This window comes from Cyprinodon tularosa, unplaced genomic scaffold, assembly GCF_016077235.1.
Source record: "Cyprinodon tularosa strain WSP-4 unplaced genomic scaffold, ASM1607723v1 ctg133, whole genome shotgun sequence".
Taxonomy (NCBI): domain Eukaryota; kingdom Metazoa; phylum Chordata; class Actinopteri; order Cyprinodontiformes; family Cyprinodontidae; genus Cyprinodon; species Cyprinodon tularosa.
Window position 1 is genome coordinate 429,281 of NW_024038148.1, and position 60,948 is coordinate 490,228.

The 60,948-nt window shown below is 38.8% G+C and overlaps 3 protein-coding genes across 3 annotated transcripts; 1 reads left to right on the forward strand and 2 right to left on the reverse strand.

The window, feature by feature from the left end:
* Positions 1-7,391: 7,391 nt before the first annotated feature.
* LOC119778408 (transmembrane protein 271-like) lies at positions 7,392-8,856 on the reverse strand. Its single transcript, XM_038277618.1, has one exon. It carries the CDS (start codon positions 8,494-8,496, stop codon positions 7,705-7,707), a length of 792 nt encoding a protein of 263 aa, XP_038133546.1. The 5' UTR covers positions 8,497-8,856; the 3' UTR covers positions 7,392-7,704.
* A 22,237-nt stretch (positions 8,857-31,093) lies between these two features.
* On the reverse strand, positions 31,094-40,718 carry fnta (farnesyltransferase, CAAX box, alpha). The gene is made up of 9 exons (XM_038277619.1): positions 40,520-40,718; positions 40,040-40,125; positions 36,284-36,398; positions 35,730-35,834; positions 34,502-34,628; positions 34,177-34,325; positions 31,903-31,965; positions 31,476-31,665; positions 31,094-31,370 (listed from the first exon to the last, which is right to left on the reverse strand). Exons 1-9 carry the CDS (start codon positions 40,645-40,647, stop codon positions 31,221-31,223), a joined length of 1,113 nt encoding a protein of 370 aa, XP_038133547.1. The 5' UTR covers positions 40,648-40,718; the 3' UTR covers positions 31,094-31,220.
* Positions 40,719-42,753: 2,035 nt separating this feature from the next.
* aup1 (AUP1 lipid droplet regulating VLDL assembly factor) lies at positions 42,754-60,742 on the forward strand. Its single transcript, XM_038277620.1, has 12 exons — positions 42,754-43,027; positions 46,419-46,556; positions 46,700-46,850; positions 49,387-49,574; positions 52,126-52,198; positions 52,356-52,429; positions 52,671-52,737; positions 54,477-54,579; positions 54,665-54,802; positions 56,322-56,461; positions 57,476-57,564; positions 60,377-60,742. The coding sequence occupies exons 1-12, from the start codon at positions 42,987-42,989 to the stop codon at positions 60,420-60,422; spliced, it is 1,248 nt and encodes a 415-aa protein (XP_038133548.1). The 5' UTR covers positions 42,754-42,986; the 3' UTR covers positions 60,423-60,742.
* The last annotated feature ends 206 nt before the right edge of the window (positions 60,743-60,948 follow it).

Below are 60,948 nucleotides of genomic sequence, written 5' to 3' on the forward strand. Positions count from 1 at the left end.
CAACCAAATGATTCCTTCAGACTCTACGCATTGAATGTCACACTATATCTGCAAGGCACAAAGCTACACATAACACCTTTTATGTAAGATTATGTTGATGAATACATGTTAGAGATGGTAAAGGTGCAGATAAAAACAGAAAACATTTGCAGAAAATAAAGCATCTTCAAAGTGCCATCTCTGTTTTATCACATAACACCACCAAATGTACTGTTTTGGCATTATATATGGCAGACGTGTCCAAGAACCGGGAAATAATGAAAGGAAATGTTGAAATAAAAAGTTTTTCTTTTTTAATTAGCGAAAAATATATCCTAAAAAGTTGCAAGAGCTTATATTTCTGGTTAGTCTCTTGACACTGAAAGAAAACTCTCCTAGATTATACAAAATTACCTTCCTATAGGGCCACACTAAAACCAGTGCAACCAGTTGGATCCAATAATTTTGTAATGGGAAAAATGTGGAGCTTGATTGGTCAGGGTAGAATTAGCAAATCTCTTAATGTCTGATAATAAATCAAAAACAAAAAAAAACCCTTTAAGGACCCCACAGTGTTACTGCAAGACATTAGAACAACAACATATTCTAATTGCACAGTGAACCAAACCTTGGCTTTTTCTCTTTTTTTTCCAAAAAACTCTAAGGACTTGAGTATGATTTTCTATTCTCCATTTGTGCATTCGTCTGTTGCAAGCGAAAACCCACGCCGACTCGAACAAGTGAGTGGAAAGCATCATCATATAGCATTGTGAAGGATCACCGTGAGCATGTTGATGACAGCAGCCTTCTTTTTAAACTTTCTCTACCACAAAAGTGCTCCTAAAAGGAAAATAAAACAACATCATTGAGCCATAGATGCTCATTTTAAAGCCTTTATCTGAGAGGAAAAAGGAACCACTTTAATTTAGCGTAGAGCAGCGCTGTCTAAAGGTACAGAATAATGACAGCCGAACCCCTATTTTCCCCTTGTCTTTGTTCCAGCAGTTAAGTGAAATTGGTGATAGTGAGGCTGAAAGGCTCTTTCGTGGTCTGGAGACGACCCATGCTGGGGGCTGATGATGGTTATTTGTGTGCGGCGCAGTTAATCAATCATTTCGAGTCAAATCAGACGGCTCGCTGTGTGAGGCAGCTCAGCGCAGTTTGAATTTAAAGAGAAAACAGTGGGATGCCACCTTCAGTGCATTAAGGACCACATAAAATACCTCCCATCTGTAAAGCAAACATTCTGCTTATCATCACTGGCATCATCTAACGAGATGGCTGGGGAAAATATATTTTGAAGTTAAATCATGAGCAGGAAGGGTAGCAAAGATGGGTTGCGCTTGAGAAGCTGGCAGAAATATAACTGATTTGTACTTTGAAAATAACGTTAGATATGACGCCCAGCGGTCTGCCTAGAAAGTTCTTAAAAGAGGCTCCCAGATAGTGACCACAATTGATCTTAGGGCAGCAAACCAAAACTTGGAGCCAAAAGTGCCACAGCATGAAAGAGAGTAAGTATCACTTATGTACTGCAGGCTTTAAGACCGATTCTCACAGCCATATTTTAAAAGGAGAAAATATCGGGTACAGGAGGGTTTGGGTCAAGCAGTGTGTTGTCCCACACAAGAAACACAGCACGCCACTCAACGAGTCCATTTTTTCCAGAACATTTAGCCGGCAGACAGAAAATCTTGCCAAACCTCTCAAGGTCAACCGTGAGTTCCAAGTAAACAAACATGGCAGACAAAGAGGTTCACTGCAAAAAATTTAAATCTTAATAAGTAATTCTTTCTTCAAATAAGTGCATTTTTTCTTGAATTGAGGAGGCAAGTGAGACACTTTGCCAATGGAACAGGATAATTAACATTTGAAATAAGAAAAAACAATTGCATTGTCTTATTTAAAGTGAATTTTATCTAATTGTCTTATTTTTAGAATAAAAATACTCATTCCATTGGCAAATCCTCTTACCTACTCAAATTAAGGGTAAATACACTTAATTTAAGAAATCTTTACTTATTTCTAGATCGTTTTTGCAGTGTTGGAATGGCGATTGTGGGTGGGCTTATTTTATCAGAGAAAGAAAAATTCATCAAAGGAGAAAATGTTGGGTTAAGACATTGGATAAAGGCTTTGGGTAAGGAAGTTGAGTAAAGGTGTTGGTAAATGAATTGGGGAAAGGCGCTGACTAAAGGTCTTGGGTAAAGAACTGGGCCAAGGCATGGAGACAGTACAAGCAAGGACTCTACACCAGAGTCCTGTCCCGTGTTGGGTACTCACAGCTAACCGGCAGCTACCCGTATAAAACGTACATCTACGGGTAGACAAATCCCCCCACATTAATTCACTGGTGCGGGTATAAATGAAGAAGATGCAGGTGTCATAGAGTTACAGGACAAATTTAACTTATTTATATATAGAATTATGAATTAACTCTACACCTTAAAAAATAAATTGATTCAATAATATCCAGATAACATCATTGTTTTAAGCGAGGCAAACCTTCTTATTTCAGCCGATTTACAGCTGTTGATCTGAGAGCACAGCGCACACTGGATGTTAGCATGAGGCCAGAGGCAGATTTACTGTTAGGCAATACTAGACTGTTACCTAGGGCCCCAAGTTCCTGGGGACCCCATAAAACTCTGTTTCCATGTATGGTTAATACAACAATTCCGTATTTGTGCACATTAATTATGTTTTTGATAAAAATCCTTTTGCTAAAATGCCATCAGAATGCTTAGAATATTAAGTGTGTCTCAGCCCGCCTTCAGTGTCCATCATATTGGATCAGTCCATTTGCTTCACATGTTCAGAAAGGTCCAGACAGACAGCAGCAAACCATTTGAAAACAAACGGTGCGAAGACCAGTGTTGCTAACTTAGCACTTTTATCACTATATTTAGTGACTTTTCAGACCCCTCTAGCAATTTTAGTTCAAAAAAACACCTAGTGCCAAATCTAGTGACTTTTTCTGCTACTGGAGACTTTGGAGACAACATATACAGGTGCTGGTCATAAAATTAGAATATCATGAAAAAGTTGATTGATTTCAGTAATTCCATTTAAAAAGTGAAACTTGTATATTATATTCATACATTACATACAAACTCATATATTTCAGATGTTTATTTTGTTTAATTTTGATGATTACAAATGACAACAAATGAAAATCTCAAATTCATCATATCAGAAAATTAGAATATTGTGAAAAGGTTCAAAATTGATGGCCCCTGGTGCCACACTCTAATCAGCTAATTAACTCAAACCACCTGCAAAAGCCTTTAAATGGTCTTTCAGTCTAGTTCTATAGGCTACACAATCATGGGGAAGACTGCTGACTTGACAGTTGTCCAAAAGACGACCATCGACACCTTGCACAAGGAGGGCAAGACACAAAAGGTCATCGCTAAAGAGGCTGGCTGTTCACAGAGCTCAGTGTCCAAGCACATTAATAGAGAGGCGAAGGGAAGGAAAAGATGTGGTCGAAAAAAGTGTACAAGCAAGAGAGATAACCGCACCCTGGAGAGGATTGTGAAACAAAACCCCTTCAAAAATGTGGGGGAGATTCACAAAGAGTGGACTGCAGCTGGAGTGAGTGCTTCAAGAACCACCACACACAGACGTATGAAAGACATGGGTTTCTGCTGTCGCATTCCTTGTGTCAAGCCACTCTTGAACCACAGACAGCGTCAGAAGCGTCTTGCCTGGGCTAAAGAGAAACAGGACTGGACTGCTGGTGAGTGGTCCAAAGTCATGTTCTCTGATGAAAGTAAATTTTGCATTTCCTTTGGAAATCAAGGTCCCAGAGTCTGGAGGAAAAGAAGAGAGGCACTTCATCCACGTTGCTTGAAGTCCAGTGTAAAGTTTCCACAGTCAGTGATGGTTTGGGGTGCCATGTCATCTGCTGGTGTTGGTCCATTGTGTTTTCTGAGGTCCAGGGTCAACGCAGCCACATACCAGGAAGTTTTAGAGCACTTCATGCTTCCTGCAGCTGACCAACTTTTTGGAGATGCAGATTTCATTTTCCAACAGGACTTGGCACCTGCACACAGTGCCAAAGCTACCAGTACCTGGTTGAAGGACCATGGTATCCCTGTTCTTAATTGGCCAGCAAACTCTCCTGACCTTAACCCCATAGAAAATCTATGGGGTATTGTGAAGAAGAAGATGCAATACACCAGACCCAACAATTCAGAAGAGCTAAAAGCCACTATTAGAGCAACCTGGGCTATCATAACACCTGAGCAGTGCCACAGACTGATCGACTCCATGCCACGCCGCATTGCTGCAGTAATACAGGCCAAAGGAGGCCCAACTAAATACTGAGTGCTGTACATGCTCATACTTTTCATGTTCATACTTTTCAGTTGGCCAACATTTCTATAAATCCTTTGTTTTTATTGGTCTTCAGTAATATTCTAATTTTCTGATATGATGAATTTGAGATTTTCATTTGTTGTCATTTGTAATCATCAAAATTAAACAAAATAAACATCTGAAATATATGAGTTTGTATGTAATGTATGAATATAATATACAAGTTTCACTTTTTAAATGGAATTACTGAAATCAATCTACTTTTTCATGATATTCTAATTTTATGACCAGCACCTGTAAAAGCAGCGAACTCTGCTCTCCAGAGCAAGTAGATTGGTAACCCCGTCTCCTGCTCTCCTCTATCTTGTCTGCTGTCATGATTCATGCAGCTATTATTTCATCCAAATGAAAAATGGAGAACAGATAAGCAGATCATGGCTTGTCTACACTGAAAAGAAGGACTGGGTTATTTACCTTGGCCGTTGTCTATTTGGAAACACAGGAGGGAGCAATCAGCTGAGTGAGCTTAGTGCTTGGAAAAAAATCTTTGATTCCTTTTAGGACAGCATGAAAAGTCAGCTGAGTACAAAACATATAGAGGAAAACAACAAAGAAAAAACTTAGAACAAATCTGTATAATGGGTCTGTTTTATGTGTTGTCATCTTACTTCAGAGAGCCCCCTGCCTGTCTTTGCCTAGGGCCCCAAATCTCCTTAATCCGCCCCTGCGTGAGGCAATGCTCTTTACTGCTTCTGTTATTATTAGCTGTGAGTGCAATTTGTGGTCACAGGTCAGCTTGCACTTTATTATTTAATTGGAGGTAACGGGTCGGGTTTCGGTTCTGAACTCTACGGCTGTGGGAGTGTACAGTTTTGAAAATTCAGAGCCATGAAGGACTCTGCTCTACATGCTACACTCTGATCTGGAGGTGAGGTGTCTTTAGCAGTGGAACACCACAAATGCTAGGACATCAGGCCAGGACAATCCAACATGTCAGAATCCCAGCATTTGCAATCCAAGGGGTGTGGGAATTTTTTCGAGCATCGCCAATCATTTAACACACCAGAAACAACTCGATTAACACCTTGATAATCCGGACTTCTTGGAAGGTAAAGATCAGGGCAGAAATTAACAGAATTATCTTGCAGTGTGAATCCTAAACAACTTAAGCAAGAGGTAATGAGTAAACAAGACCTGATAACATTTGGAAGAATAAATGATGTTCATCGTTGCCTTTTTTTAAGTTATAAATAAATCATTTATAAATAGATAATTGAACTTTATTGATCTCACATTGGGGAAGTTTCCCTCTGCATTTACCCCATTCTCTTGGGGAGGGGTGGGCTGCCATAGTGGGGTGCCCAGGGTGCAATCAGGGGTTAAGGGTCTTGCTCAGAGAGCCAGAGTAGAAGTGATAGCAAACATCATTGTATAAATTTAATTATTGTTTTTAATCAAATAATCTGTACTCAGCTATTTGTAGAATGATGATGTCGCAGCCCCATTCCTGACTTAGTCCCTCTGAACCAAAGCACAGCAGATATGTCAGGCTTAAAGGTACGATATGTTCTTTGTGTTGTTTTACAGTATGTTTCCACAAGGGGATGGGTTAAATGCAGAGAATTAATTTCTCCATTGTGAGATCAATAAAGTCAAATTTCTTCATTTGATGTTTGGTGTATGTCAGTGATTCTGTTACAAACAGACCTGGCATATGTCTTATTTATTTTTTTAGGATTAAATAATTCTTAGAAAGCATGCTTTAATCTTCACCAGCACCCCTCACGGCCACAGCAGGGATAAGCGTGAAGGAAAATGGATGGATGGATGGATGCTTTGATCTTTTAAGGAAAATACAAAGATTGTTTCATAGGGGGGAAATCTGCTTTAATATAGACACCGCCTTGAATTTAACATTAGTTCTTTGGAATTTCTGTTTGAATGAATGATATAAAGGCAGGGCACCAAAACAGGCTGAAGCCCAGGGGCCCTGCATCTTCTTAGACACGGCCCTACATAACAGACCGTTTTTTTTTTTTCCAGGGCAACATGGATCAACAAATTCAAGGTCCGTCTGCAAACAACAGAAGGAGTACCAGACTTAAAGGGGTCATAGAATGATTCTATAGGGTATTTGGTGCTGGTCTTTAAGGTCTCTGAACAGGGTGTGTAACATTGGTTGGGCTGAAAATGGCATATTTACTGTTCTATGAGCCCTAATGCAGCCTGGTTATAATCCTCAGAATGAAACGACAAGTTTTCTTCCTTTTATGGTATGTTCATGAATATTTAGATGAGCTGTGTGCTGATTGGATGGTTTACAACGAGCGAAGCTCCTGAGCAAAGACGAATCATAGCAACAAGCACTCACTCACTGAAACATCAAATTGTTGATATGGTAGGGTGACCAGACGTCCTCTTTTTCCCGGACATTTTCTACTTGTCATACCTAAATGGGGGAATTTCAATATCATCCGGGATTTTGGTCAACTACAGTGCAGGACGTGGTTGAAACAAACCGGGCATTTGGACTGATCCGTCAGCTCCGGGGCTGGCCCGGGAACCCCGGGGGGTGATGGTAGCCTGGACACAGGTGGACCTGTGCTTTCCCCAGTCTGCCTTACCGGTCCCCAGCCCCCTCCTCCGGCTGAGGTCCGATCCAGTCAGCAGCTCAGCAGTCGCCACTTCATACCCTCCCTCCAGTGAACCAGTGGGCTGGTCTGTATGTCAATTTCAGGGCGGGACAGAAGTACAGGCCAGAACCAAATAAGGCAACATCCCCAAGTTTACGTCAACTCTGGGCTTCGTTTGGATTTGCCTGTTTTATGTCGGAAGTTTAGAATTGTGAGATTTGCAGAGAAAGGAGGTGTCGATGGGGTTTGGACTTCTCTGTACGTCCATTTCACCCACTGAACTATCATTATTCATCTATGACAATCTAAACTGGGTTTTGCATTCTATGACCCCTTTAAGGCCTCTGATTAAACCAGAATGAGTTTTAAAAACACACAATCACTCAGAAAAGTTTTAAGGGTGAACTCCCTGACCCCACCCCAACCCCTTCACACTGGCAGCTTGGTGACGTCAGCTCAGGTTAAATACACATTTTATTCACAAGTAAAAACGTTTAACAGCAACCTCTCAGAAAACATCAACTCTGATTGCATTTATTCCAGCAAGCTGTTGCTCTCATGGGCCTGGCTGTGCCTGCACTGTCTGGGCCCCTAGGACTGTTTCTATCAATGATATGTGACAAGAAAATAAAGGGGGGGCTGATATTAACACCTCCAGTGTAACTTACTGTTACATTGTAGGCAGAGGGGGAGTTGGAAGAAGAGGGGGGTTTAGTTTAAGCAAGAAGTCAGTGATTGTCACAGCAGAGCTGGAGCTGCTCCAGAGGGGCTATGTGTTGCATGCCTCAGCGGGGAAAATGTCCTCATAAGCGGGCGGCAGTTCGCTGGGGACCGGATAGGAGAATGGGAAGCAGTGATTGAGCTCCGGGTCCCAGGGCCAGTATCCGGGCAGCTCGATGGACGGGTGGCCCCCGCGCTGCACCTCGGCCCCCGTCTCATCCAGGACGCTGAAGACCCCCAGGTTGATGTAGGACACCGGCTGGAGCCCCGCGGAGGAGCAGTCCCGCTCCTCGTTGAACACGATGGCCCCTGTGCTCCTCCTCTGCCGCTGCCTGCTCCTGGAGAACTGCTCCGCCTTGTAGCGCTTGATGATGAGCAGGTTGAGGAGCCCCAGCAGGCACTCCAAAGTGCTTAGGACGGTGGAGATGACAAGAGTCCGCTGGTACTCCCTTAGCTGCTGGCAGGGAGAGTTCACCAACACAGAGTGGAAGCAGTAGTGGGAAAATTTCCTCTCCACTAAAGAAGCCGTGTCCCCGTCCACGACCGCGCCGGAGAAGGCGGTGAGGACCCCGAGCAAGAAGACAACAACACCCAGGAGGAAGAAATTTCTGCAGCCGGGCTTCTGCACGCAGCACAGCATAGCGGAGCCCAGCAGCACCTGGCCGGTCCCCACCAGCAGCCCGGAGTAGAAAGCCCCGGCAGCGGCGCCGAGGTGGAAGTGCGCCTTCACCGAGGATCCCAGAGAGACGCATCTTAATCCAACCACAACTTCGCTCAGGGCGCACACGAAGAGGAGGGCGCTGGAGCACACGGTGCACAGTCCTTTCCCACTCAACTTCATTATAGCCCACCACTGCCGCTCTCGATCCCTCTCCCCCCTTCTTCATCCTCCTTCGTGCGCTCCTCCGTCTCCTCTGGAAACACGCTGGGACATCATCTGCCGGTGACTCCTCCGGTTCAGAGCGGGCGATCCTCGCCGCTGCGGCTCCTCTCTCGCATCCCCGCCGCTTTACAGGAACCTATAAATAATTAATGGCAGCTGAGCCTTTCCCCTCAGCAATTATCGATAAATCCACAAGCAGCCAGTGATCGCTGGTTCCCGCGTCCAGGCGCTCCTCTCTGCTGAACATCTCCTCTTCCTCTGAACCTGTAGGATAGAAAGAGTCAGACCTCAGCCGCCGAGCCTGTTAAAATGCAGCGATGCGTTCATGTGAGGAAAGGGAGGAGATCATAGAGGTGACCATTGACCCAGGGGCGTTCAAACTTTCTAACATGGTTCCCATGCGCTCCTTTAATTCAGTTTATTTATAAATTATCAAGGCACTTTACAGTTCACCAGATCATACAGGCGAATTGATTCAAAGTTTTCTATCTAAGCAAAACCAGCGGATTGCATCAACTCATTGACTCAAAAGTAATCCCTTACACTAAGCATGCTTGTAGCAACAGTGGAGAGGAAAAACTCCCTTTTAACAGGAAGAAACCTCCAGCAGAACCAGGCTCAGTGTGAGCGGCCATCTGCTGAGGCTGACTGGGGTTCAAGGAGACAGAAGCAGACATACAAAAAACAATTGTAAAAGGCGGCTCCATCCAGGAAACACACAGCCAAGCATGTCAGAGGATGAAGAGAGCACATCCAGCCAGTCACAGTCAGAGAAACAGGACTACACTGAGAAACAGGCAGATCTCCAACATCTATAAACACAGGTGTTAAAGGGGTCATAGGGGCGGGGGTGTTGAACTGTAGTTAAACCAAAATCCCGGATGATTTTGAAATTCTCCCCAGACATTTTTTTAGGTATGAAAAGTAGGACATGTCCGAGAAAAACAGGACGTCTGGTCACCCTACCACTGTAACAATTTCAATGTTTCAGTGAGTGAGTGCTTGTTGTTATGATGCGTCTTTGCTCAGCAGCTTTGCTTGTAAACCAACCAATCAGCGCACAGCTCATCTAAATATTCATGAGCATACCATAAAAGGATGAAAACCTGTCGTTTCATTCTAGGGCTTTTAAAGCTGAAGTCTGTAAGTTTTTAAAAATCACTTTTTTGTCATATTGGCTAAAACTGTCCCTATGCCCAGACAGCAGTACATGTGATATGTAACCTGTGAAAAAAACTGCTTCAATTGGTACCGCCTACTGCCTGTATTTCAATCTGGAAAGAATAATTCGGGACGAGTCAAAACAACCAATCACAGCCAGAGGAGCGTCTGATGGAGTGTCAATCACAGCTCACACACGCTGAATCCTGGTAGTTGGTCCCATAGGAGAGGAGCCTGATAACTAAAAGATCTGCCTCCCATTCTATTTCTAGAAACCACTAGTAAACCATGAATAAAGTTTTTCAGAAGAAGGGAACTTTTGGATTTTGCTCAAATCAACCATTAAAATCATAAAAATTGTATGTGAATAAAAGTATAATAATAAACCAAGTTTTTAAGGTTAAATCTTTATCAATTTTGGTACAATTTCCACGTGTGAGAACAAGCATAGCCCTGAACACAAGGAAAAACAGAAACCAGGAATTTTTATAGGATTTCTTAACCTTAACAGATTTTAATCAGCGTGTAAAAATCAAGGAAAATATTTAAAGGGGCATTGTCACCTTTTGTGACATTTTTAAAATGTTGTATACAAAGTTTTCATGGAGGATTGTGTGTATCCTGTTGGCATATTATTTGTTGTTTTTGTATTTTACACTTTGTCTTTGTTTTGTTTGGTAGTAAATATAATCCTTTTATGTATAGTTACAATAACAATGGAGATAAGTTACTGGGCGTATGCTCAGGGGGTAAACAAGGATCTAGTTTACTACAGCTTTTCAAAACTAATCACAAACACTTAGAATTTTGAAGGTTTTTAAAATATTTCTACTTGCTACGGTCCCTGAATGCAACTGGGAATACATGCGCCTCAAGATCCTCTTTGATGTTCCTGAGTCGAGTCCAGTAAAGTGAGTACAGGTGCATTTAATGCTTGTGCTGCTCCTGTGTTCAATGGCAGAGCAGCTTTTCTATATTTGCTATAATAGCATGCAAAAAGTAGTTTCAATATGTTTTTAAATGAGACAGTCAATATTACCATCCTGCCATAAAGTATTATTACACCGTCATACCCAAGCAGTCCCCCACATTCCAGCGGTGAGCAGTCACTGGGAATCCCCAGCAGCAGCTGCCTCAGGCTAGGTTGCCTCTTGGGGGTTTTCCACTACTTTAGTAATGATGTTAGCGTTTTTCAGGTATGTGGTACAAACTGCAGGCACCAGAATAATATAAAGCAACATATTTTGCCGACGCCAAGCAGCAAAAGATCAATGTTTCCAACTCCAGCAGCTGTTGCTTGTGAAGCCGAAAAAAGATCTGAAAATTTGTATAAAAAAAAAACAACAAAAAAAAACAACAAAAAAAGAAAAAAAAACTTTCAAGTTTGAAAAAACAAAAAAAAAACTTTAATCTAAGAAGTACTTTTACTTTGAACAAAGTTCTTTTTCAACAATTGTTTGTTTGAAAAATTGTTTGAAAAACAATTTGGAAGCAATCAATGTTTCCAACTCCAGCAGCTGTTGCTTGTGAAGCCGAAAAAAAGATCTGAAAGTTTGTAAAGGGAAAAAAAAACGACAGCAAAAAAAAAAGCAACTTGCAAGTCTGAAAAAAAAAAACCAAACTTGAATCTAAGAAGTACTTTTACTTACTCTACAAACTTTTTTTTCAAACATTTTTTTTTTTTTTATTCAACTTCTTATCACACTTTTTGGCCCCAACTTAGCTCCATACAGTTCAATCTGAAAAGGTTTAACGTTACTTTTGGCTGCACAGACCTACAGCTACAGTCCTTAGCATATGTAATTTACTTAAAAATGATTAAAATCTAACATCTTGTACATCTTAAACCACCTGCAAGTACTGAGGTTTAAGAGGAAGCTCAGAGGGGCCTTCCCTATCACTACTCTTCGTTTATGGAATAGCCGCCCCCTGCACATTTAGGAGGCTCCTTCACTACCGAATTTTAAAACACAGCTCAACACTCACTTTTATTCAATGGCTTTTAACCCTGGAAGGACTTGGTTGTTGACTTTTTTATTTAGCTAAAACAAATTATTTTTATTAGCTTATTTTATATTTTTATGCTGTATTGTATTTTATTGCTGCTTAATCTTTTATTGAGTTTTGTCATTTTTAGCTATGTTCAGCACTTTGGTTTATGCTATAGCTGTTTTAAAGCGCTCTACAAATAAAGATGATGATGAATATTAGTATTGTATTTACATTGAAAATAGATATGTGTTAAATAAAGTCAATTTAACAAACTTCTTGGCTTGATTTTCAGTTAAAAACTTCCTAACATGAATGACATCAGCATAGCTAGTAGTTAAAGAAATCTAACAACCGTTTTTCTGCCCTCCGCTAAGGATGGTTGGATTCTGTGAACACCCTTAAAGCCTTCGACCTTATGCTAACACACAGTTTGACAGCAGTAATGACAGACCATGAATCTCATTTCTGCAAGTAATATTTTAAATAAATGGAGTTTTACTGAAATCACAACTCGTTCTTTTGGATAAAACTTCCAGGCTGGGCTCTGGACAAAGCGTGACCACATTTCTGTGTAAATTCTAATATTTTTGGGCTGGAGGATCAAGCTGGACCAGCAGCTGCCTAAAAAGGGCAGAGGCTTTGATCTGTTTCAGGCCTGTGAGTTGGACGTCTGTCCAACTCACTAAACTCCTCCACATCTTTTCCAACAGTAAGCAGGCTGGCAACATAGAAAAAAAAAACACTCTACAAAAAAAAAAAAACACTATTTAAAAGAGATTTAATAGAATTGTGTGGGTGCTTCTACAGTATTTGCGTTTCATTTTCTCTTTTCAGTGTCCAAGTGGCCTTGGCACCGGAGGAGAGAGGACAACAAGAATTGCATTACAATCTTTTCTTTTCAGAGTAAAAACGTAGGACACTTGATGTGAGTCAGCCACAGTCAGCTCTGCAGCGCCAAACACAAGCTACAACCCACAGTCTAAAAGTGAACGTTTGAGTGTGAAAACCTTTTTTGATTCGTAATAACAGAGGAGGCAGTTGAAAGGGGAGTCCCACTAACTCTGAAGTTCTTCTGTTTCCTCACCCATCGCTGAAGGAGTCACTGGTTTTACATATACAATAGTTTTGAAACTGTTTATACATTCATGTTTCATAATTTTTAGGAAAAATAAGAAAATTCAGCTCATTGGAACCTCTTTTCATACCCTTTCTTTGATAACGGAGCATTATCACAGATCCTTCCTCCCATCAGCTGTAAGACTACACTGAAAAAAAAAATCAAAATTTAGATAAATAATTTTTTCTTAAAATAAGTGCATTTTTCTTGGATTTAGGAGATAAAAGACACATCTTGCCAAACGAACAAGACAAATTACACTCAAAATAAGAGAAAACAATTGCATTGTCTTATTTCAAGTGCATATTATCTAATTATCTTATTTTATAAGTAAAAATGCTCATTCCATTGGCAAACTATATAATTTACCTACTCAAATTAAGGTTAAATGCAGTAAATTTAATACGTTTTTACTTATATCTAGACCATTTTTCCAGTGTATAACCACTGTGCTGATTCATGCTGATTTTGCACAGTTTCTATCTTATTCAGTTAAATAACATGCTGCTGTCATTTTGCACATCTCTGATGTTGCTGCTATTTTCAAATATCCATTACTGTAAAATGTCCAAAGCTGTATATTGGTTATTTATTTTCCAGGTTTACAGTTTTATATTGTTAAAACACACACAAAAAAATTCTACAACCTTTCTGCTGCTGTACACACCAGAATTTCCCCCATTGTGGGACAATAACGTGAAATTCTATTCTATTCAATTTTATTTCTATTGTGAGAGTACAAATGACAATTTCACCTGCTTTGATTTATATTTCTAATTTGAAGATAAAAATTGATTCATCTTCACATTAATCCTTTATCAAAACATACATTTTTATATTTTCCTTTATCTGATCTGTTGTTTTTTATTATCTGTTTGTTTGTTGCCACCCTTTAACTGAGGATATTACTGTCCCTGCTGCTGCATGCAGCCGACAGGTGGGTGGAAAGTTTAGCTGCACTTAGATATCCGCAGAGATCCATAGTATTCCCTTAGATTACGAAATGTATATCTCACAGGTTGGGCAGTGAAGCGGACAGTATAGCAGATTAGAAAGTAAGAATTAGGCTTAATCCATCTAAATGCAAATTACATTGGCTTCATTTACATATGGGGCCCATATTGGAAGGAGATGAGATGATCACATGAAGGCTCAATTTTAATTGCTTAAGTGCATCAAAGGTCATAGCTACCAATTTTTGATCAAAACGAGATATTTCTCAAAAAATAAAAATCTTTATAACTTCCAGAATGGGGCAGAATAAAAGCATTAACTTTAATGAAACAAAATATTGTGTATAAGTACTTGTTTTATAGGATTTGATGAACATGAAAGGATTCTGCACCGATAGGAAAAGTAGGTTGAAGTGAGATGAGCTCATGCAGCTCCAAGACAGAGCTGAGAAATAGCTTTTAAGTCTCGGGTTCCAGTAAAAAAAAATAAAAATAAATAAAAATAAATAAAAAGCAAACCAAGGATAAACATGGATGAAGTTTTGGAGCATTGGTGTGACTTAAGCAAAGGGGCTCAGAAGCTGGCAGTGGGAACAGCTCACTAGGGCATCTACCCGTGTCAAACGACTCAGCAAGTGACCCGTGATAAATCGCCTCGGCTCTGACTTTATACAATGGGAACACCAGAGCCGAGTCGATACGCTAAATTACGTGACACTATTGAATGCAACGTAACGTGTAAAGAGGCTTCACTGGGCTGGAGGACTTAATCGTGTAGCTAGCTCCTTTAAGATGTGACTCAGGATCACATTGCACTAAAAGGTTTGGCCCAGACTGAGATGTGCTTATCTATTTGAGACCTAGATAAGGCCTACCTGGTCTTGCTGGTTCTGTGCAGTATTGTGATTATACAGGTTATAAATAATCCTGCTTAGCCATCTAAATGGAACCCATGCAGGAATCCAGATTTGAGGCTAGGCAGCCCTGAGGACAATCCTGCTGGCTAAGCAAAATGTTCGAGGGGAACCAAAGTCAAGCAACTGTCAAAATTGGTTTTAGAGATCTGACCCACATGCAGAGAACCACTCAGAGACCAATGGTTAAATTTTAACAGGTTTATTGAATGTAGAAAAATACTGAAGAGGAAGTTGGAACTCAGCTGACTAGTGAACCGGGACCAGAACGTTTTTGGGGGGCTCTTTGTTAATCCTTGAATCCAGTTTGTGGGGGTTTAATCCAGAGAAGAGGGAACTCGTTGGAGAGCGGACAGGCAGACACACGTTGCACCCAGAGGAGTACAGGAGCGGACTGTCACTTGTTTTTCCAGATGAGGACTTGAACGGATCATGTGGAGATTTTCCCCTGCTCAGTGTGAACTCAGTAAATCCTTCCAGGGGGAGAAGGTCCAGGCTATCCAGTTTCACAGGAAGGCTTCCCAAAACTGGCAAACACTCTGGCATCGAGGTAGTGACAGCCCGCTGCTCAAGTACTCCTCCGGTAATGACCCAACGAGCCGCAGGTGTGCAAGGAGGCCCAACGAGAACACAGCCCCATCTGGTGGTGGAGAGAACTAAAAACACAAAGACAACCCACACAAACTGGAATCCTAACAGAAACGTCATACATCCGAGGGGTGTAAAATGTGTGGATCTGTCCTAACACTCTACTGAAAAGCTTATCAATAATGAAGCTTCATTTAAAGCGGCAGCAGTCTTTGTCTGGAGGAAGTAATTGAATTAGTTTGTTTTCTGAACAGTTCCCAAACCTTGAGACTCTGCATAGGACGGGCTCAACAAAGTGTGAAAGGAGTCTGCTGGAAAGTTTTCTGGCAGAGGAGTGACTCGGAGGACTGCTGTGGTTCTCACCTTGTTCCGTCCTAACAGGGAAACATTAGCCAAAAAATTTGACTGTTGTAGTGAGAAAACTCCACTGGAGACAATCCTCCTGCTTCCATTTATCACAATGAGCCACCTCATTGACTCTACTGGTGCAGCTGCCAGTATGTCGGAGGAGCGGCCTAATTAGGTCATTACCGCTTTGCATAGGTCTGCAGATAAGACGCCTTGAATGACAAGCTGATGATCTGCTGATGGACTGATCGATCTGTTGCAGATTTCCCAACTGCCAGCAGCAACTGGAAGTTTGTTTCATACAGACTTTAGAATCTAAAACCAAAATATCCAAAACATGTTTTCACATTTGTTTGCACATAATATATGCATTGCAAAGCCTTTTGAGACTAATTGTGATTAAAAACTATAGGAATAACATTTAGCCTGGCCAGAGAATAACCTGAGTTACCCTGCAGTTAGAGCAGACGGGTCGCACAGAGAGCATTTCACCCCCATGTGACTCATCATGGTAAATTGCCTGAACAAATCTGATGAGGCAGAAGTTTGTTAACAGCATATGTCTTTCATTGCGACACAAACAGAGCCTCTTTCTCCTTCTCCTCCATAACACAAGCAATTTACTCGTCATGGCCACAAACCTGGAAGACACTGTTACTGAGCAGGAAAGTAATTCCCACCCCAACAGCCAAGAGCTGTAAGACTCCAAGCGAGCAGAAACTGGCCTCATCTCAATGTGCAGAACATTCTTTGAACCAAACGCGAGGCTTTTTTTACCTGGTCAGATTCAGAAAAGACTCCTCCACCATAAAGAATCAAAATCTAAATGAGTTATGTTTTCTAAAAATAAGTGCATTTGTTCTGGAATTGAGAAGGTAAAAGAGACATTTTGCCAATGGAAGAAGACAATTTACATTTAAAATAAGAATATGCAAATGCATTGTCTTATTACAAGAGCATTTTATCTAAATATCTTATTTTAAGAGTAAAAATACGCATTCCATTGGCTAATCATCTCATTTACCTACTCAAATTAAGGGTAAATACACTTAATTTAGGAAATTTGTACTTATTTCTAGATCTTTTTTTCCAGTGCAAGTGTTCCCTCCGAGACTTTATCACTCACTGAATGTATCTTCCGAGCTTGTTTCTTCAACTGTGCCAAGACTCGGCTGCCAAGAGGCAGTTTTACTGCAGCGGTAACAGCAGCAGTGGCAGGTCGGCCTGTAAAACTCTGCTTAAGCCTATAAATATTAATGAGTCTGAACCTGCATCCAGTGTCGACGGGCAGGATCGAGAGGAACTCTACAATGTTCATCCTGAAAGGGATTGACTCAAAGACATTGAATCAATATGGAGTCAGACCAGAATGAGAGTGGAGGACTGGTTCTGGCACTAGGAGCCATTAACAGGTTGGAATAAATAAACTAGGGGTCAAGATTAACAGATCTGCTGATTAATGGTAATTTTGTTCTTTGAATGAGTAGCTAAAATGACTTGTAACGAGATTGATAGGACAAACCTAAAATCTGTCTCGTAATAACTGCTGCTTTCAGCTCCAGAGAAGCTTTTCATTGCATGATTTTAGTGGATTTTTCCTCTATTCACCTGTTGAGCTCATCAGCCTCATTCACAGTCTCTGCAGGTGGGTATTGTCATTTAAAAACAGCCTCTGTTCAAACCCCACTGAAGGACAGAGGTTAGCGACAGAAATCAGCAGCCATTATGATACGGTGAGCACAATAAAGAACAGCAGCTTTGAAGCCAGACAAGCTTTAGCTTTGAAGTCAGTAGAAATAAACCTAGTAGATTAACTCTACACACATATGACTATCTTACATATAGAGATAGTGGTTTGAGTTTGTTTTGCTGCCCCCAGCTGACCAGAAAATATATAAAACTGGCTGATATATTTCTGCTATGTGATTTATATTACCTTGGAAAGATTTTCACTCCCCTATAAGCTTGATCAGATGAATTAAAAATTCAAGCTTATATGCATTGTTTACTTTTTTAAATGAATACAAATCTGAAAAGGTATGTCTTGCATTTATATACAGCCCACTGTGGTTTGACATCAACAAATGAAATCCACGTCCATCAGTTGCCTCAGAAGTTACAGAGTGAATATGAGGTCCTTCTTAGTTAATCTCAGAATGAATCCAGCTGTTCTGTAAAGATGCCAGATGTTTGTTAGAACATGTTGATTAAACAACCAAGAAACAAAGCAGATACATGTAGGAAAGGAGCTTTTGGAGAAGTTTAAAGTCAGTCTACTCTGTAGAACCACAACCAAGCATGGAGAAGAAATTTTTAGCTCTTATGCTCCACTGTAAAGTCAAACTGTAAAAGCTCTGAAACCCTAGGTTGCTTTAAATCATTAAAAACATATTTGATTAGCGTGGCTTTTAATCGAGCTATCTAAATCTTGCTAGTTTAAGTTTGTACACTGGAAAAAATCAAAGTCTGGATAGGTATTTTTTTCTTAAAATAAGTACTTTTCTTCTTGGATTCAGGAGGTAAAAGAGACATTTTGCCAATGGAAAAAGACAATTTACATTTGAAATAAGAAAACACAATTGCATTGTCCTATTTCAAGTTCATATTATCGAATTGTCTTATTTTAAGAGTAAAAATACTCATTCCATTGGCAAACTATCTCATTTACCTATTTAAATTAAGGATAAATACACTTAATTTAAGACATTTTTTTCTTATGTCTAGAAAGTTTTTCCAGTGTAGTCCAGTTGTCTTTTATTGTATTATTTATCTTTATATATTTTTTTTTTTAACAATCAATTTCAAAACTCTCTTTGATCATTGAGAGTATTTGCCTGTGTTTCAACAGCTAAACAGCTTCCTAACAATAACCAGCTGCTTTGATATTCTCCAGTCCTTCCTGGTTTAAGTCCTACATGATGGACAGGGACTTTTTTAAGATATGTAAATCACATGCGGCATTCCCCAAGGCTCCATCTTAGGGCCCCTAATATGTACATCATTCCCTTAACTCAGATTGTAAGCAATACTCGAGTTGGGGGTGGGGTGGGAGGTGACATCCACCTTCTTAAAAAAAATTTTTAAAGATCATCCCCCTTCTTAAATTACCATCCTCCCACACCCTCCCCTGTGACATTTTATTACTGAATGTGTAATATCTACTATATATTAACAGTAATGCCAATAATATTGCCCTTTCAACATTTAGCAGGCTGTGGGTTTACGAGTAGCTTGAGCAAAATAAATAAGATCAAAGAAGTGGCCTATCATGGCTATGAAGCTAATCCCAGTGGGAAATGTGTCCTCTGTACTTGTCCCTAACTACAGTCGTAGCCATTCAAAATTTCCCCACTTTCCTGGATGGGCCCTTCTCTGGCCCCCTACAATTCCTTTTTAAACATCAATATTTGTACTAAAATATTCTTTCTGTCATGATTTGTGGACATTAAGATCTTAAGAGAAGAGTCATCTCCTGACCAGACACTGTAATTCAGTGAAAGGGATGAGTTGGAGTAAAAAATTATTCAAGAGGGGGGGTCACTCCAGTGGCTGGAAGTTGGAGGGGATTTTGCTGGGAGTTGCAGGGGAGTGGGCTGCCTTTCAGCTGGCGTTTGACTGGGAAGGGCCATTTTGAATGGCTGCTACTGTATGTAGGGGCAGTGATGGCCACGGCAGTCTAGGGACTGACTGCAGTTCTACGGTAAGGTGCTTTGGTCAAGGCACCTGACATTTAACAACATTACCATGCATATTGCTTTAGGTTAATAGACTATATTAATTTACAACAGAGTATTATCGCCAGGTTAGATCAATTTTTTTTATTTAGAGCAGAAAGTCATAACATTACGAAAATAAAGTTGTAAAATTACAAGCATAAAGTCGTAATTTTATGAGAAAAAAGTCACAACGAGAATGGTCATAAAATTACGAGAAAAAAGTCGTAATATCAAGACTTCAACTCAAAGGCAATCCCTCACACTAAGCATGCTTGTAGCGAAAGTGGAGAGGAAAAACTTGTTATATAGTGCCAATTCATAAGTCAAGGCACTTTACAGTTCACCAGATCATACAGTCAGATTGATTCAAAGTTTTCAATCTGAGCAAAACCAGTTGATTGCATCGACTCATTGACTTGAAGACAATCCCTCACACTAAGCATGCTTGTAGCAACAGTGGAGAGGAAAAACTCCCTTTGAACAGGAAGAAACTTCTAGCAGAATCAGGCTCAGTGTGAGCGGCCATCTGCTGAGGCCGACTGGGGTTCAAGGAGACAGAAGCAGAAATGTTTAGTAGTTTCTGTTCTCTCCTAGAAGCATGAAGTATCTTTTTGTTTGCCAATCAGATAAAATACTAGCCTGATAAACCAGACTAAATGTGAGATTAAATGTGTAATTTAGTCTGGCCCCGATGAATGAGACATCGGACAATTGTTAATGAGAACAACCTGTTGTTTTTCAAACCATGTCTGTGAATATTGGCCAACGCTTTGACCAATGAGCGCAACTGACTGTGACATAGTAAGGGAGACAGAAAGCTGGTGAGGGAGTGTAAACAAACAGCCTGTCGGTAAAATGGCGAATACGTCCTTCTTAAAATTGATTGAGCATAGAGCCTCTTCTTGCTCACTTTTCAACGAAAACCCCAAGTCTAATCCTTCCAAAACTGATTCCAAAGCTGCCAAATAAAACAAAAAAATCACCATCAGAGCGAGCGGTCCTTCACACAAGACTATGCTGAGAGAGGGCCGCTACAGACGGGCTGCAGTTAGCCCTGGCTGCTGTTAGCCTCTGAGGTCCGCTGGTTGCTGCGGTCCTTTCAACTTCGTAAATTTTTTATTTACGCATTAAATCGGTAAATGGACCACATAGTAACGCTTTAAAGCATATTATTCTCGTCTCAAATTATCTTAAAACACACTTTTATTGAACAACAGCAACAGAAAAGAGAACTTTTAACTTAATTGAAAGCTGCTGCTGCCGCAGTGCATGCTACTGTTCAATGGTTGTTTCCATCTTCCTTGTCAGGCTTTCTCCAGCGTTGCGGAGCTTTGTCGTCCCGCCCTCAAAATCCCATCCGCTTTGCAGATAGAAATTCAAAACACATCTCTGCGTTGTGATTGGCCCGCCAGTTTTAGGGCCTGGTGCATTGATCGAGGTTAGACCAAACTCGCAGGCAAAAATGATTTTGGCCGCTGGCAGGTGGGGCTAGTTTACTAGACCAATATATAAATGTTGATGAGATAAAATGTCAAAAAGTGTGAAAGGTTAATTTATTTTTGTAACTGAATACCTTTCCTTTCTTATCTGGAGATGAAAAAAAATGTTTCTCTACCCTGTAATATCAAACGGGCAACATAGTTTTTTTTTTTTCTTGTTTTATTTCATTTATTTTGAGCTACTTAATTAGCTTAATGTCCCTAAGGGAAAACAAGTAAAGGAAAACAATTTGAACAGCCCAGAGATTTTAAACAATAGCAGCTCTCTCTGGAGTAATGTCTTCATTTTCCTCCTCCGCTTGCCTTATGTTGTTAAGCCTTGAAGAGAAAACTAATTCAGTTTAAAAAACAGCAATTAGCCAATCATCCCTCAGGTACTGGCTGTCTGGTCAGAGGAACAACAGAAAGTGATTTACAGAGTATCTGAATGTGGATTATGCTCTCATTTCACTCCTAACTCACATTTAAAACTTTGTTCCTGTTTCTTCCCAGAGCAGTGAAGATGGTAATGATGATGATCAGACCATTAGGATGGCTCATTAGTGGGGATGAAGAGGGGAAAATAAAAGGGGATGTAATGATAATGAACTTGTGTGAGGTTAAAACACAGCCTACAGGAAGGGTTTAGCCTCAGGGTCACGTTTCAGGCACTTTAAGAGACACAAATAAACTAATGATCAAATAAGTTGACCAGGCAGGTTCTGTCAGTTGCTGTTCCTCATTAGTGGCTCGCTTACATCCTCTCAATAAGACGGAGAATACAACTCTAGATGAAGGGCATGATTCAAAATAAACTGATCATAAAAGAAACTGTAATTTTTAGTATTTCTATTTTTCATTTTAAAAATGTATTCATCGTAAATATTTTCATATTTTGGCACGTTTCAATAACCAGTAAGGATTTTAGGGACAACAGCCTGCAATATACAGGTGCTGGTCATAAAATTAGAATATCATGAAAAAGTAGATTGATTTCAGTAATTCCATTTAAAAAGTGAAACTTGTATATTATATTCATACATTACATACAAACTCATATATTTCAGATGTTTATTTTGTTTAATTTTGATGATTACAAATGACAACAAATGAAAATCTCAAATTCATCATATCAGAAAATTAGAATATTACTGAAGACCAATAAAAACAAAGGATTTATAGAAATGTTGGCCAACTGAAAAGTATGAACATGAAAAGTATGAGCATGTACAGCACTCAGTATTTAGTTGGGCCTCCTTTGGCCTGTATTACTGCAGCAATGCGGCGTGGCATGGAGTCGATCAGTCTGTGGCACTGCTCAGGTGTTATGATAGCCCAGGTTGCTCTAATAGTGGCTTTTAGCTCTTCTGAATTGTTGGGTCTGGTGTATTGCATCTTCTTCTTCACAATACCCCATAGATTTTCTATGGGGTTAAGGTCAGGAGAGTTTGCTGGCCAATTAAGAACAGGGATACCATGGTCCTTCAACCAGGTACTGGTAGCTTTGGCACTGTGTGCAGGTGCCAAGTCCTGTTGGAAAATGAAATCTGCATCTCCAAAAAGTTGGTCAGCTGCAGGAAGCATGAAGTGCTCTAAAACTTCCTGGTATGTGGCTGCGTTGACCCTGGACCTCAGAAAACACAATGGACCAACACCAGCAGATGACATGGCACCCCAAACCATCACTGACTGTGGAAACTTTACACTGGACTTCAAGCAACGTGGATGAAGTGCCTCTCTTCTTTTCCTCCAGACTCTGGGACCTTGATTTCCAAAGGAAATGCAAAATTTACTTTCATCAGAGAACATGACTTTGGACCACTCACCAGCAGTCCAGTCCTGTTTCTCTTTAGACGCTTCTGACGCTGTCTGTGGTTCAAGAGTGGCTTGACACAAGGAATGCGACAGCAGAAACCCATGTCTTTCATACGTCTGTGTGTGGTGGTTCTTGAAGCACTCACTCCAGCTGCAGTCCACTCTTTGTGAATCTCCCCCACATTTTTGAATGGGTTTTGTTTCACAATCCTCTCCAGGGTGCGGTTATCTCTCTTGCTTGTACACTTTTTTCGACCACATCTTTTCCTTCCCTTCGCCTCTCTATTAATGTGCTTGGACACTGAGCTCTGTGAACAGCCAGCCTCTTTAGCGATGACCTTTTGTGTCTTGCCCTCCTTGTGCAAGGTGTCGATGGTCGTCTTTTGGACAACTGTCAAGTCAGCAGTCTTCCCCATGATTGTGTAGCCTATAGAACTAGACTGAAAGACCATTTAAAGGCTTTTGCAGGTGGTTTGAGTTAATTAGCTGATTAGAGTGTGGCACCAGGGGCCATTAATTTTGAACCTTTTCACAATATTCTAATTTTCTGATATGATGAATTTGAGATTTTCATTTGTTGTCATTTTTAATCATCAAAATTAAACAAAATAAACATCTGAAATATATGAGTTTGTATGTAATGTATGAATATAATATACAAGTTTCACTTTTTAAATGGAATTACTGAAATCAATCTACTTTTTCATGATATTCTAATTTTATGACCAGCACCTGTACAATGTACATTAAAACCTTTTAAAGGACCAATTACCGTTTTTAATCCCATTTGACCAATTAGATGAGCCCTTAAATGTTATATTACCTACTGTAAGTTATGTTGAAAAAAACCAAGTTATCAAGTGAAAATCTAATTGAAAAGTTCAAAAGTTAATAAGCCTAGTTAACAATTATACTAAGGTTTTTAAACAAAAAATGTAAGTGCCAGTATCAGCATTAATGCCTCTAAGGTTATGTTGTACCAAAATGAAATGGGTTTCTTTCCCTCTCAGAATGTTTTTCATGAATTTCTAATAAAACCACTTTTGTTATTTTTCTTAATATATTCCGGCAAGTTGGCGTTTCTTGTTATTATATTGACATACATTTTTGCCATCAAAATATCCATATTTTTGAATGTTACAAAGGTAATAAGGTCTTGTCCTGGATTCCAATAACACTATTTCACTGAGTGCCCTATAAAGGATTAATATACAAAACAGCTTTTCTTAATCTGTTGACTCTCAACAAACAGGTGAAAATAAACAGTTTGGTCAATAAAAACAAACACAAAATTTACAATATACATTGAAACTGCAATAAAAAATGTATTAAAATGAAGAGTTATTGATAAAAATTTAAGCATTCATCATGTTGGATTTATTAAACAGTTCTTTAAATGTTTTTGTTTATATCAAATGAGGTCAGAGCGCTGGTTGCCTGTGGAGACACGGATCCACTCTCGTGGAGCTGTAACAGAGAAAACTCTGACATCACAGAGGAACAAGGCAGCCTTCACAAAGATTACAATATTTGATGATTCTAACCTAATGCTTTATACTCTTCTAAGATAACATCTTAATTATTTTTATCCATTATTTAGATTTTCTTTTTGCAAGTTCTCTCTAGAGGTTGTAGTGTGTTTTTGTTTGCTTAGGACCGGGTTTTTAGGACAGTAAACCATGTGTCACAGCAACATAGTAAACATGAGCATCTCAGCTGCCTGTCACAATATATCTGAATTTATGAGCTTAGAATTTGAAATCCCATACTACACTTAGGGGTCTGGATAATTAATCGGATTAATCAGTGATTTACATAATTGCTAACTAATTTTAAAAATCAAATTGTCTCTTAGACTAATGGTAGACTTTAAAACATGTAATTGACTGAAATAATAACTTCCCTACAACAGTTATTAAGACAGAAAATATAAATATTTGCCATTTAGGAAATAAAAATATGTGTATACACATACAAATGTACATATCTATGTTCCATTTTAGACATTTAGGCTACAAATAATACTCCAAATTTTAAACATTCATTTAGAAATGCTAATGACTGAAAGCATATCTTTTTAGAATAATTGAAAAAATAAAAGAAAGATTATTTTAGTAATAGATGCAGCCCTATTGTATTTAACGGTATAATATTATGACACAGAGCCGTTTGAACCGTGTCACTCATATTCTTTCCAGGTGTGCAGGATGTGTGGAGTAGAAACTCCTACAGAAGGAGGAAGCACTTCGTCTTTCACAAAGGAACACAGAAAATCAAAAGCGAATCATTTTTGATAAATCGTATGTGCAAAGCTTAACAAAATGTGTGAAAATGGATTATTATATATATATTTCTATCACCGCTTGGTTGTTTTTTATTCTGTCTATTCCTTCTATCATGTGAATGAAACCGGAGGCTTTCCACCTGTACATATGCAGTTGTTATGAATGATGCCCTCTGGTGCCAGACTCCTTCCTCTGTGCTCATGTTCTGCTGCGCCTCCTCTTTAAAGGGAATTGGAAATCAGCTCCACTAACTCACCCGTCCTGCTCCCTCAAACTAGGGAAGACAGAAAGAAAGCAGACAGAAGAGCAAAGGCAGACTTTCTTTTTTTTTTTTAAACTTACTGACCTCAACTTTCTTCCAGTCACAGCAGGACTGCTGGGATTTAAGACACATATGGCCAGCCTTTGTTTAGTGGAGTCTCCTTGCTCTCCTCCTCTCTTGAAGTTTTGAGTTTTACAGGAGTGAGCAGAGCTGGACAGAGGAAGGATGCTTTCCTGTGGCCCTCCATAGTCTGTGATCAGGGCGCTGAATTGGAACCAATCATTTCCAGTTTCTCTATCAAAGCTCACACATCAATGCGTGGGATCCTTTTCCAAAATAACTGGTTTTATTCTGTCCCCAGACATTAAGTCCCCCTGCCTCAGTCTGGGTCTGATGAAAGCCCTCTATGGATAAAAGATGGTTGATTTTTGTTGTTCATCATGCTTCCTTATCTTCTAGCTCTGCTAATTAGACCCTTTAAAATGCTGATTAGTTCAATTAAAAATGAACATATGCATTTGTTTATTGCACTTAATTAAATGTAGTTTTTTTTTATCATGTGAGGAGGTAGAAGAACAACACAGACGTTTGTTGTTTTCCTTTGAGAGCATTTCTTTTCTCTTTTAATTAGCTTTTTTCTAATGCACTGTTCAAACAAGTTAGAGCAAAGCTGCTTTAGAAACCAGCCACCCATTTTTATTTTGCCCTCACTAGGATTTTAATTCTACAATGCGTTTAATCGATGTCTGGTTTATTTGTGTGCTAACAGCAGGCTGGGTTGTCTAAGGTTTTGCACGTTGTCATTTCATATTTGCAGCGTGTGTTCCTGATGCATGAAATGTTTTATTTCATTACCATCCCATTAGTTTTTGGTTGTTTTAGGGTAGAGTCTGGTAATCATTTATAACTCAAAGCTTTTTCCTTAGTTTTTTTTAGGCTGCTATTTTGAAGCCAAAAAAAAGATTTACATTGTCACACTTTAAACAACACTGCGTAACTTTTGACATAAGTTTTAGCTTAAAGGTATAGAGGAGGATGATCTTTTTCCGGGTGGATCATCCAAATAAGAAGAAAGACCTCGGACCAGGAATCGAACCCGGAACCTTCTTGCTGCAAGGCAGCAACTCACTGCACCTCGGAGCAGCCCCTGCTATCAGATTATTAATCGGAAAAACAAAAAAATTGACAGAATAATTGGTTTACAAAATTATCATTAGTTGCAGCCCAAGCATGATTACAGGGTTAAAGCAACTTAGGGTTTCAGAGCTTTTCCTGTTTTCTGGAACTTTATTCCAGATTAGGGGAGCATAGGAACTAAAATCTGCTTCTCTGTGTTTGTTTCTGGTTCTGCATAGAAGACCAGATCCAGTAGACCAGAGCGGTCCGGCTGTTGATCCACTGACAAATCTGCTTCTCCTGTAGCAACAGGCATTAGTTTTGATGCAAAAAGAAGCAGCAGGTGAAGAAATCCATCCCAACAGCATGATGCTGCTATCACCATATTTAAGTGAAGATGTGTTTTCAGGGTGACTACGTCTACATTTGCATGCCGGACAAAATGCTAATATGTGGTCTCAGTGGCTAAAGCATTATTTTTTCAGATGATTGTGGCGATCAGTTCTTAATATAGATGCCTTCTAACAATCAGCTGTACTTCAACTCCTTCTGAATGCAACAGATTGTGTTTGATTTTATTTAGTATAGGAGTCAATTGGATTAACAGAAATGTGTAATAAACCACCAAAAATGATGATGAAATACATGGAAGTGAACTAAAAGTGTGCAAAGGAAACAAATACTTCTGCAAATGAAAATAAAATTAGTTTCCTCATCCCTCACACCGAGCATGCAGTGAAGAAGAAAAACTCTCTCTTAACAGGAAGAAAACCTCCAGCAGAACCAGAACCAGGCTCAGTGTGAGCGGCCTCCTGCCGAGAGGACAGAAGCAAACAAAAGTTGGGGCTCTGCAAGTCATCAATGAGTCTTCTATATAATTAGAGATAAAAAAAAAACTGCCCAACTCATTTAATCTGACAGCATGGATGTATTGATATACAGGTTTAATTATGAGTGAATGTTTCATGAAAGTCTACTCTGCCTTTAGTGCTTTAGGTGAAAATACGGATGTTGTTCTCATTCTTTACTGTTCCCTGTTTGAACAGAGACCCTATAGTGTGCCAATTTCTGCTTAAATCATGCGTTTGTGTGGTAGATGTGTATGGAGTGCATTTTGTGTCATTATTGATGCAAGCAGAGAACATGTTTTTAAAAGAAATTTCAAAAGAATAATATTTGGTGGGGTAATTTTAAAACAATGCAATCCATAAAAGAAACCAAAAATCCTCTTAAAAACATATTTTGAGAGTAACTCTTACTCTGCTGTTTTCTTTAATTTTATTTAACTTTTTTCTTTATTTTACAGACTTCATGTTTCAGATTTCCCTTTCATAGATAGAGGTTTACAAAGTGCTTGCTTCTCAAATTTCATAAAAGGACCTATTGACTAAAGAGTGAATTTAGATCCATTATTGTTGGAATAAAAACACATTTTGAAAATGTGAATTTTAAGAGAGAAAAACTACAATCCACAAAAAAAAAATTAATAAAGACAGGTTTTACGATTTAATTTTTATTGTGTCACATTCAATAAAAAAGTATTTTTTTAAAACAAGATTTTATAACCTTTTTTTAAATCTCCTTTTCAAATCACATTCTTAACTGCTATCTTAAATATAGATATTAAATATATCTTTAATACAGATCAAATTTGCTTCACTTTAAATTAAATACAAACGTTTATCCTTAACGCGCACTTTTGCCAACAAGATTATTGCTAACGTCAAGCAGACCAATAAAAAAATCATCTCTTTAATGTAGAGGAAGTTTGCTGCTAGTGCTTCAGGAGCTGGAGGCAATAGTAGCAGCTCAACAACAACTGATGGTGAAGCACCGGCAACAGGCCCCTAATGCTCCAGCATCTTCCACCAGGATAAAAATCCCATTTGGATGCTAAGATCCTATCCAGATCCGTCTGACATCACTAATGCCAAGCAAACATGACATGCATTCCATAACTAGATATAGTGACTTAATATCACAATGTTTTTTTTTTTTATTACTGCTGCTTACCTTATCAAAGTGGCACTTAAAAAAAATGAAATTGTCTAGGAGCTGTTCTAGAAAATTCTTTTTCTTTATACTTGGGTATACAAAATGACAAAATTAATCCAAGTCTAAGAAAGCTCCACAGAAGTGAAGTAAACATTAACTTTGTAAAACATAAAAATGCAGTTTGTAAAACTCAATCTGAAAATAGAAATTTAAAGGTAAAATACATACTTTCTTTTTAGAAATTATTGCATTTAAACAGATAAGTTGAAAAAATAAAATCAGAAAGAGAACAGCAAAATTACTCCCAAAAAACTTGGACTGCATTTTTTATTTATTTTTTAATACAGATGGCATTTACTTGCAGCAATAATGGATCAAAATTCACCCCATAGCCATGCAGGGTTCGTTTTATTCTACACTTTAATGCTTTTTAAATTTTTTTTATTTTTTATTAATGAAGCATAATCTCAGACACCAAAGCAACCTTAACCTCCTGTCTGATTAAAACGAGGATAACTTTCATGTCCTGAATAAACCTGAACACACCATTCCACATGGCTTTAACCTTGCTTTTCAAGCAGCATTTCAAAACAGGGTTTAATCGCTGCTGCAGTTCAGGGGCCTGTTTCAATAAGGAAGTTCAACCAACTCTGAGTTAAAACTTGAACTCTGAGTTGACTTATCCTGAGATTGGAAACTCTGAGTTTTGGGTTTCAGAACAGCTGAAATGAGTTAGTTCAATCAACTCTAAATTGACTGACTCTGAGTTAAGCGTGTGCACCGCAACTATAAAAAGCCATTATCAATGGAGCACAGATATTACGAGTCACCATGGCAACAGCGTCAGACAAAAAAAGGTGTGCATATTTCTCACCAGCAGAACTGGATGTGCTTATGCAAGCATATGCAGAATTTGAACATGTATTTAAAAAAAAAGAGCAACACGGCTGCAGCGGCGAAGGAGAGAGAGTTAGCTTGGGTGAAAATAGCTGCTCGAGTCAATGTGTAAGTTTACATTTTAATTACCTTTATACAGTGTTGGGTGTAATGAATTAAGTTACTTAAGTCATATAAATACTGTAATTAAATTAAAGACTATAAAACAATAGTGGATTTAATATCAAATTTTAAAAGGTATATTTTGATTTGAACTTTCTCCCTCTAGTTACACACTTTGGTCAATTTAAGATTAATTCATGCAATTGAATATTGTTTATTTGAAAGCATTAGAAGTGCAGTTTCTTGTCTCCCCTTGTATTGTTCAAGTGGTTGAGGTTGATTTGGGATTTAGAAAGTAATTAATAAGTAAGTAAAACAAATTAGTAAGTAGACCAATACTTTCTAGAGACAGTAATTATTACATTAATCTAATTAGACTTGTTGAAGATAAAATTTGTAGTTAGTAATTAAGAACTATTTTAGAGTAACGTACCCAACTGTTATAATATCAGAGGTGAAACTGGAAGAACAGTATTTTATTAAACCTAATTTAGTTTTCATGGATAGGTGCAATCCTGCAGGCATCAAAAGAACATGGCAGCAGCTGAAAATGAAATATAAAAACATACTTTAAGCAGGTAAGCCTTGAGCACATCATGGGAGTAGAGTAGCTACCTGGCTTTACAAACAGGATCATCCATAAAAGGACATGCCATTTCATTCCCTTTGATGCGCTCTACGTGACTGAAATGTGTGCAATGAATACTGTATGTCCCCAAAGAATCAATGAGGTGTTTAAACACCACTTCCTCTTTAAAAAAAGGGAGGAGACCAAAATAAACTCTGGATTTTGAAAACCTGCTCCCGACCAGGTTAGGTTCACAGAGTAAATTGCCATGGTAACTGACTCTGAGTATAAGTTACCTCTCTTTCAGAAACGGGCTTGACTTACTCTGCTTTCTCAGGTTTAACTTACCTCCCTTTCTGAAACAGAAAACCCAGAGTTTCCCTCATTTCAGCGTTAAACTCAGAGTTTTCACTTAACCTCCTTTCTGAAACAGGCCCCAGAAGACAATCTCAGCTAAACGGTTTGTTTAGAGGACTACTAATTAAATAATCATCTGAAGGTGCTTTTCTCTGTTTTACCACTAGGGGGCCCTTTCCTCAGAACAATGTACAAAGAACAGGAAACGTACAACTTTAAAGTCAGCGGGATGGGCTGCTTGATGTGTTCAAGTGCCGCCAAATCGTTTACAGTTTCATTTAAAAGATAACCTGTTCAATAAAACCTTTTACACATGTTCAAAATGAGATACATGTTTTTAGAGCAAATATATGGTTTTCATGACCTAATCAATGGGAAGATGACTGCTGGATAATTAAAGGAGCAGGCTGATTACAGAACATTGGTGTAAAGTTGATTAGATGGAGAGACGGTAGGTGTAAAAGGATAATTAAATAAATTGGTTTAACAACATCACTGTTTTATTGTCCAGTAAACTGGACAGACTATAACCTGGAGAGGAGGAGGGACATCAGAGCAACCTGGACTTTAACACCTCAGCCTTTAACCTTTCACCGATTTCCTAATTCATCGATACACATCCCTAATTCCCCGTTTAGAAAACAGCAAAACTGCGTCGTTTTATCTCTGAGCTGCTTTATTGTCACTGAAAGCAACAGTTCTGCTAATAATTGTCAGTATACTAAACATACAGGAAAATCCCACCAGCCGACGTCGTCATAGTGAAGCTCGTCTAGACTAATCCCTTTATCAAACTTCCAAGGCTGCCATTTCTGACCCTGTAGGGCTTCAAATCAAAAGCAGATGTCCTTTCCTCACATAAGGTGTGTTAACATATAAAAAAAAAATTTATACAGAGTCCTTTTTCTGTGATGTAATGTGGTTATTATTTAACACTTATAAACTGGTATCAAACTCCAGGGGATGGTTAATGTTAATGGAGAGGAGTGAAATGGGGGTGGGGGGTCCCCCTGGAGGTCTAGCTGGTCTCTGACGCTGGAACTGACGGCTTGGCCTCGTCTGCCACAGAAGGACCGTCTCCTCCATATTTGTTCTTCACTGAACGTCCCAAAAACTGCCAGTACTCCTTACGGATGGTGTCCTTCTCCTGGGCGAGAAGCTCACAGATCTTTAGGAGGTGAATTCAAAACAAGAAGGAAATAAAAAGATTAATCAGAGCTTTAGCTAAGTTAATATTGGAAAAGTGAAATAAAGGTCTCCTGGTTTTTCTTACCTCTAACGCCTTCTTTAACGTCTCTTTTTGTTCCTGTTCCGTATTTTCCTTTTGGCTGCTGAACTCTAAAGCGTCTTCATAACAGTCGAACAGGAAGGCGAGGAGATACGGGGAGCAGTGGGTCTCCTTCAGCTCCAGGACCTTTTCCAGCAGACCCGGCTGAGATGAGAGGCCTCTATCTTGCAGCATCCTTTAGGGGACGAAAGAAGGAAAATAGAAGAATATCCTCTTCATTTTTAATAACTAAATCACAACTTTCTCTAAAGTCCCCGTGGCTTCCCACTCACACAGAGACGGGACGCTAAAATATTCTTTTCTACCAGATTGAAAGGGACCTAAATCAATCTTGGAGAAAAACCTCAAATGGATGGTGGCTCTCAGGTTTGCAGGAATATAAAACCCCAGCACGGCGTTATGCAGGTCTTACCCTTTCAAATAATTCCACGCGCTCTCGTTGTGAGGAGCCTTCCTGATCTGGTTCAGACAGTACCTTTCACAAAGAGAAAAGAAAAACATTAAAATGAATGACGCTGAAATATTCATACGCTGCAGCACAAACAGAAACAATCCTTGGATTATTTCTAAGTAAATACTGAAGATTTCTGTTTGATTTTTTCTCCTTAATCTATGAGCCAATGTAGAAATGTTTCAGAACAACAATGCTTAGAAAAAAAGTATTCACACCGCCTCAATCGTTCTCGGACGTTTCAACCTGTGACCCCAACGCAGCAGGCTGAAAATAAAAACTTTACTGGATCTATAATTAGTCATAATATCTTTTTGTTATTGCATTTAGACATCCAGGCAGAAGGTTTTACAAGGTAAAGTTTGAGGAACACAGTTTGTATTGAGCTTTAAGCCTTGAACAAGTACATTAATTAATATATAGATTTTACCCATTTTAAAAGAATTTATACAAATTAACTTTTTTTATTTTTTATTAATAACATTGAGAGTAGGAAACTTTGTATTTGGCTGAAGCATAAGCAGCAGCGTTGGCCCACTGTCATTGGCATGCTCATCATTTGAAGGGCAGCGTCTCCTCACCACTGCAGAGCAGGGGTCGGCAACCCGCGGCTCGTTAATGGCCCCCCTTGCGGCTCCCTTTTTCAAAAATGTATGAAAATGGAAAAAGATTTTTGTTTGTTTGTTTTACTGCAGGAGGTCCAACAAATATTCATTATGTTTTCCAATGCTTTCAAAACTTGTATAATAAATTTAAACAAATTTTTTACATTTCTGTCAGGGAAGATTTGCGTCATAGCCTGCAACACACATTTCAGCGCAGCACAGTGCCAGGCAGGTGGCTGTTTAAACAAAGCGGCAGGTGTGTCTTCGGCCTTGGATCCCAAAGGGAGAAAAAGGAAGTTGGATGAGAGGATTCAAAGAAGAATGGACCGAATCATTTGCTTCCATTATCAATGCAGGAGGATTGCCTGCATGTTTGCCTTGTAATGTACGACGGAGTATTAGAGGCCAGGTTAGAGATTTTTATTTTTTATTTTTGAGAGAGAAAAAAGTCGGAACGTTAGGAGAATCAGAATCAGGTTTATTGCCATTGTTAGTAAAGGAGTTCACAAACTAGGAATTTTTTGTGGTACAATCGTGCAACATGAAACATGTAATATGGGGTAGGTAAATAAAATTATAAAAATATCTAGAACACTGTGGGTATAAGGCATGCAATAAAATAGACTAATATATACACTTAAGATAAAAATATGGATGTAAAATATAAAAAGTAAAATAGCATCTTAAGTATAAAGTCGTAATATTACCGGAATAAAGTTGTAACATTAGGAGAATAAATGTCTGCATATCCGGTGTTAAAAAAAAAAGGTAACCGATTCAATCTGACGCTTGAATAACCTAAAAAAAATTGTGGTGGGTATAGATTCATTTTTTAAACTGGATTAATCTCACAGTAATCTTAGAATTAATCTAGATTAAAATCGCTCATTTTAATTCTGCCAAAGGCATTTATGATGTGTGTGCTGCCTGCAGAACTTCAAAGAAAAGATTTGTTTTTATGTGTCTGCATAACCCATGTAATTTTGTCTTCTTAAGATTTGGACAAAGTTATACATACTTCCAATTATAGATGTCCCACTTTAACAACACAGTGTCTCCAAAAATCTGACACACGTCGCCTCGATCAACTTCTCATCTTTTGCAGCTTTCTCCGCGGCGTGCTGGTCGTGTATTTTCCTCATGGTATTTTTCCTCGCAGGTATTTTGTAAGATGGGTCACCTGTGGTTGCCTGCAGAGCGAGCTTGTGTGGCGATCCACTGAGCGAGGAGATTGGTTAGCTCGGCTGATAGAGCTGTGCTTATAGCTGCATCCATGTCACCTCGCTACGTTAAATGTGGTCATTTCCCAGGTTTAGTCAAATAGGGCTTTTGAATAATTTTCCATTAAATGTAATAATTTTTCAAAAATAATTGATTACAGAGCATTTAATTAACTTGGTTGGGTGGGGTCTCAGCTTCCTGCAGCTCCTCAGACTTTGTCTGGAAGCCCTTTTGAAAACCACTGTTCTCACCCCCACTTCATTGTGTTGCTCCATAAACTCCTAATAAGGTTGGTGGTTGTAATGTAACCAAATGTTCACAGAAAAAAGGGGCACAAGGGGGTGAATACTTTTGTGAGGTATTGCATTGCGGGAAACAAGAAAACAAAGATGCAGAAATGAAGACCTACTGAATCTCTCTCTGCACAACAGCCGGATCAGAGAAGCCTGTGGTGTGAGAAATAACAAAATGCCTCTGGTTCCATGCAGAGTTATTCCGCACATCCTCCTCTAAGAGAGTCTCCACAAACTCCAGCTCCTTGTCCCACAGTTTGTACTCCTGAGGATCAAACACAACGAAACGGTATCAGCAAGCTGTAAAACGGACGCAGAGCCATTCCTCAAAAAACAAAACAAAACTGTATACCCAGCCTAGTAGGAGGCGGTAATGTGGACAGGAAAACTAATCTTAATCCTCATGTGGTGAAGGTTAACAGGATGAGGAGCAACACTTACCTGGATGACCCACTGTCTGTGCTGCCATGCATGGTAGTTCTTGGCATCTTGGCTGAGGATGTCTGCAATGAACTCGAGTTCCTCTGAGGGGTCATTCAACCACTCCACCACCATACGTCTGTGATGCCTGACAAGGGATTAAAATAATCATAGGTTTCCTGTCATGTTTGTGATCATGGAAACAAGTCTACACTCTTTAATTAATATAACCTGAATCTTTAAAGTCGTAGGGAAGCGGCCGTTCCAACCGTTGTATTTCTGAATTCTCCCAGTGGTGCACGACTTTACACGAGTGAATAAAGTGAATGTGATTGGTCGTTTATCAAGGGGGCGGGATTGTAGTGGAGGAAGGTTTGCAAGCCTGTTTGGTTGTAGCCGGTTTGTCGCAAGCATGTTGCTAACCAGTTAGCAACTTAGCGCTAGTAGGTTCCCAATGGGAAATTCCATTGGGACCAAGTAGCACTAAGTTGGTGACTTAGAAACGACGCTGTCAAGGACCGCTATGGACAGAGGAAACATGCAAGAGGAGGAGAGTTTAGTGTCGGAGGTCGTGGATGAGTCTCCTCCATCATCCATTTTTTATTTAGAGGAGGAAAGCGGGGATGAAGATGTTGTGGAAGAGGACGCCAGGGCGGCAGAAGCTTGGTTTGTTGTAGAAGGCTTCCAGCCGTACATGTTTGAGCCCTTGCCTCGCAACGCTGCCAGTTCTGTTAGCTCTACGCCTGCTGAAGACACAGACGTCCATCCCCGTGAACACTGGGACGGAACTCAATGGGAAAGTAACAAAGAATAAATTATTCTTATTTCTTATTTCAACCGTTGTGTATATTAGCTGCGACATATGAATCAAGATGGTATGAGCGAAAACATTTGATTGACAGATTAACATTGATAATTGATTGGCTGAATTTAGGTGTTTAGGCTGACGTATAACTAACTGGCCTGCAGAAGATAATGAAAAAATAAAGCCAGAACGACTGACATTAAAATTTGACTTTCCTACGACTTTAAAATTACTCAGATTTTCTCTCATCCCATGCCTTTCATGTCCATTGACTTCTTTGAGTCATCATTACATTAGTGAAGCTAAAAAGAATATTTTCACTGAAGAGTTCTGAGGCAAATGGAATCAGAATATCTTATTTTTAAACCCGCTTTGTCAACTTTTAATTCAAGGTCAACTAAAAGTAAAGGAGGGAAATTTGACGATCTGGTAAAGCTGGCTCACCAGACTTGGTAGTTCTTTGGTTGCTCCTCGATAATGTTGGTAATGTACTTCATCTCTTCCCTCAGATCCTTCGACAGAGCCTGCAGCAGTACCCGTCTGTAGTGCCTGAACAGAGTTAGATCACACTTTTCTTAAGAACCATAAAGGGAAACCAACAGAGTAAAAAAGATAAATCAAACATTATATTTGAGGTGATCATAGTTATACAGTAATGCTAAAAGTAAACTGATTTGTTGATATTTTTCCACTTTTTTTTCTAAAACATTCTACATATATCAGCATAGGACATTCAGTTTTATTCTCTGAATGTTCAACAATTCATGAACGTGAAGCTGATTATAGGGAAACAACCTTTAAGGAGAAAATTCTCTGGTTTTAGCATCTTGAATACGGAGAGAAGTTTGTTCCAACTTTGGAAAACATTTCAATAAAACAAAAAAGTTATTTATAGTATGCAGACAAAATAAAGGGCAGCAAATAGAGATCAGTTAGACTGGTTTTAAAATAGCCAGATTTAGCCTTGAATAAACCTGAATGCATCCATCTCTACTCACCAGACTGTGTAATTGGCTGCATTGAGCTCGATGGCGTCCGCCGTCAGAGCCAAAGCCCTCTCGCTTTTTTCATCCTTCTTTAGGAGTGCACGGAAATAGTCATAAACATCTGCAACTGTTGGAGGAAAAATAGGAAGATGAGCCTCGACGTTGAAATTTGAAATACATTTACCTTTTATTTTAAGATAAACTTAAATTAGAATATCCTTTAAAAGTGGGTCTGCGTAACTAAAATAGAAACATTTCTAAGTTAGCCGTTTCAATTTTTTTATCCTTTTGATGATTGCAGTAAACAGTGAGTGAAAACCCAGGATTCAGTTTCTCAAATATAAAAATTTAATTAGACCAATAAGAAGTTGAAAGATGTTATACGGAAATGTTTTTGTCGTTTCCTATTCAGTTATGGGGAAAACTACAATCATTATTTATTGTTAGCAAAGCTGGCCTTCCAGGGTGCTATAATTAAATCTTTTTTTGCTGAGAAAAGAGTTCGAGAGACTGACGTAGGGATGGGTCCAGCTACACTGATGCGCCGGTGCATGTATTGAGCTCCAACAGCAAAACCTGACCGATTAAGGAGCTGTTTCAAACTGACTGACGGACTAAACTGTGTTTATAAGCATACAGGTGCTGGTCATAAAATTAGAATATCATGAAAAAGTAGATTGATTTCAGTAATTCCATTTAAAAAGTGAAACTTGTATATTATATTCATACATTACATACAAACTCATATATTTCAGATGTTTATTTTGTTTAATTTTGATGATTACAAATGACAACAAATGAAAATCTCAAATTCATCATATCAGAAAATTAGAATATTACTGAAGACCAATAAAAACAAAGGATTTATAGAAATGTTGGCCAACTGAAAAGTATGAACATGAAAAGTATGAGCATGTACAGCACTCAGTATTTAGTTGGGCCTCCTTTGGCCTGTATTACTGCAGCAATGCGGCGTGGCAGGGAGTCGATCAGTCTGTGGCACTGCTCAGGTGTTATGATAGCCCAGGTTGCTCTAATAGTGGCTTTTAGCTCTTCTGAATTGTTGGGTCTGGTGTATTGCATCTTCTTCTTCACAATACCCCATAGATTTTCTATGGGGTTAAGGTCAGGAGAGTTTGCTGGCCAATTAAGAACAGGGATACCATGGTCCTTCAACCAGGTACTGGTAGCTTTGGCACTGTGTGCAGGTGCCAAGTCCTGTTGGAAAATGAAATCTGCATCTCCAAAAAGTTGGTCAGCTGCAGGAAGCATGAAGTGCTCTAAAACTTCCTGGTATGTGGCTGCGTTGACCCTGGACCTCAGAAAACACAATGGACCAACACCAGCAGATGACATGGCACCCCAAACCATCACTGACTGTGGAAACTTTACACTGGACTTCAAGCAACGTGGATGAAGTGCCTCTCTTCTTTTCCTCCAGACTCTGGGACCTTGATTTCCAAAGGAAATGCAAAATTTACTTTCATCAGAGAACATGACTTTGGACCACTCACCAGCAGTCCAGTCCTGTTTCTCTTTAGCCCAGGCAAGACGCTTCTGACGCTGTCTGTGGTTCAAGAGTGGCTTGACACAAGGAATGCAACAGCAGAAACCCATGTCTTTCATACGTCTGTGTGTGGTGGTTCTTGAAGCACTCACTCCAGCTGCAGTCCACTCTTTGTGAATCTCCCCCACATTTTTGAATGGGTTTTGTTTCACAATCCTCTCCAGGGTGCGGTTATCTCTCTTGCTTGTACACTTTTTTCGACCACATCTTTTCCTTCCCTTCGCCTCTCTATTAATGTGCTTGGACACTGAGCTCTGTGAACAGCCAGCCTCTTTAGCGATGACCTTTTGTGTCTTGCCCTCCTTGTGCAAGGTGTCGATGGTCGTCTTTTGGACAACTGTCAAGTCAGCAGTCTTCCCCATGATTGTGTAGCCTATAGAACTAGACTGAAAGACCATTTAAAGGCTTTTGCAGGTGGTTTGAGTTAATTAGCTGATTAGAGTGTGGCACCAGGGGCCATCAATTTTGAACCTTTTCACAATATTCTAATTTTCTGATATGATGAATTTGAGATTTTCATTTGTTGTCATTTGTAATCATCAAAATTAAACAAAATAAACATCTGAAATATATGAGTTTGTATGTAATGTATGAATATAATATACAAGTTTCACTTTTTAAATGGAATTACTGAAATCAATCTACTTTTTCATGATATTCTAATTTTATGACCAGCACCTGTATCTGTCAACGCAACATATCTGCCAAAAAATTTTTTATGTTTTGCAATTTATCATTAAATTAATCAAGAAAAATGGATCAGCCTCAGGAGAAAAGAAAGATTTTAGCCGAGCGGGGCCATTCCTATTTCATATTTGAATACATTTTTTTTGTTGTGTCATCCTGTTCCTCTCAGTTAAATCTTAATTTGCTGTTCTTCGTGTAGTTATCTTAAATAAATCCTAGTTCCACATCCTCACTTAAAATTTTCCGCCATCTGTTCGAATCTATGGATTGTCTAAAAATCTGAAAACATTTTTTCAGTTTAAATAAAAAATATTAAATATACATTAAAGCAAACAATGGTTTTAAATATGATTTTAATATACAGGTAGGTCATCAAATCAGTGGTAGTTAAGTCTGCGTGTTAAGTCTAGTGTTTTTAAATGTCCAACAAATCAATATTCAGTGACACAGTATCACCAAGAATCAATACAGTTTGCCAATGTGTCCAAACGCTTTATGCCGCCTCATGAACCCATCACTAGACTGCTGGGTAATGTCAAGAGGAAGGAGAGAGACACTAGAACTGAAGGATGCTCTTAAAGCTGAATCTTCTTGAACTCCCTCCATGTCGGGGGGGCATCGACTCAGTAATGCACAATAAAAAAAGAGCCACAAAACCAAGTATTATTTATTTTATCTAGCCTCCCATGGATGATATGGCAAAAAAGGGCAAAGAAGAATTGCTTCCCCCCTCCCCTACCCGCGAACATCCGTGGATGCGCCTTGATAAACTGTTGATAAACTTCCATCTCATCAAGGACATTGCCTGTGGTCAGCGTTCATGGACATATTGAACAAATCATGCACACACAACAAATGTTTCAAATGTCAGATTGACTTAATGTGACTACGCCTCTGATGTGACCCTCTGCTAAAATGTCTGTCTCGTGTTTTAATGTGTTTTTCTTGTGATGAGTTTTTTTATATCTCAAACTGTATCCTGTCAGGGATAAAGTGTAAAATATGCTTTTTCCCCTCTCTCTTCCCCAATGTGGCTCCTATCTTTCCACAGAGATAAAGGCACCGCTATAGGTAATCACCTGGGAAGCCAGGTAACCGGTGGGAACCTGGCAAGTCATAAGGATGCGCTACTAACAGCGTTCTGCGGCACGCATGGCCTCAGTGGATCCGTTCCTAAAATCTTGATCGCAATGTAAATAGTAGTTGACAATAAAGATTGATTACTACATAAACCGTGAGGTGCATGCACACTTTTCACCAGGCTTTTATTTCTATAATAAAACATATTTGTATTTTAGCATTTTACATTATAATTTTTCTAATAAAAAACATTGTTTTTTATTCTCATTTCCTGTAAGCAGCAATCAACAAGATGGACAGAAATATATACACCACTTATAGTCTTTATATTTACTTTGGAAAAAATACATTTTGGGTGAGATACTCATTTATCAGGTTACACTTCTTTATTTTATTTTTAGACTTCCTCCCAGATAAACTAGGAAGCAACTTACACTTATCAGAGTAAGCTATCTTCACTACAGGGTTTGGTCCATCATCCTGTGGAACAGGCTCCAGATCGGCCCACTCCTTCCGGTCCCTGGAAGACAAAAAAAAAAACACACAGGACTGATGTAACTGCCTGCACCACGTACTAACAACTCTGACAACTGAAAACAACCACAAACAAATAAACAATAACAAAAAAGATGGAGAATCATTGGAAACAGCCACGCCTTCTTCCCTAACTTACACATTTTGCATTTAAGACTGATTCCGAAACCTATGCTGTTGCATTTACACAGAGCTGCTTTGCTATTGACAGTAAATAACTCTTAAATGCACGATAAATAACATAACTACGGTACATAAAGTTTTAGTTAAAAAAAAAACATGTAAAAACTGTCATAAGAAACTTGTTAGAAACATCCCTTTGCTAACCGAGTAGCTAACAAGGCTAAGTTAGTTAGCAGCGACAGGGGGAGAAAAACTACCTATAAAAGGTGTAGCGGGTCGGGTCGGCGCCAAAACTCTCCCCGAACTGTTCATCTGCATCTCCTTCAAACTCCTTCTGTTCTTTGACTTCTGTGGTTTCTGTGGAAGCCTCCTGGACACTTGACATGGCTAGCTTTCAACTTAGACTGATCCACAGAGCTTTTCCTTCAGGAAGTAGCAGAACGCAACTTCCGGTGCCTTCCCGTGCCGTTGGAAATATTAGATTTATACCTAGCGTCACTGTGAGGAAAAAAGGAAAACACAGCCCACGTAAAAAAAAAAAAAAAAACTAAGAAAAAAAAGTTATTTAAATTAGGGAAATATACGGAAGAGGATAAGGGAAGAAAAAAGTCAGAATTCTGACTTTAATCTCAGAATTCTGACTGTTTTCTAAGAAATTTTGACTTTAATTTCAGAATTCTGACTTTAATCTCCAATTCTGACTGAATTCTGACAGCTAACAAACATGTTAGCATCAAGCCATAACCATGTCTGTTTTAGAGACTAAACTAGATCTCTTGTTTTAATCACCTTCTGCTCTTCCATTAATGAAATAGCATCACCAGGGATCCCTTGGGCAAGTAAAAAGTCGCCTAATCCTGTCACTTTCCGCCAAAGTGTTACTGTTCCTCCCAAACAACTCACATCTTTGTCAGTGAAGCTGATTGCTCCCACATCTCTTCCTTCATGGTGCCCATCTACATTAAGATCCAAAATTCTGAAATTAAAGTCAGAATTCTGAGGAAAAAAGCCAGAATTCTGACTTTAATCTCAGAATTCTGACTTTTTTCCCCCTATTAAACTGAAATAATATTGAAAAAAAATCAGTTAACTTTTTTTTTTCATGGGCCAATTCCTCTTCCGTAGAAACATGCTACAGGGAAGTGTGATTTCTGTTTTCAAGAAGAAACAGTGGAGCACGTTATATTATTTTGCACTAAATATCTAACTGAGAGAAATAGATAGCTTACAAACCAATAAATTAAAGTTAAACATAAAACCTTTTAGACATGGACTCTAAATCAGAGTGTTATTCTTTATTTTTGGCATATCTTGAAAGGACAAATTTGATAACGTTTTTTTTTTTTTTTTTTTTTTTCTTTTGTAGTAATACTAGTAGGTGATCTTGAAGGCATCTTGAAGCGTTTCTACACATTGCCAAACTGTATTAATACTTTCACAGAGAATACTGACACCTACTGGACATTTAAAGACACTACAGACAGTTTATTTGACAGACTGGACTGAATTGATTATGAGATTATTTAAATTATTGTATTGTTTAATACCTATGTTTAAATTGAAGAAGAAAAGATGGCTCTTTTCTGCTACATCCATAGCAGGTTTTAGGGATATCTCTAGTTATTATCCAAGACTCCTGCACAAAAAGTTAGGTATAGTTATATTAGTGAACAATAAATAATGTGTGATGTTTTATAATTTTGATTTTTCGTGTGCGATTCTTCTAAATAATTTAGCCTGAACATGTTTGAACATGTCAATAGCAGTCCTTTATTTTATTACTGATATTTTTACATTTCTCAGTGTGAGATAGTAATGCTGTAATAAAATATGGATTTTTTTTGTTTGTTTTTTGCACAGCAAACCTTTTTACTGTCGAAATAGGCATCAAAAGTGTAGTGCTAAAGCTATTAGATTTTTGTTAACTGAAATTTTAAAATATAAGGATTTATAGAGTTTGCCTAGACAGTGTATAATTGAAATTGTTGTTTTACGATACAAGTAAAGAGGTTAAGGGTTCTTAGTTTATTTCTAAAAAGTTTAAAAAACAAACCACTGGACTTTGTTTTCCAAACGTTCAAACCTGGACAAACTTTTTTTTAATTACTTTGACCTGGATGACTAAGAACCTTCACCAGCGATTCTTAGTTTAAGTTAAACGTTTTTTTAAGGTTTTATTTTAAATTCAAGTCATTAAGATTTTGATTCCTTTATATGCACATAAATTGATTTTTCCAAAGGTTTGCCTTCACATAATTTTAATGAAAATGTGTCCAATTTCACAGTTCAAACAATAGAGGGAGACATAATCCATCCAGCTTTTACACCCCCACTTTAAAATTAAAAGAACTTGCGTTTGGGAAAATATTTTTAAAAATTAAATTAATATCAATAAAGCTGGATCCTCTGAGTTTAATCTATCGAAGCTGTAAAACCTTAGTTATTTTTAATCTACCCTTATTTTGGTATGCTTATAACCGGAAACAAGGCCACAAAACAGGAAGTAACGTCTGTTGATAGCGGCTATGCTAACTACCCAGCTAGCTTAGGTTCCGTTTTACAGTCTTCCTAGTTTATTGAGTAAACGACACAAGTAACTGGTTACCAGTTCACCCAGTGGATGACCAAAGCGCTGCTGTGAACGTTATGACTCAGCCACATTTAGAGGTCAGCTGGTATTCTTAGCATTAGCCTGTGTGCCCAGCCAAAGTCCGACGGGCAGACATGGAGACTCGGGGGATCGAGGACATGTTTGACTTTCGTCGGTAAGTCAGCTAACGACATGCTAACAGGAGCTAACCGCTTATAAAGCTAATTAGCCAGTGTTTGGATGGTTGTCTTCCTATAGTGTTTTAAAAGTATAGAAGACGGATTTATGTCTTAATTGCAATCCAAACGTATCTAGGAGAGTTTAAAAAAACTCTTAAAGACGAGAGGCAAATTAGCCCAAGTAGTAGATGAATGATGGCTTTATGTCTATTATTTACCCTGTAGCCTTTTTTTGTAGGGTGCACCTCTGATGCATCCGGGGTTTTGAAGATGTATACAAATAACTGTGCCTTTACCATCTGCTGCAGGAGGATTTCAGTTTCTACATATTTAATAAGTTAAACGGTAAAGCAATGAGAAGTGTCACGCTTCACTGGATGGTTTTGTAGTAATGACACGTGTAATAAGTTGGTGAAAATTAGTGACGGTGAGATGAAGCCTCCTGAGGCATTGAACCGTTTGGCCAAATTTCTTCTACCGTACGTAGATACACAGTTCATGAAGCCTCATGTGAACATGGCTCCACCTACTGGTGGACTGCAGAACTACAGCTAGCAATACAGTTGTGATTTTTTTTATTTATTTTTTTTGCAATATTGATTTTCTTGGGGGGGGGGGTTTTCTCCCCCATATAAGTGAATTTGGAATAGTTAATGTGTGGTCTGTATGATCAAATCTTTGGTAAGTTTTTTTGTGTGTAAAACGTCTTAGAAGAGAACAGTAATTTTAGGTACACAGTTTTACTGCCATTTTAGTCAAATAAGCTCAAGCAGCCGGTGAGAGTCTTTGTCCAAATTGGACAATGATGAGCAAAATGAAAGGTGTTAGTCATTTTTATTTAAACATCATAGTTTTTCCACAGTTTGTGGTTTTAATAGGGTTGGAAATTACCCACCAATCTATTTTTTTGTGTGTTTTTACCAATCTATATTTATACTAGAGCAACAAATGCAAATTAGTCACATTAGCCAAAATACTAGTTGTGTTTTAGCAAAACTTATAAAAGTCTGAGTGGGGTCTTCTACCAACAACCAACGAGTTGGAAGCCCATCTCTTACAGCTGATGCCACTTGATAGATGACGCATCTTTATAAAGCAATACTACTTCGAATCCATGCCATCTATCTGTGGATTGCTCTGATATTGATCATTACATTGTTTAATCCAATTAGATTAGTTGGAAAAAACACCAGTCTATTCTTATAACCTATGCAAACTCTATCCAACTCTCCTACAAACCCCCACATCTTGACTGAATACTGAGGCTGTTTAAATGGCTGCCAAAGTTCGGGGCGAGCTGAACCACTTCGTGCTGAACCACAGGCTTTGGATGTCATCTATTTTGGCTCCTCCCCCAAATGAAGCAAGCCTCGATACTATCACAGAAACGCCCCCTCCAGTACTCGACACACGCCTTGAAGCCTCGGCTGATCTCATAACATCACTAGAGAAAAGGAAACCTAAACACAAATATGTCGCCTGTTCAGTTGTAAGAACTGAGTTTAGTTTCCTGTATTTGGAAAATCAATGTTTTATATGTGGCCATTAGTTCACATTTAGGTGTGGGGCCACTATTCAGTCCAGAAAAGATAATCTGCAACTTCCAAAAACTTTTCTGTGCTACTGAGAACACAACCTGACTTCACCTTAGCTTTGTGTATTTTATGCTACAGTTAAGTCCTAATTTATATCCGTAAATATTGAATCAGATCCAACCATTGCACTTAAAGATTTTCTATAGGTTTGTGAGTGTAAACAACAAGTTGGTCTTTGGTTACTGTTTGCTTACAAGGAAAACTGTAAATGTGTGCAGAAAAGTTAATTTAGAAACACCTTTTGTGATCAAACAGTAGGGAGTCAAATGTGTGACCGTGGCAAAAACTTATGTAGTGCTTGCTAAAATTATTAAAATCTGATTAAAGATAATTTTATTGATGACCTCTTTTATATAATTTAAACATGAGATATCCTTCAGAAAAGATAAATCACCCTCTCCAAACAGAGATATCCTCTGAGTATTTGTGCTCCTACATCAACAGGTCCTTCCAGAAAAGGACACATCATTTCCGACACTTCATTTTGCAGATCTCGGCTAAAAAGCAGGAAATGCGCAGGGTTTCTCTGAACAGACCTGCTACTGAGCAGGGTTTGTTTCTGCGAAATTTGTTGTCATGATTTTACTCATTTTAACACTTTTCTGAACCATTGACCCTGCTTTATGGAATGGGGTCATGGAGTTGCACAAGCATGGCTGCTAAGGAGCAGTCATTTGAATAAAGAGAAAAGAAGAAGTGGGAGGGGACTCAGCCCTGGGGGACACCAGTGGGAATGTTTCTTGTGCAGCTAAAACAGGTAATCCACTGACAGGTGGATATGAGACTGATGGAGAATGTCTAGCTGATTAAAGAGAACCTTGGTATCCACTTCAAGCCTAACTGAACTGCATTGCGGTTTCTTGTTACAGGGATCATATATGTTTGATGTGTCTAATAGGTTTATTTCTATTTTATTTGTCTTGTTTATATTGATCTACTCTAACCACTGTGGAAATCAACTATTAAAATAGCCTCAAAGGGAGTGGGAGGTCTAGAATTTTGGAAAACCCTGATAGGAAATAGGTGTGTTGATCTGAACAATTGTGTTTTAAATATGTGCGTGTATGTATATATATATAAATGTATGTTTTTTTTTATTATTTGTTATTGCTGAGCGATAAGAAATAAAAATCTAATCGGTTTTACTTTTTCCTACTTTTTCTATTTTCTTTTCTTTTCCATTTAAAAATTACAAATGACATATGTTGCTTTCAAAACCTAGCTTTTATATCAACTATCACCCCTTCAGGAGGTCACCTTAAAGGTATTGTGGAGGATTTTCGTGAATTTTTTAAAAGACCCGCCCTCTCCACTTTAAAGAAAAATATGCACATGCACAACATTATACCGGCTCCCGATAGGGATTGCCTATTGTGCGTGCACAAGAGCACATTTCTCCTCGTGCACGCTCTGTTTAAAAGTTGCTGTTCTCATAGGTCATACAAGCTTATTGTGCACGAACGTCTGCCCTAAAGCCAGGCATACACTGTATGATTTTTTGCCTTGGGATACTGCTGTGCGTCCCTAGAAATCCCAGACCGACGGTGCAGAAGCATACCATCAAAACTGGTTCACGACCTGACCCAAGCAACATTTGATGTGTGCGGTTGCAGAAGTCTAATCTGCCCTTTAGTCCTCCTCCACTGTGCACCTGCACCATCTTTGCCATTAGTGGGGCTGCTGTGACAGCAAATCCCATTATGCTTTGCAAGGAGAGCTCCCCAATCTGACAGCTGGTAAAGTTGACATTTTCTCCATTTTAACTAAAAATGTTTATGCATTCTTTGCACAGGTTCCCCAAAGACACCGTGGCTCTCCTGCTGTTGCTCATCTACTGTCCTGTCGGCATCTGTCTAATGTTGATACGGATTTTTATCGGGGTTCACGTTTTCCTGGTCAGCAGTGCAATCCCAGAGAGCTTTGTGCGAAGGCAAGTATGGTTCAACATTACATGCTGAGCGTCCTGCCTTAATGGCAATGGAGAAGATCATGCATGTTTTCAGGAGTCACATGATTAGAAGCTGACATGTTATCTGCTGTTAACCTGATTTTTCGCCCCGTGTCTCCTGGTAGATTTGTTGTTAGGATAATGTGCTCGGTTCTCGGGATGCATGTGAGACAGAGGAATCCTCGATCCCGAGATAAAAACACCAAACTCTACGTATGCAACCATGTGACAGAGTTTGACCATAACATCATCAACCTCCTGACCCCCTTCAATACCGTGAGTGTTCAGTTCTCACTGTTATCTGCTGCTAAACGATGAACCATGCATGAATTCATATTTACCCAACTTAAATCTAATGGTGCATTCCCACCCGGAATGGGTGACATGAAGTTAAAATTCTTGAACAATACCTTGTCACTATTGTTATTACAATCAAAGTTAGGATTTAAAAAAGAAATGAACTTCATTACTTTTCTGTCCAGATGTTCAGCTGTGGCACTATACCAAAGCATTTATAACCCGACTATCACAAATACTTTGAAGAAAGTTACAAAGTTAGAAAATGCTTCTTCAAGACACCGGTTACAGAGAGAATTGTGATTTATATCACTAAACATTATGTTCTTTGAGTTTTTCAATCCTCCAGTGGAAAAGAAGAAAAAAGTAAAAACAAACATTTTGATTCACATATTATTCATGTTTAGACAATAAATTAAGATTCATATGAAGATGGGAAATTTATCTTTATATCTCCAGCTCCACTAGATTAACTCGCTGCTCCGCGTCATCAAACAGGAGCTTCTATCTGCTGCTTGCTGGTTTGATCTTGGCAATGTCAGACCTGGATTTTACAGATGGAGTCATGGCGATTTTATTCTTCACTGGCCTCCTTGAATCCATCAGATCCTCCAGAGATGCTCTCAGTTCGTACAGATAATGATTTAACAGTCCTTCAGAGAGCTAAACTAAAGAGAGTTCCTTACTTCATCCTGTATCAACATTAATTTTTCCATCTTCGATTTCGATATAAAAAGCTTTGTCTCTGCTACGCTCCTTCTCCCTGCATCCAGTCCCTGATTGGTTGTCATGATGCAGCAAAACGCACAATGTTCAGCGGAATTCACTTTGCACTCCTACTTGGTCTCGCTTCCCTTTACCTGCCCTGATCGTGCCATTCACATCATTGGAAGCACATCTATACTTCACTCCTAAATGCACCTTCTCAAAATGAAAACATGTAAAACAATGGTGTAATGACACAACAATAGGTCCGTGAAGGCCGGCGTACACTGTGCGATTTTTGGGGCGATTTTCCCAGTCGTGTGATCTTTGGATCGGGCCAACTTTCAGCTGATCGTGAGTCGTGTAGTGTACAGGGGGTTACGAGGGGCAATCGGCCTCTCACGACCACCTCCCGATCAGGAATCATGTTTGATTTTCTCCCGACTGTTGTGGCAAATCGCTCAGGGCGCATGCGCAAAGAAGAATTCTTCTTTTTCTTCTTCCTCTCAGATGTAAACACAGCAGCATGGCAGGGATGCAATGAGTGAAATGCAGTTCTGTCTGTAAAATTGACAGACCGTAGGAGCCACGCTTGCTCAGCCATGTCCTTTTTCCAAATACGTCTTTGCCTTTTCTTTTAAGGGCTTTCAGCACAAAATTGCCAAGACAGCGCGTTTCACTCTAGTGAGCTCCATATTCCCCTACTATTTGTTTGGGTTCCAGATAGACGAGTCAGAGCAGCTCCATCTCACTGCGGAGCTGAGTCCGACGTGGTTTTTAGTCGTGCAATGTGAGTTGGTAGATCGCACAAGAGCGTCAGGCCGAACATAAATGGTGAGCTGTGAACTCACACTGTACGACTAAACTCTGCGATTAGTCGTACAGTGTGAGCAGTAGCTGCATGCAACGATTGAAAAAAATCGCACAGTGTACGCCCGGCTTAAGCAATATTATCTGGATGGGCCCCATATTAAGTACAACACCTGATAAAGGTTTAGGATCCATAAATCATCCAAGAAGATGCAGTTATGCAATTCTCAGTAGTATATGATCTCAAATCATATATGAAATAGTGACTGTGCACCGTGAATGGAACCATTGGTGACAGCGCACCACCACATGTTACAGACAACCCAAGTTCCAAAAACTCATTTCAGGGAGATGCTTATCCCCCACCAACCGTCTAATGAACTATACACAGTTATTAACATAGTAATTAAAAGTACCACAGTCTGCTTTGCTATTGGTGTCGTGTTTAAGTAGCTCGCCATCATGTTGAAGACTACATCATGTCAGTCGCTTCAGTATCAGGTGGGTTTAAGAGGGAAATTTTCACACCATTACATCTGCAAAGAGACATTCTACTCTTTGATTGCATAGGGGTCCACTAACTGTCAGTGGTGGGACCCCTAAGCAACTGCTGTCTCTGCTTACCGATATTTAGGCTGTTGATGTAAAATGCTCCCTCTATTTGGATCTTTGTGTTCGATGTGAATCATCATAAAAACCCGAAATTAAATCCAGTCTGTTCCACTGCCTCTAGAAGTCACCGTGTGATTAGAGTTTTTTTGTTGGACATAACCTAACTGCCTAAAAAATCAATAAATTAAAAAAAAATCTCATTAATACTACCCCTAATGCTGGTTATCAACTCATAACTTCAAAGCTGCATCATTTCCTTTTTTCTCCAGATAATGTGTTACTGGGGTTTAGAGTGTTCAAAGTGTTCAATGCTTTCTGGGTAAACGTCTTGTTTTAAATGGTGGAGGCAGTGGAAGGTAAGGTTGACCCTTTGTTTTCTGTTCCTCAGCCCCAGTTGGAGGGCTCCACAGGCTTCATGTGTTGGGCCAGGGGCTTCATGGAAATCCATTCAGCATCTGGCCGGGAAGCCATAGAGGAGTCTCTTCAGCGGTACTGCTCTACTGAGGGCGTCCCGCCTTTGCTCATCTTTCCTGAAGAAGACACCACCAACGGCCGCGTCGGTCTGCTCAAGTTCAGGTTAGCTTGGCTTTTGGTTGTTTTTGTTTTTTTATTCATTATTATGTGGTTCGGCTTGTAAATGCAAACCCTGGATAACATCTCTGAGTTATTACCTTGATAGCAAATCTGCATGGAGGAGCAGCGTAAATTCCCTGTGTTTGAAAGGCGACTATGTGAGAAAAAAAGTGGAGAGAATTATGCAAAAAGTTTGTAATATGATAGAAAAAGACACTCTAGTAGTAAAGTTCTGAGTTATTGCTCTTCATTAATCCCAGTTTGAACTTTTTCAATGAAATGTAACTAAAAACAGAGCTAGCTATGTTACAGTTAGCCTCCGCTTCATTGAAACAAAGTGGAGCCCTCTTGTAATGTCATCTCTGTACATTGAAAGTAATAAGTGCCACAGTTTTGTATTCATTCAGTAAACTATTAGATTCATGTTTTGTTTTATATTATAAATTTAATGATGTAAGAAATGTGAAACAATACTACTTTTTTTATCTGCACATTGCAAAAGAATATTTAGCCCTTTGTATTATGGAAAGTTCCTCTTGATACCTGAATTCTGTTTTTTAGGAAAATGTTTTACATTCTAATTATCTATAGATTCATTCATCAATGACTTGCATTCCTAGTTCTTATCAATCCGTGAAGCACGCTAAGAAGAATCACTCTCTTTGCCTGCAATAAGATCAGGCAATGATTTGGTATTAACTCTGTTGCACCCGCTTTATGATAAACACTTTGTATTCTCCTCATCAGCTATTTAAGAATATGTATGTATCTTTTAGAGGGCCGGTTTTAGGGCTGGGCGATAAACCGGATTTTTACCGTTACCGCCATTCACCACGATAAACGGCGACAATTTTCCCATGTCTGTAAAAGAAATAAACTTAATTCTGCTGTTTTTCCTTTCCTGTGTGTGAGGGTAGCTGGTATTTCCTTCCCCTTTAAGACAAGGCCGCAGGTGTGTAATCACGTGACTCCACCGATCCAATCAGAAGCGTAAACAAAGACAAGTGCGGATGAACCCAGTGAAGAAGCGTCTAAAAGCTGTAAACTAAATTACATCAGTTAATCCTGAGGCGCCGAACGAGAGTAGAGATGAAGCTAAGCGCGCAGAGAAGAAGTCGAGAGCGCATTGTCAAAGTTGAGCGGGCTGCAGACCGGTTTTGATTGAGGGTGTGCAATTTTAAACGACGCACATTGTTCTTACTGAACGCTTAGTTTAGGGGCACCCAAATTACTCTGTGGAGTAAAAAATATTGAGGTAGGTCCTTTCTTAGCCTCACAGGCTCCAAACGAAGGTCATTGGAGATAAGAATGAGTTAAACAGCCTCCTTCATGGCATGAAGTTTGAGGAGACCCATCTGGCCAGTGAAAAATATTTTAACCTACCAGGAAATGGCCCCAATGAACTCAAATTGTTTTTAGTCCAAATGTTCAAGTGAGAGAAAGTTGTTTATGCAGGGGGTGGGTGGGTTCCCCTGGGGGTAGTGTGTGTTGGGATTTTTTTAAGGTATAAATTTATGTACTGAGGTTGCCTCAGTCAGAGCTCTATCTCTCTGTCCGAGGACGTTAAATAAATTCTAAATTTTTTTTTCTTGCAAGAAATGCCTCTGCCTCATCTGCTAAACTCCGCAACGCCATAGATGTTGAGCAAAAGAACACAAAATGCAAAGTTTGTCTGAAAAATGTCGGTACTATCCAAAGAAACACACCCAACCTCCACCACCTGCAGCAAAGCCTCAATGTTGAGTTCAAAGATGTGCAAAAGGCTCCATTACCTCTGCGCAAAAATGTTTGCAAGAAAGGACATTTTTCTCCTGTTCAATGAGACATTGTTGAATGTTTAAAACTGAATGGGTACAAGAGTTTTATATTTCATTGAAAGTAATATGTTGATTGATTGATTGATTGACTTTATCTCACAGTGGAGAAATTAACTGGTTGATTCAGCTCAAAGAAGAAGAAGGTGCCAAAGGAGCACATCTATACTTTGCTCAAAAATGCATCTCTTCAGAATGAAAAAAAATTAAAATGCCCCCTCTATTTGGATTTTTGTGTTCGGTGTTAATTGTAATAAAACCCCAAAATGAAATCCAGCCTTTTTTTTGTTGGACAGGTTTTTGTTGGACATAACCTAACTAACCTTTTTTTTTTTAAGCAGGATCACTGCACAGGGTGTTTACATGGTTATTTATATAGATGGATGTTTATATTTATATATATATATTTATTGCACTGGGTGTCAAATATAGAGAAAAAAAAGTTATTGCACATGGTATCAAACAGTAAATTGCACATTATAAATTGTACAAATTATTGCAGTTTTAGTGTTGCATGTAACGTGATTTAATCAATAAATAAATACATTCTGAATAGATCAGTTGCATTTCCTGCACATGCCTTTATTTCTGTTAGAAGAGCTGGAGCATTTATCGTTATGGAGGTAAAAATGCCCAATTTATGGTGATATTGATTCGAGGTCACGTCGCCCAGCCCTATGCAGTTTTATAAGTAAGATGTTATTTTAGAGTGCTAAATGTGTTTTTGGTTCCGATCGCAGCTCGTGGCCTTTCTCACTGACCGATTCCATCCAACCTTTGGCCTTACGGGTGTCCAGACCTCTGCTTTCTTTGGTAACGTGATTTTCACTTGTTTCAGGTCAGAAAAGATGGATAGCATTGCTAAAAGGATTTGTCAAAATTTTGTGTATTTATGGCAGGAAATTCAAGGGTCTGAAATGTAAGAGGGTGTTAACAACATATTAATGTGTGTCTTTACTGTTTCCCACAGAGCACAGTAGAGTCCAGCTGGCTAACAGACCTCTTGTGGACTTTTTTTGCTCCGTTTACAGTGTATCATGTAAGGTACTACATATTTTGTTTCTACTTCTACTAGATAAGATGAGAATGGTATGAAGCAGCAATGGTTTCTGTTACCTTGGCAGCACTAAATCTTCTGACTCATCTACGGACAGCTGGTAAAGCTGATTAACTAGTTTTAGTGTGAGATAGATTCATATTATAGCTCCTACAGTAAGTATCATCATACCCTAAGCTCAGATTTAGGAAATAGGATTTCTAACATTGCCTTTTTAAAATGTTTCAGTTGGCTCCCAACAGTTTCCAGACAAGATGGAGAGTCTGCCCAGGAGTTTGCCAACAAAGTGCAAGAGGTATGATGTCTAGTGTATTTACCTCAAGAACAAAAACTGCAGATCTTACACCAAAAGTGGGATTGTTTTATTTTTTTTTTTGCATAGCTTCTTGAAAGTACATCATGCATAAATAGTAGGAATGGCTTTGTTAAATTGATAGACTGGATGTGATTCAGGAAGAAAGCATTTGTCCATGCAGACTACTATTCTGGTAGATAATAGTTGTGCACTTGTGTGCACTTATTTGGAATTATGTCAAGTTAGCTTTCAGCTCATTTAAAAAAAAAAAATCAGTGTGTTCACACTAGGGCCGAAACAATTTATCTGTTTAATCGATTATTGAAATAATTGTCAACTAATTTAGTAATCGATTAATCATTAACTGGAGTGAGGCGACTCTAAAACATGACTTTAGCTTACGGGGCGACCCGCTTAGAGCAGTAATTATATCAAAATTGTAAATAAAATATGTAAACATTTAAAAAAGATTAAAAAAAAAACGTTTTCGTTTGTCAATATGCTCTATTCAGAACTCCTCAAGTGGAAAATTTGTAGTTTCACTGGATTCATTTTATAGAAAGTTTTCTTCAAGGAACCTTTTGCGGTCCATTCGGTTCCACTAGCATCAGTATTAGCATGCAGTTTCTACAGTCTGGTTTTAAACACAGTAAAAACACGTCAACCATAATAAAATGATGATCAAAAGACGAATTGTTCAGCTGGAAACGCTTTCCCTGTCACTGCCAGACTTGTGACCTCTGTTAATCTGAGGAAGATGATGGGTTTCCACCATACAGGAAAGATTATGGCTGCCGTAGAGTTGATGGCCTGACCAGGACCCTTTGTTGCCTCTTCACTGGGCCTGATGAATTTCATCATGACCTATTATGTAGGCCTACATTTCAGAGTTCATGTTTATCTATATAAACAGTTATTAAACACAAATATATCTTATTGAATATTATTTATTTCCATCACCAGTTATCATTGCAGTAAAGCTTTCTCAAGCAGTTTGCGATGTATTTTGGAAACATGAGATGATTCCCTGGTCTGATGCGCCACCTGGCTTGAAAAAACTGTTCAAAGACTTTTATTTATTTACTTATTATTTAGGCAGCACACATGTCATCCTTATCTTATTTTATTCTTGTATCTTATTTGTACTTATAATCTTATTTTTCTCTCTTTATTGCACAATAAAGAAATGATTCTGATTCAGGAAGCCGTTTGGTAGAATTCAAATGAGCCATTTTAATCAAAAATATTAATGTATGCCCACCACTAATTTAGCTAAGACACGACATGTTATCATTAATACACGGTTTACATTAGTAGGGTTTCTCAATAATGGTGTATTAAAAGCTGCGGTGCCTGTTTTTCCTGACCCCAGATGTTCTGTTGAACAGCTGATTTTCCACATACAGCACCACTCTTCAGTCAGCTGCTTTCTGCTCAGTGTTTTCCACAGTTTTCTACTTTGATCACTGAGCAGGAAAGATCTTATAATGCTGTTTTCCATCATCTTCTGAGGAACAAACTAAGCAATGTGTTTTGATTTAAAACTAATTAAAGTTTCTCTGTCGTGTTGAAAGATGTAAAGAATAGAAAAAAAATCTTCTGAAATGATTTTTTGGGAAAATAAAACAAATTCATCACATCAACACAGTAAAGTGAGCGGCTTCTATATATCCAATATCTGTGGTCAGAAACGTTGAACCGATCACTTTCCTCTTTTGTCCTCGTGTGTCTTTTCCCAGCTTCTTGCTATTGAACTTGGACTGGTCTCCACCAAGATTACTAAAGCTGATAAAGCCGAGCACATTAAAAGAAAAAGACATTCGGCCCCGCAGACATCTACACGTGAGTAAATGAGCTGGTTACACATTCAGTTCGTCGTCTTTATAGTTTTCCATGGTTGTCAGTGGGCTGCTTTTGGTTTTCATAGGTGCCACACCTGGTTCTATTGGGCTTGGATTCATGGCTCAGAGTTTGGGTCCAGATGATCACCGGATCACTAGGATGGTCCAGCAGGTGAAGGACGTGCTGCCTCACGTCCCAACCAATGTCATCACCAGGGATTTAGGTATGGATCAATTTAATGCTGATTTTTTATCATCTTTAAAAGTACAATTTGATCATTTCAGTTTTGTTGGTATTGACTAAATCTTTAATGTTGTGTATTTTACATAACTTCTGATGCCTTTCTTTAACATAAATTAAGATGGAGCGACTGATAAAGTCACGACTGGGTTGATCTACAATATTTTATTTAGCTACACACAACTTTATTTATAATAAGACAAGACTTCATAAGTACCACAGCAGTTTCCTACTAGGGGTGTCATGATACAGCTTTTTGTTTTTAATATGATACTACGAATGCTCCCACTAGAGGCCTGTGCAAACGTAGGAAAATAATGTTGCCACGTCTATGAAACCTTTTTATTATTTTAGAAACAATTTTTTTTAATACTCTTTTAACCCGTTTGACAAACTTCGACTCAAACCCTCAACTCTGAATTGATGTAGCCTAAGTTTGGAAACTCTAGGTTTTCAGGTTCACAAAGTCTGCTGTGTGTTTGTTCAATCAACTCTAATCAGGTCCACTAAGAGTTGAGCACATGCGTAACAGATATGAAAAGCCCTTATCAGTGGAGCCCGGATTCAACGAGTCACCAGGGCAACATGAAGTGCCTAGTTCACCCCACTGGAACTAGGGATTTCATTGAATAAATACAATTCAGTTTATTTATATAGCGCCAATTCACAACACATTTCATCTCAAGGCCCTTCACAGTTCACCAGATCATCCAGTCAATTTGATTCAAAGTTTTCTACCTAGGGAAAACCTGTTGATTCCATTGACTCAAAATAAATCCCCCAGGCTAAACATGCTTGTAGTGACAGTAGAGAGGAAAAACTCCCTTTTAACAGGAAAAAACCTCAGGCAAAAACAGGCTCAGTGTGAGCGGCCATCTGGCGAGGCCGACTGAGGTTCAAGGAAACAGAAGCAGACATACAGAAAGAAGCAGAGAAACAAAAGGCAACTGTCAACCAGCTCCACAGGCGGCCCCGTCCAGGAAACACACAGCCAGGCAGACGAGCTCTGAGCCAGCTCCCATGTCAAAGGACGAAGAGAGCACATCCAGTTAGTCACGGTCAGAGAAACAGAAATACACTGAAAAACAGGCCGATCTCCAACATCTATAAACATAGTTGGTGATGGCAGCAGCACAGCTGATATTTCTCTCCAGGATGGAGTCACAGCCAAACAGGAACAGACGAGGCGATATTCTTTATCAAAAAGGAAAGTTTTAAGCCTAGCCTTAAAAGTAGACGGGGTGTCTGCCCCACAGACTGTGAAAAAATGAAAACAAAATTGTAAAAAGTGTTTAAATGACAGAGAAACAGTGCTACAGCTGAAATGGAGAGAAAGATGGCGAAGGAGAAGACTGCTGCGCGAGTTAATGTGTAGGTTTATATGAAGCGAGTATGGCAGGCCATTAAAAGATTTATTAAAAGCACTCTCCTCTATGTTGTTCCATTTGTAGAACTAAATTATTTTTGCAATAACCCTAAAGCTGTTTCCTGTCTTCTTCCAGCTCAAACCAACTGTGTCGACACCACAATAACAAACCTCCTAGAACACAAAGACGAAGGGTCAGCTGATGCTACTGGGACGTCAGCATTTGGAGCTTCCAGCATCGGCTCCTTTCCCTCTGGTTCATCACCATCCTTAAAGGTGTGAGGATTCGAAACACTCCTCTCATTCTTGGAATTTAGATTTCTTTCCAGTTATAGACTACAGTTTTACTTGTAGAGACACAGCAGGAGTCTCCTATTCCAGTCCTCTGGAGTTCCTCACATCTCTGCTCCAACGCACTACTTTCTAAGCGAGAGTGGGTCCTCTAGAGGTCTGTAGATGGAGATCTCTCAGCTATAGTTTTGCTTTTTTTGTGTATTCCATAATGGGAGCTGGAGATTAGGGTGATGGTAACATGTCCTTCCATTCTTAAAGACTGTGAGCTCACTGAATACATGCTAAATTTTTTATCAGGATACAGTGTTTTAGATCCATGTACATGACAATGGATTTTGCTTTTGATATAGAAATAAACAAAATCAGGAAATTAATCGTTTCCTGTAACTAATAAGAAAATGGGGGATGGGAAACAACTCTTTCGTTTTTTTATAATCTATGTAAATACTGAAAAAGAAAAAAATCTGAAAATAAGGACGAAGTTGGATTTGTAATTTTGGATTTACTGTCCTGGTCGTGACCTGGAAGTTTTCCCTACACATTAGCAGCTGACATCAGCGCAGGTCATTCCAATATTTATTGTAACCAGGTCGTCTTTTTTTGTATCACAGTTAACGCAGATATGCCCCCCCCCCCCCCCCCCCCCACCAAAAAATAAATAAAAAATTCTTACATTTTCACAAATTAATGCAACAGAAAAAACACCTCATTTTTTTTATCGAAAAAACGTTTTTTTTATTGCAGTGTTTCCATTTTGGAAAATGTATTTTAGCAGTTACAATCTACGCGGTTTTTTGGTTATTGGAAACACAGGCACTGGTGACATTTCTGCAAAAACTCTGGAACTTCTGCTCTTCTCCTTTAATCTGTCCAACATTTACTCAGAACTGATTTCAGATGTAATGAAATCCTGAGAGCTTCAGATTATTCTTTGACCAAAATGTTTATTTCTCTATGTGTTCATGCTGTTCTATGTTTTATCTTCATTCCTTATAGCCTGCTGCCAAAAACTTTGGGAGATCACCGGCTGACAGACATTTGTCTCTCCAACAAAGAAAAGAGAAGTTGTATAAATACGCCAGAAGGTGAGAGAATAGAGAAATGTTTTTAAGAATGTCCTATTGAATATCTTTGCTCCAAAATGGCTGCCCTGTGGTTTTTGTATGACCTCACATACCTGAAGGGTGACGTTACCTATTAACAAAACACAGGTGTTTATTCAGTAAAAAAGGGAAAATCAAGGCTATAAAAGTCTATTTAAAAAAAGGAAAATATCTTTCATATTCCACATTTCTTTATAAATTGTGTTTCTGAAAATATCTCCTCTGTCTGATATTAGATTAAATCAGTCATGTTTGAAAAATGATTTTCCTGCCCAGTGGTCAAAATGTGCTTTAATGTAACAGAAAAATGCAAGAAATATAATAATAAAAAATATTTAACTTGACCACCATCCCTTATTGAAATTTAAATTTAAAAAGGGGATTAGACTTCCCTACAACTTTAAAGTCGCAGGGAAGTCATAATTCAATGTCAAATCATTCTGGCTTAAACATGTATATAAATGTACTCTTTATCAGACCATATTGTCCCAAAATATAGAAAATTTCTGTTAAAAAGAATCCTGTCTTACCATCTGTGTTTTTTCGCCAGTTAGTTTTACGTCAGCCTGAACACCTAAATTCATCCAATCATATATCAGTAGTCATCTGTCAATCAAAATTTTTCGGTCATAGCATCTCGATTCATATGTCGCAGCTAATATACGCAACAGTTGAAATAAGAAATAAGATTAATTTCCTTTCCCGTTGAGTTCCGTCCCAGTGTTCACGGGGATGGACGTCTGTGTCTTCTGCAGGCGTAGAGCTAACAGAACTGGCAGCGTTGCGAGGCGAGGGCTCAAACATGTCCTGCTGTAAGCCTTCTACACCAAACCAAGCTTCTGCCGCCCTGGCGTCCTCTTCCACAACATCTTTGTCCCGCTTTCCTCCTCTAAATAAAAAATGTATGATGGAGGAGACTCATCCACGACCTCCGACACTAAACTCTCCTCCTCTTGCATGTTTCCTCTGTCCATAGCGTTCCTTGACAGTGTCGTTTCTAAGTCACCGATTTAGTGCTACTTGGTCTCAATGGAATTTCCCATTGGGAACCTACTAGCACTAAGATGCTAACTGGTTGCTAACTGATTGTGGCTGGTTCAGAGAAACCAGCCACAATCAAACTTGCTTCCCAACCTTCTGCCACAACAATCCCGCCCCCTTGATAAATGACCAATCACCTTCACTCTATTCACTCGTGTAAAGTCGTGCATCACTCGGGAGAATTCGAAAATGAAACGGTTGGAACAGCCGTTTCCCTACTACTGTAAGGCAGTGAAAATAAAGTTTAAGTTCTGTTTAATTTTCTTTTAATCCACACAGGGTCTAAATTTTGTATCTAGACGCAGACATGTACACACATCCTTGGTAGGGTTAACTTGAAAGGTCAGATTCCGATTCCTTGTTTTGATTCCGGTTCCTCTCGATTCTGATTCATAAAAAAAAAAAAGGAATCATAAAAGCTTCTACATTATAAATTAGCTGTTTAACCAGACTTCTGTCTGAATGAAAGAGTCTCATCTTCTGAATGAAATTTATTTTTTAACATCGAACCTTACTATTAATGATCACAGACTGTATATTTCAACCAGTCTGTAGATATAAAACCTTTGAACTCTTAATATAATCTTATGAATTTTCTTTTTGCGGAATTATATTTTCAAATAGAGCTTTATTGTTTAAAAACCTCATTGAAACACATTTACATATATCCAGTGTCTGATGCTTTAGGCACCTATATCATATAAGACAGTTTTACTATTTTATTTACCTGATTCTGACTGCGATGCGGTTCTAGGTGGAGCTCCTGAAAAAAGCAGCGCAGCAGGAAGTCATCCTAGCAGATTCTCATTCTCAGTGACTTTTTACTTTTGTAAACAAAGGAACAATCAGATCACATTCTCCATCATTCAGTTCATTTTATCACGTGAAACAGATTCCAATTGAACTAAAATAAACAACGGAGGAAGTTGTTAAAATTATTCGGCAGCTCTTTATATTCTATTCAGAAGGCGTTGGAAACAAGGCGGGTATGTTGTAAGATGTAAAGAAAAAGAATATAAAAGGCTCCGTTCTCCCTGCAGAAGGTACGCTGTGAGGGGAGCCAACCTTAGCACAACACCGGTGCAGCGGGTCAAAGACGAGTCAGGTGGTGTTTCATCATGTCGGCCGTGCTCCATCCTGTACATTGTATAATCCCCTCTCCAGTGTCTCAGGTAGCCGGCTGGTCTTTTCCTTAATTAAGCGAAAGCCACACTTTGAAATGCTACAGCAGAAACGGATGTCTTCACAAACACTGCTGCCAATTCTTCTTTGCTGATATCAGGCAGCTTCTATTTACGTTTGGTGGAATGGGCATCGACACCAGGAATCGAAAGTAAAAAACTTGAGCGAATTCCAGGATTTAAAAGATTAGAACCGGTTCTGATCAATTTTTAATGCCAAACCTACTCATGCTACTAACCTACCAACTTACTCATTTTTACATAAATGCAGTTTCTACTATGGAATTTTTTTATTTTATAATTGTTTGAGAAATGTGTTTTTATTAATTGGTATTACTACTTCTGAGCTGTACAGATTGATGAAGCTCAAATATTTCAATGTGCTCCTTTAAAAAGCTGAGATGAAATCCTTTGGCATATTTTCCAAGTTGTTCATTTCTATAGCTAAACTAACTTGTTGTGAAAATGTGAAAAGTTCACATTTATGTACTCAGAGTAAGTCCCAAAGGAGGTGTGGATCTATTTCAATAACCTGGAATGAATTTGGATAACCTGTTGTTTCTTTTCTCCAGACGTTACATTGAGAAGCATGGACTGGGACTGGAAGAAGGCCACTGAACACGTTTGATCAAAACGGGTTAGAGAGGAGAGTTTCCAACCTGTCCTGCTGTCTGTTCTCAAATGTTTTTTTTTTTTTTTCTATCAACCCCCGTCGAGCTGGAAGACAAACAGTTTTTGTTATTTGCAGATTCAGAACATTTACACTTTCAATGGAAAAGGTGATTTATGCACGCGTCTAATTCTTCATCCTGGCCGAGCTATAATTTTGATAACTGTTTGTATAACAATTCACTGACTGTAAATCATCTATTTATTTTTATAACTTCAGAGTTGTGGATGAAAATAAAGTTCAGCTTGACCTTGGTTTGAAGAAATTATTCCGGGTCTGTGGTGTGTGAATTTTTTCTCTTTTTGATATAAATGTTTGGTTTTATTAGGAGCTGTAACACAATCCAGGTGTTAACAAGGTTTATTAAATCCCCAGATTCTGTTTTGAATTCTTTGATTGGCGAACATCACTTTGACTTTCACAGTTATAGATTACACCGCAAAAAATATCAGTGTGTTTTCTCTTGCTTTGGTG

What these genes read in the sequence shown, in the direction of transcription:
- LOC119778408 (XM_038277618.1), bottom strand. Translation starts at nt 8,496, where the DNA reads ATGAAGTTGAGTGGGAAAGGACTGTGCACCGTGTGCTCCAGCGCCCTC.
- fnta (XM_038277619.1), bottom strand. Translation starts at nt 40,647, where the DNA reads ATGTCAAGTGTCCAGGAGGCTTCCACAGAAACCACAGAAGTCAAAGAA. An exon ending in GTTGTGCAGAGAGAGATTCA is followed by an intron (nt 31,966 to 34,176) that starts GTAGGTCTTCAT and finishes TCTTTGTGAAAG; the next exon opens with GTACTGTCTGAACCAGATCA. An exon ending in GCGTGGAATTATTTGAAAGG is followed by an intron (nt 31,666 to 31,902) that starts GTAAGACCTGCA and finishes CGTCCCCTAAAG; the next exon opens with GATGCTGCAAGATAGAGGCC.
- aup1 (XM_038277620.1), top strand. Translation starts at nt 42,987, where the DNA reads ATGGAGACTCGGGGGATCGAGGACATGTTTGACTTTCGTCG. An exon ending in CCAGAGAGCTTTGTGCGAAG is followed by an intron (nt 46,557 to 46,699) that starts GCAAGTATGGTT and finishes GTCTCCTGGTAG; the next exon opens with ATTTGTTGTTAGGATAATGT. An exon ending in TTGTATAAATACGCCAGAAG is followed by an intron (nt 57,565 to 60,376) that starts GTGAGAGAATAG and finishes TCTTTTCTCCAG; the next exon opens with ACGTTACATTGAGAAGCATG.